We start from the raw sequence: 72089 nt of genomic DNA, 5'->3' as shown, positions 1-72089 counted from the left end.
ATGTCAGCTCATGAGGTTTGTGTATTTTAAATGTTTATTTTCTGTTTCTACAGCTATGTCTACGGCCACACTACAAGCTCCCACATTCAGTGCAGCCCTTTGCATCCAGTGGAAGTCTCCTAATAACAAATCATCTGATTCACTGCGCCTGACTTTTCAGTATATTGAAAAGGAAATAAGAGCAAAGGATACAAGACTGTGACGCACTAATTAAAAACAAAAACAACAAAATAACGAATCTTGAAATGATTACAATACGTCATTGGATGCAATATAGTGCTATCAGCCTAGAGCAATATCAGCAAATACAAATTAATGGAATTTGTGCAGTCGGGCAGTCGACTCTTTTTTTAAGCGCATGTACACAGTGTTCAACTTTAATTGGCATTAATCTGTTCCAGCTTGGAACACTGTATTCAGTAAAATAAAATAAAAATAAAATAAAATAAAATAAATGTTTATTTTCTGTAATTAAGGATTTTTGATTGATTGGCACTAAGTACAAGAGCGCATTTTGATGTGATGTTTTTGTTTTATTGTTTTGTCCGTGAGCAGTTCTCACGGGTTGCCAAGACCAGAATAAACCCTGTTTTATAACTACATCGTGCGTACGTCAATCCTTGAGGGTGCTACACAAAGTATAAGTTTTCATTATGTGAATAACTTGAAAATCTTAGCTCAAACAGCTGCAAAACCTGTTTTCTCAACACGGGAATATTGAATTCTATAAGATAAAGCCGTAAATATGTGTGTCTGAGCCTTCTATCAAAAGTTACAGCTAACTTCATGAAGTTGTACAAAAACACTTTATTTCGCCAAGACAGTGCGTTTCTGACTATTACATGTATTTGAATGGAGTTCTCGCACGAAACAAAGTATAGGTTTTTGTTGGGTCTGTGTTTCCACAAGCCCCGCTAATTCTAGAGACTTATTCATCATGAAGAAAACAAGACAGTCGATCGATCGATTATTTGCGCAAGGGAGGCCTTGTCTGTGTCCACCACGAAAATGACCCCCAGATCTGACCTCCTCCTGCTACCTTTTATTGAGAGACAGTTCACACAAAACACGTCAGAACAAAGCCACGCCCCCTTGGTTCTAAGACATATGTGTGAACTTCTGTAAGAATGTGTGTGTGTGTGTGTGTGTGTGTGTGTGTGTGTGTGTTTAGTATTTTAGTATTTATTTATTTATTGTCATTGTCAAGAACAATGAAATTGCGTTTGGGGCTTCCATACAACCCAAAAAAAAGAAGAAAATAATAAATACCCCTTAAAACCCAAGTGTACATATTTAACCCAGTGTGACTCCAATGCAATAAGACAATCCTTAGCAATAATGTTCGTAGAAATTCAGACAAGTGTGTTAGATCTCCCAGATAGGATGTATCTGCAATAAAACATTACAGCCCCCCACCAGAACCTCGAGGATCTGGGGGGAAGGACAGTGGAGTTTCATCAGTTAAAACACTGTACAAATGGTAAACATAAAAATGACAAACATCTAACAATTCAACTCTAACATTCCCTCCTGTTATGTTATTTTTATGCTCCAGTTATTCCTATGTAGTACATTCTAGCCATGCACCTCTTGCTTGACATTTTCAGAGCAGGCATCATTTATACACAGGCTTCTGTCATGTCAGTAATTTCAGTCATATCATGTTGTTATAAAAGTACATAATTAACAAATGTATTGGAAATCATCTTAGTCAGCATTGATCTCATACAAGGTAAAATGCATCCTATACATAAGAAAATCAGTATCAACAATACAAAAACAGGAGTTAATATTTTCAAAAGAAGATGCCACCAAGGACCAGACATTAACCAAGCTATCCAGCCTTGTGGCTCATCTACTCCTGGTGCAATTCATTATGTATTTCTGCAAGTAAACAACTGAATGTCAACAGTCGAACAAGAAGAATCATCATTCTCAAAAATCATGTGTCACTACAATCCAACTGTATACAGACATAGGCATTTAAACGCATCAGTTGACTTCATTGTTTGTCCGTGTGGCTCTCAGCTAGCTTCAAAGCTGCAGCCTGGTCAACACCCTTCTTTATGACTCCTATCAACCCCCCAAATCTTCTCACTGTAGGCATCCTGTGGGGGTTAGAGTCAACTGGTGAATTATCTGCATTTACAACTCTTCTCCTGTCCTGTTGTCACCACAGAAAAAGCTTTGTAAAGGAAATTGGATCAAGCTGTTTTGATCTTCTTGGCTCAAAACCTCAAGTGTTTATGATGTAAATGTAGACAAAAGGCTTCTCTGTTTACATCCTTCTTACAGAAGACAAAAGAATAGGTGATGTTGCACAAATTCCATGATAAATCTCCAACTTGGACTAATCCATTGTCCTTCATACACATAGGCAATTGGCCTGTTTCCAGTTCGTTTAACTGTTCAATGTCCTGCAACAAGTCATATTCTTTGAGTCAGTACTGTCTGTCGTACCAGAGCAGTTCACCTTACCAGCTACTGGTGAATCAACCTTCCATTCAGGTTCCGAGCAGTTGAAAAGTCAGCAGTGTCCCTGGATGTGTTGCTAAAGCAACCAAACAAACTGTCTCGCTCTCAGTGATGCTATATGGCCACAGTCCAGAAGAATGTGTAGCCAGTGGCACAAGCATAACCATTGGTCTCGTTCTTTATGTGAGCGGTTGTGTTCATAAACTGCCACCAGTAGTTGTTGAAAACCCATGCGGGTACTGGGTGTGGTTTGCTCTGTTCCAGTGCGCTCCCTGTCATCCCACTCAGGGTCCACAGGCTCAAGAAGATGCACAGCACATTCCCAGCCATTCTGATGAGTACCTGTGGCTCAGTTGGTTTCTTCACCGGATTGAGACGAGGGGCCCTGGAGGCTTTCCCCCCCTTTATACCCGGTCTTCCTGCCACTTGCTCCGAGCTGGCCTGGATGTGTGTCACCTTCTTGCAGTACGCTTGATGTATCCAAGTGTTTCTTCCAGCAATCTTCACTGCTGTGGTCGTTGTCAGGAGCACCCGATAGGGACCTCTCCACTGCGGACTGGACCAGCACTTCCTCTCCATGGCCTTATCAACATCCAATCTCCAGACATCAGATTCTGCTCCTGCAGAGAAACAGAATCATCTGGCAGATCATTTGTTCTCATGACTTCTTTACTTTTAAACATTTCAAGCATCTAATCTGCTAATATGCTCTCTCTTCTGCTTTTCTATCATCACTACAGAAGAACTCTAAATGCTCTAACATATGTAATCTCAAAGAGTCAGACCATTCTCTGTTGGAGGAATCCTCATGTATATCTTAAGTAATTCTATACAGTCTAACCATGTCCTGTCTGTCTTCCTAAGTCTTAACTTTACTGTTCTATTAGTTCTCTCTGCCTGCAAAAAGTTTTTTTTTTAAAAAGTATTTAAATAATCCTAAAGTATAAACTACTTCTAGAGTGAGTATAACGACTGCTCATCTCCCTCCTGTTGAGACATGGCATGGCCCATGGCTCAAAATAGCAGCAGTCTTAATAATAATAATAATAATGGATACTTTATTGATCCCCATGGGGAAATTACTTGTTTTTCCTCTGCATTTGACCCATTCACTCAGTGAAGCAGTGGGCAGCCCACTAAGCAGGTGCCCGGGGAGCAGTGTGTAGGGACGGTACCTTGCTCAGGGGTACCTCAGGGTAGCCGTTAAGTGGATTCGAACCGCCGACCTTCCGATCATGGGGCGACCACTTTACCTACTGAGCTATCCCTGCCCCTGTCTTATACAAATTATTAGGCAGTATTGGTTTATCACACAGATAATAAACACCATCCTGCTAGCTTGCTCCCTCTGTAAGTCACAACTGTTTTCCTGCTGTAGGTGAGTGGCCCTACATGTCTGCTGATGTTGCACTGCTAAAATGTTAACACCATGTTTAACTAAAGCTGCCTCTTTTGCGATCTTATCTGCAGAAACTTTCCCTAATGCAACTTGATCTTGCCCTCGCATGTGTGCTGCACAATTACAAACGGCAATTCCACTGGTTAATAACACTGCCTCCAGCAGATTTTGCAAGAGTTTGGTGCGTTCTACAGGTTTCCCTGTAGAGGTTGTCACACCTCGTCTCACTCACTGCACTACAAGGAAATGTACAGTAGCAAATACACACTGGCTCTCAGTGTATATTGTCTCTCTACAGCTTGACACACTTCCGTTAAAGCTAGCATCTCTGCTGCTCAAGCAAATATGAAGCATGCTAGTTGTCCTACATAGATAACTCTCAAATTCAAATTCAAATTCAAATTCAAATTTTATTTGTCACGTACACAGTCATACACAGTACGATATGTAGTGAAATGCTTGGACAACTGCTCGTGACCTAAAGAAAACAAAAAAGGAAAAGGCTATGAATAAGATAGGAAATAAATATGAAAAATTAAAAAGGGTAAATTTAACTAGGAAGGAATAAAATATAAATTAAGGTTAAAAATGAAATAACTGTACAACACAAATTAGAATGAAGGGTAAATTTAACTGGGAAGAATAAGATAAAATATATAAATTAAAGTTGAAAATAAAATAACTGTACAACAAAATACACAATACACAATATAGAACTATATAAGAATGTATGAAGAAATCTAAATATAAATAAATATATACACAATAACAGCAGCTGTACAAGTATTAACCGGAAATGAAGAATATAGTGACCAGTGTTGTGCAAAAACAAAGTCCAGAAAGTCCAGTGTGTGTGTAAGAACCATATGTGTGGGTCAGTACTGTGTGGTGGTGTGATTGAGAGACCGTATCGCCTGCGGGAAGAAGCTCCTCCTCAGTCTCTCTGTGTTGGTCTTCAGGGAGCGGAATCGCTTTCCTGACCTCAACAGAGAGAACAGTCTGTTGTTGGGATGGCTGAGGTCCTTCACGATCTTCCTGGCCTTGGTCCAGCACCGCCAACTCTCTCACTGTCTGCTACAGTAAAACCTGTTCTAGTCTGTCCCTCTGCTGTTGTAAAACTCAAATCATCAACAAACCAAACCTTTCCCTCAACGAGTGGCACAGCTATTAAGTCATCCCTCGGCTTACACTTCTTCTCCTCGCGCTCTCTACTCTCATGAGAAGTGCCCTCTTCTTTCGTTGGCAAAAAGGGTTGACAGATTCAGAATTGTGCACCACTTTATGGTAATATGTATGGTTGTGAGAGAAACAGTAACATTAAAGACAAGTGTCTTGTAGGTGACAGAAATGTAAGTTTAGTCTGCAGTAGTAAACATCTACCTCGTGTGGAACTAACACTGTCAAAAGGTGAAATAAACTATTGAAACATTGTACAGCTTAAGCTGCTGCACATACTGATCTCACGCATGGAGGTAAAGCACGAGCAACTAGAGCTAATCTTTTAGGATAGTAAGTTACTGGCTTCACTTGTGGAAAAAGTGCTGTTAGTTATTTTACAGTCACCTGGCATTTGTGCTGTTCACAGAACCACAAGTTCATCGCTGGACCTCCTCTGCGCTGTCACTTTTTGGAGCTTGGCACGCTCCCTCATGTTCCATTTTCCAACGCTGCTGAAGATTTTAAGGCAGAGCACGTCGTACCCCTTAGTTGTCTTCCTTAACGTCAACGTCGTAACTCTTTCATCTTATTTAAGATTTTGCTGTGCAAAGTCTCCTCGTGGTGATCTCCTCGTGACAATCCTTTGGAAGCCCAGTAGCACAGCTCTCTGTGCTGAAGGTGATCTCCGATCCTCCTGAAGACTCTCTCCAGGCCTCAGCTTCCATCTTGTGGGCGATCCTCTCAGTCACTCCTTCTCCAAATTAAAAAATGACACTCCTCTCGCCACACGGCTTTCGCCACGTGTCAACTCCCCAATGAGACATGCACAAGAATGTTGCACATTCTCTCTAAAACAATCTCCAGGGTTTGTCCCTTGGAGCAGCTTCACTCCAAGCTGTAACCCTGTGTAAAAGCATTAGTCAGCACTTAAATGTTTAGCTTGTTTAGCTCCCAGCTCCACCCTGAGCCTGTATCCTAGAAGACAAAGTCTTAAAGTTAAAACAACTTCACATTTGCAACTAACTATAGATCATAAGAGTAATAAAGTATTCAGCGTCACAGAGACAAGTATCATTGCAGGTTTATTCTAAACTCATTAAACTCCTACTTTTTCCCATAATTTGTTCCAAATTGTTTAACATCTCAATGTCATTCCACATTGTAATCAGTGACTTCCCTTAAGTTTGTCACTCACCATGAGCCCAACAGTGTGGTCAGATAATGAGCTCCATGTAACTATTCTGTAACCACTGCACATCTGTTCAATTATCACTTGTCTGTCTGTGCTGAATCCTTTACAAGCACTCTTAAAGAAAAACAAACATTAGCCAAACACGCGGTTCATCCTGGTTGTCAGGTGTCGGCCATCCAGATTCCAGAGGAGCTATGAAAAGTTGTAAAGTTAACACTCGCTGTGGAAAAGTAACAATGGTCTCATCACAGTATGTCTGAAATGGTATTAATTTCTCCCCTGTAACATTCACATTTTCTCCAACATTCTCTCAACAACCCAGTGTAATTTCACCATCAACATATAGCCTGTAACTACAGTTCTCTTCATACAAAATCTCAGTAATCCTGTGGTAGAAAAACATCATTAAGTTGTGTCCTGCTGTAAATCACATGATCAAAGCACATGATTAGCCATCTGCTGTAAAAAGAAATGTAAATGTTAGCGCTGCGCAGGTTGTTACGGTTCGGCGATCTTCCCCCCCCCCCCCCCCCCCCCTTGTAAATAGTTTGGCGCCTTGTGTTGTGATGTAAATAAATATCATATTTTGCTTTAAAGACAATAGTGGTCGATACTTTCGTTTTGGGATTATTTTTGTGGTAGCTCGTATTAGTTTTTTTTTATGAGTTCGCCCTCCCTAAGAGCAGTGAGCTTGGGGGCCCTTTTTTTCCCTTTTTCCTATTTTTCCTGAGTTGCACGCCGGTTGCCTAGGCCGGGGTGTAACATATGGGGGCTCGTCCAGTCGCTGGGGGGTCCGAGGACCGCTTAAGCCATCCGCCGTCGCTGGAGGGTCCGAGGGAGGGACCGCTTCAGCCGTCTGTCTTCGCTGGAGGATCCGGGGGACTGCTCCAGCCTTCATCCGCCGTCGCTGGAGGGTCCGAGGGACCGCTCCAGCCTTCATCCGCCGTCGCTGGAGGGTCCGGGGAACCGCTCCAGCCTTCGTTTGTCTTCGCTGGAGGATCCGAGGGACCGCTCCAGCCTTCATCTGCCGTCGCTGGAGGGTCCGGGGAACCGCTCCAGCCTTCGTTTGTCTTCGCTGGAGGATCCGTGGGACCGCTCCAGCCTTCTGCAGCTGGTGGGCTGCGTGTCCGTGTTTGCAGCTGGTGGGCTGCGTGTCCGTGTTTGCAGCTGGTGGGCTGCGTGTCCGTGTTTGCAGCTGGTGGGCTGCGTGTCCGTGTTTGCAGCTGGTCTGTCTTCGCTGGAGGACCCGTGGGACCGCTCCAGCCTTTCGTCTGTCTTCGCTGGAGGATCCGAGGGCCCGCTCCAGTTTTCCGTTTCCACTGGAGGACCCGTCCAGCCATCAGCGTCGCCGGCGGGACGGCGGCCGGTGCCATATGGGCTGGACATGGAACGAACATTTTTCGTTGGGGTTGTATGTTTTAAATGATTGTTTTTTTTGGGTGGGGGGGTATGTTATGGTTCGGCGTTGGCAGTGTATTGTTTTAGGCGTTTTGGTTTGGCGTGACTGTTATGTGTTTCCTGTTTTACTTTGAAAGTCTGTGTTATCTTGGTGTGTTCAGTTTACGTTTCCTTGTCTCGTCAGGTCTAATTTGCCCCAGCTGTGTTTCCCTCCTGTGATCCATTCCCTAATTGCTCCCTCTATGTATTTAAGCCCGGTGTTTCTGTATGTCATGGTCGCGATCTTCCCCCCCCCTTGTAAATAGTTTGGCGCCTTGTGTTGTGATGTAAATAAATATCATATTTTGCTTTAAAGACAATAGTGGTCGATACTTTCGTTTTGGGATTATTTTTGTGGTAGCTCGTATTAGTTTTTTTTTATGAGTTCGCCCTCCCTAAGAGCAGTGAGCTTGGGGGCCCTTTTTTTCCCTTTTTCCTATTTTTCCTGAGTTGCACGCCGGTTGCCTAGGCCGGGGTGTAACAAGGTGTATACACTCTTTCTCACAGTAATCTCTGTGAGCAACACAAGGTAGTGAATGGTACCTGGTAAATTCACAGACACAGAAAATTTAAACTAAAAAGGTTAAATTTTCAAAGTTCACATAGTCATGTGACCCAAGTTTCCTCCTGTGGTCTCCTTCTGCTCCTGCAACAGAGACACACACAGAGATACATCCACACCTTTGTCAGGTGGGGGTTAACTTCACACAATGGTGTTAAGTCAGTCAGTCTTGTCAGCTTTTGTCAGTCAGTCAGTTCCCCATTTATTTTAAAATTCTTACTTCATTCACTCAGTGATTTCTTCTTTTGCTAATTGTGGAAATTATCGTCGCATTCGTTTCCACACTCAGCAAAACGACGTCATTTCAAAAAGAAAAAATAATTTAGACTGGATTTCCTCGTTGAATCCTTTTGGACAGGAACTTGTTTCCTAATTGTCTCAATAAGTGGCTTTCTCCTGAGCCCATTTTAATTTTGGAGAAGCTCACTTTGCAACAGTTTTCTCGACGACGCTTTGGTTCTAATCATCCAGATCTTCTCAAACATGGATCATCAAACAAAACTTTCAGTGCACCATGAAAGTAACAAAATAAAAGAAAGAAAATAAAGGAAAGCAAAGGAAAGAAAGGCCTTGTTTAAGTCATGACACGTGTTCTTCATGCCAGGGGGATAAATCGTAACAACCCAATTGGCAGGCTCAACTTAATAACAAAAGACAAATCAACAGCCAGTTTAATCTCAAACATTCATCCAAATCAGCCATACACACAACACACAGCATAACCCTCCTGTCTCAGCACATAATACGTTTCTTCTCATGTAACTAATTGTGTGCCATGGTAAAACGTCTTCACACACCAGAAACTCAAAATCAGCTCACTCAGCTCACTCATTTAAGACCTCTCATCAGCATTCTGTTTTCTCCTCTATGATGCAACCATCTGTCTTCCTATAATATTCAGTCCACTAGTCTATGTATCACTTTCATCTTACTAGTGACTTGGACAAGATGACAAACAGAATCTCATGCTTAAGATGCTGTCTGGTCTTCACGAGTATCATTTACTGTGTATGTGCATGTAGGGTTAGTATAGTTAATGCATTTTCTGTATGTTTTTGTGTTCCTCTCTCATCACACTTTCATTATTCTCATCACTGCTTAAACAACACACATCTCTCTCTCTGTTTTTTTTTTTTTAACTGTACTTTTCTCCAAAACAGAAAATAGCATTACAGCTGTTTCAGGCTGAGAAACACCAAACACTCTTCATGCTATCATTCATCCACACAACTATTTTATTTCTTTTTGTCCACTGGGCAGGTGATCTGCAGAATCACGTCTGCCCCAGCTGGATACCTTTTCACACACACCATGACGTCAAACATGCTCACACTCACGGAATGGATCAGGAGAAAAACTTTCTTCATCTTCACACTCTGGGACAGAAACACCATATTTTTTTTTTGTGTTGTGTCGGGGATGGATATGTGGTTGTAACGTTTGTGTTCACTAATCTTACTTTCTGTTTCCTGCCCTGCCTAATCTGTCTTGGACTCAATGCTGCTCCTAATGTCTCTCCATACTCAGCCTTTAATTTCTCCTCCACCTCTGCCTCTGCTCTCTCACGCTCTTCTCTGGCTCTTCTTCTTTCTGCTAACATTCTTGCTCTTCCTAATGCTTTTCTACGGTGTTGTTCTAAAGTAGTTGCAGTGGATTGAGCTGTGGTTTCATCCTCAGGTTTCACAACTACTGCTTGCAATATTGCTCTTTTAACATTCTGTGCTTCTCTTCTCTTTTGAGCCTGCTCCAGCCACAACTTAGCAACTGCTAACTGCAATTCCTTCCTCTGCTTCGCTTTCCCTGTTTTACCTGCTACACTTACAGCTATTCTTTCTACAAGCATTTTACCTTTAACTTCCACTGATGTCCCTTCAAATCCATATTTTTCACGCCAACAACCTACATACTGCGTGCTGCCCGGTGAAAATTTCTCCATAAATTTTACATCCCCTTCTAAGGCAGACTTACACATTTTATTCCCCATTATGACAATTCTTTTAAGTTTACGGCAGGTAACACCTTACTCCAAAACCCAGGCTACGTGTACACAACAGGTCACAGAATTCCGTTAACACCGCTTTAGGTTTCCTTCTGTGCTGCTGGCACTCACACACGCATACGCTCATTCACACTCTTTTTAAGGCCTATAATCCCCCTTACCGCGGCGAGCTCTTTCCTCCTTAACATTGGTGGAGAAACCATTCACTCAACGTCCTTAACTGTGGAGTCCCTTTTTATTTTATAGAGCTCTATCCTTCTTTCGGTGGAGAAACCGTCCTTGCCCTCCTTCTATTCGGTGGAGAAACCGACTTAACCCTCCTTAAATAAATCAAAAAAGATTAAAACAAAAACACTGGCGGAGAAACCAGGCAGCTTGCGTCTACACGCACAGCTTGCGCGCTCACGTACCTGCTTTCACGCACGGGCACGTAGCCGCTCTCTAAGGCCTTCTGTACTCACTGTTTGTTTACGTTCATGGGAAGAGTCTCTGAATCCCATCAATTGTCATCCATCCCGAGGGGAGGTCAGGCGCAAACTTCCCGGCCTGGTAACAAAGCAAAGTGAAACACCAGGGCTTTACGTCAATCACCCCAGACATTGCGGTGGCGTCCTCTCCCTCTCCTCGGTGGATGCAATATGTTAGGCTCCGGCTCCGAAGGACCAAATAAATGTTGGGTCTGTGTTTCCACAAGCCCCGCTAATTCTAGAGACTTATTCATCATGAAGAAAACAAGACAGTCGATCGATCGATTATTTGCGCAAGGGAGGCCTCGTCTGTGTCCACCACGAAAATGACCCCCAGATCTGACTTCCTCCTGCTACCTTTTATTGAGAGACAGTTCACACAAAACATGTCAGAACAAAGCCACGCCCCCTTGGTTCTAAGAGAAAGCATTTTATGTATATGTGTGAACTTCCTTAAGAATGTGTGTGTGTGTGTGTGTGTGTGTTAGACCTCCTGCTGACTAAAGGGTCGTAAACGCAGGAAGCCTACATCAAAAGAAGCAGATCTTCCAGATAGGATGTATCTGCAATAAAACATTACAGCCCCCCACCAGAACCTCGAGGATCTGGGGGGAAGGACAGTGGAGTTTCATCAGTTAAAACACTGTACAAATGGTAAACATAAAAATGACAAACATCTAACAATTCAACTCTAACAGTTTTCATTATGTGAATAACTGGAAAATTTTAGCTCAAACAGCTGCAAAACCTGTTTGCCCAGCATGGGGATATTGAATTCTATAAGATAAAGCCATAAATATGTGAGTCTGAGTCGTCTATCAAAAGTTACAGCTAATTTATATGAAGTTGTACAAAAACGCTTTCTTTCGCCAAGACAGTGCGTTTGTCACTGTTACATGCATTTGAATGGGGAACTGGCCCGAAACAAAGTAGAGGTTTTCATTATGTGAATAACTTGAAAATCTTAGCTCAAACAGCTGCAAAACCTGTTTCCTCAACACGGGAATATTGAATTCTATAAGATAAAGCCATAAATATTTATTTGAAGAGTTTCAGTCAGGTTTCAGAGCTCATCACAGCACAGAAAAAGCTTTAGTGAAGGTTACAAATGATCTTCTTATGGCCTCTGACAGTGGACTCATCTCTGTGCTTGTCCTGCTAGACCTTAGTGCAGCATTCAATACTGTCGACCATAATATCCTATTAGAGCGATTAGAACATGCTGTAGGTATTACAGGTACTGCACTGCAGTGGTTTGTATCATATCTATCTAATAGACTGCAATTTGTTTATGTAAATGGAGAGTCCTCTTCACACACTGAGGTTAATTATGGAGTTCCACAGGGTTCAGTGCTAGGACCAATTCTGTTTACATTATACATGCTTCCCTTAGGCAGTATCATTAGAAGACATAGCATACATTTTCACTGCTATGCAGATGACACCCAGCTCTATCTGTCCATGAAGCCAGATAACACACACCAATTAGTTAAACTGCAGGAATGTCTTAAAGACATAAAGACCTGGATGGCCGCTAACTTTCTGCTTCTTAATTCAGATAAAACTGAGGTTATTGTACTCGGCCCTGAAAAGCTTAGAAATATGGTATCTAACCAGATTCTTACTCTGGATGGCATTACCTTGGCCTCCAGTAACGCTGTGAGGAACCTTGGAGTCGTTTTCGACCAGGACATGTCCTTCAATGCACATATTAAACAAATATGTAAGACTGCGTTCTTCCATTTGCGCAACATCTCTAAAATTAGAAATATCCTGTCTCAGAGTGACGCTGAAAAACTAGTTCATGCATTTATTACTTCCAGGCTGGACTACTGTAATTCATTATTATCAGGATGTCCAAAAAACTCACTGAAAAGCCTTCAGCTAATCCAAAATGCTGCAGCAAGAGTACTGACAGGGACTAGAAAGAGAGAGCATATTTCTCCTGTTTTGGCTTCCCTTCATTGGCTTCCTGTTAAATCCAGAATTGAATTCAAAATCCTGCTCCTCACATACAAGGTCTTAAATAATCAGGCCCCATCTTATCAAAATGACCTTGTAGTACCATATCACCCTATTAGAGCACTTCGCTCTCGCTCTGCAGGCCTACTTGTTGTTCCTAGAGTATTTAAAAGTAGAATGGGAGGGAGAGCCTTCAGTTTTCAGGCCCCTCTTCTGTGGAACCAGCTTCCAGTTTGGATTCAGGAGACAGACACTATCTCTACTTTCAAGATTAGGCTTAAAACTTTCCTTTTTGCTAAAGCATATAGTTAGGGCTGGACCAGGTGACCCTGAATCCTCCCTTAGTTATGCTGCAATAGACATAGGCTTGCGGGGGATTCCCATGATGCATTGAGTTTTTCCTTTCCAGTCACCTTTCTCGCTCACTATGTATTAACAGACCTCTCTGCATTGAATCATATCTGTTATATCAAGGCGCTTCATAGATACAGAGAAAAGCCCAACAATCATATGACCCCCAATGAGCAAGCACTTTGGCGACAGTGGGAAGGAAAAACTCCCTTTTAACAGGAAGAAACCTCCGGCAGAACCAGGCTCAGGGAGGGGCGGGGCCATCTGCTGCGACCGGTTGGGGTGAGAGAAGGAAGACAGGATAAAAGACATGCTGTGGAAGAGAGACAGAGGTTAATAACAGATATGATTCAATGCAGAGAGGTCTGTTAATACATAGTGAGTGAGAAAGGTGACTGGAAAGGAAAAACTCAACGCATCATGGGAATCCCCCGGCAGCCTACGTCTATTGCAGCATAACTAAGGGAGGATTCAGGGTCACCTGGTCCAGCCCTAACTATATGCTTTAGCAAAAAGGAAAGTTTTAAGCCTAATCTTAAAAGTAGAGATAGTTTCTGTCTCCCGAATCCAAACTGGAAGCTGGTTCCACAGAAGAGGGGCCTGAAAACTGAAGGCTCTCCCTCCCATTCTACTTTTAAATACTCTAGGAACGACAAGTAGGCCTACAAAGCGAGAGCGAAGTGCTCTAATAGGGTGATATGGTACTACAAGGTCATTAAGATAAGATGGGGCCTGATTATTTAAGACCTTGTATGTGAGGAGCAGGATTTTGAATTCAATTCTGGACTTAACAGGAAGCCAGTGAAGGGAAGCCAAAACAGGAGGAGGATATTTCTAGAAATGAGAGCTGCTCCATCCAAAGTGGGATGGATGCCGTCTCTCCTAACAAGACCAGGTTTCCTCCAGAAGGTTTGCCAATTATCTATGATGCCCACATCGTTTCTGGGACACCACTCAGACAGCCAGCAATTTAAGGAGAACATGCGGCTAAACATGTCACTCCTGGTCTGATTGGGGAGGGGACCAGAGAAAACTACAGAGTCCGACATTGTTTTAGCAAAGTTGCACACCGATTCAATATTGAACACCAATTCAATATTGAATTGTAGGGTTGTGTTCGGAACTTCAGGTACTGGCCACCTCATCACTTGATTCCATAAATTGACACATTGTGCTGGTGCAAGCAGCTTACGGCCATACCACCCTGAGCACACCCGACTTCGTTTGACCTCGGAAGCTAAGCAGGGCTGGTCTTAGTTAGTACTTGGATGGGAGGTTGCCAGGGAATACCAGGTGCTGTAAGCCTTTGCTTTTCATGTCATTGCACTGCTTTTGATCCAGAGAAGGGGGGTATTGAAAGACCCAAAGCAGCTGCCCATTAATGAGGGCACATTAACAACGGCCTGTGGCTCTGGCTGAGGCCACCTACACCTCACCAGGGCCTGTGCTGGTGCATGAGGCCACCTACACCACACCAGGGCCTGTGGCTCTGGCTTGGGCCTGTGGCTCTGGCTTAGGCCACCTACACCACACCAGGGCCTGTGGCTCTGGCCGAGGCCATCTACACGAAACAAGGACCTTAGTTGCTGGGTGAGGCCAAATTACACAACATAAGGGCCTGTGGCTCTGGCTGAGGCCACCTACACCTCACCAGGGCCTCTGCTTCTGGCCGAGGTCATCTATACAACCCCAGGGCCTGAGTTGCCGGCTAAGGTCACCTATACCACACCAGGGCCTGTGCTGCTGGCTTTGTTGAACTACACCACACCAGGCCCTGTGCTGGTGCATGAGGCCATCTATACAACACCAGGCCCTGTTCTGTTGGTTGAGGCCACCTACACCACACCAGGGCCTGTGCTTCTGGCCGAGGTCATCTATACCACACCAGGGCCTGTGGCTCTGGATGAGGCCAACTACACCACACCAGGCCCTGTGCTGGTGCATGAGGCCATCTTCACCACACCAGGGCCTGTGGCTCTGGCTGAGGCCATCTACACCACACCACGGCCTTAGTTGTTGGGTGAGGAAAATTACACAACATCAGGGCCTGTGCCTCTTGCTTAGGCCACCTACACCACACCAGGCCCTGTGCTGGTGCCTGAGCCCATCTTCAAAAATCCAGAGCCTGTGCTGCTGGTTTAATGCTTATCTGAGTCTTTGGGTTAGGGTATTAGGCAAGTATGCAGGTACCGTTAACTCTGTAGTTCAATTGTAGGGTTGTGTTCGAAACTTCAGGTATTAGATTATTCTGTTATTATAGGTTACCTTATATATGTAATCAAAGTAGTTGAATTAGAATACTGCTGTAGATCATATTATACCCTTTAATATAGAGCGTGTGATCTGTATGTAGTTTAGTTCTCATTATACTTTTGAGTTAACAGAACATATTCACATATTAGTTCATTAGATAAATGTGCATCACTCTGTATCCTTGATCTGCTGGGAATGTGTTACACTGTTTTCTTGACATGCTCTATTGTTGAATCATAAAAAGAAGGTTGTAAGCAGGAGACTTGGTGTCTAAGACAGGGGAGATAGACCACATTCCATACCCCCACCTTACAGAAAGCAGAGAAACAACTGCCGAGGTCATAACTTAGACGCCGTAAGGGAGAAAAGAATGTGAATGTTTAGGCTTTTACAACTAGGTGGGGGCCGCTAGGAGCTATAAGAGGCTGTGTAACCCGTCACCATTTTGAGACTGCTGTGACCCTCTTCAGGCATGTCTCCCCATCATGATGGTTCTAAATGCTCTTTGTGTTGAATTGTATGGAAATAAATGATTGTTGATTGAGCATTTATACACCGAGTATTGTCCTTCCTTCAGCCCAAAGATCAAAAGAATTGGGAGATTTCAACACCATCTTCACCACACCAGGCCCTGTGGCTCTGGCCGAGCCCAACTTCACCACACCAGGCCCTGTGCTGGTGCCTGAGCCCATCTTCAAAAATCCAGAGCCTGTGCTGCTGGTTTAATGCTTATCTGAGTCTTTGGGTTAGGGTATTAGGCAAGTATGCAGGTACCGTTAACTCTGTAGTTCAATTGTACGGTTGTGTTCGAAACTTCAGGTACTGGCCACCTCATCACTTGATTCCATAAATTGACACATTGTGCTGGCACCAGCAGCTTACAGCCATACCACCCTGAGCACGCCTGACTTCGTCTGACCTCGGAAGCTACGCAGGGCTTGTCTTGGTTAGTACTTGGATGGGAGACTGCCTGGGAATACCAGGTGCTGTAAGCCTTTACTTTTCATGTCATTGAACTGCTTTTGATCCAGAGAAGGGGCGTATTGAAAGACTCAAAGCAGCTGCCCATTAATGAGGGCACATTAACGACGGCCTGTGGCTCTGGCTGAGGCCACCTACACCTCACCAGGGCCTGTGCTTCTGGCCGAGGTCATCTATACAACCCCAGGGCCTGATTTGCCGGCTAAGGTCACCTACACCAAACCAGGGCCTGTACTGCTGGCTGAGGCCAACTACACCACACCAGGCCCTGTGCTGGTGCATGAGGCCATCTTCACTACACCAGGGCCTGTGCTGGTGGTCGAGGCCTTCTTCACCACACCAGGGCCTGTGGCTCTGGCTGAGGCCATCTACACCACACCTGGGCCTTAGTTGCCGGCTTAGGCCACCTACACAACACCAGGGCCTGTGGCTCTGGCTGAGGCCATCTACATCACACCAGGGCCTGAGTTCCCAGCTGAGGCCACCTACACCACACCAGGGCCTGTATTTCTGTCCGAGGCCATCTACACAACCCTAGGGCCTGAGTTGCCGGCTGAGGTCACCTACACCACACCAGGGCCTGAGTTGCCGGCTGAGACCACCTACACCACACCAGGGCCTGTGGCTCTGGCTGAGGCCATCTACACCACACCAGGGCCTTAGTTGCTGGGTGAGGCATATTACACAACATCAGGGCCTGGTGCCCCTCAGGACACAGAAGCTGGAGGATGTTTGGTCATTTGTTCTGACACAAGCTGTTGGGGAATTCTATATAATTCTAATATTTTTAGCCAGTTTATGAAAGAGTTTCCAAAACCAAATTTGCGTAAAGTTTCAAATAAAAATTTCCAGTTAACTCTGTCAAACTCTTTTTCGGGATCTAGAGACAATATTGTAGTTTCAATGTTTTCACTTCATGAGTAGTCTATTAAATCAAGCAATCTACGTATATTTGTTGACGAGTGCCTGCCTTTTATGAAACCAGTCTGGTCAGTTAGAATTAAAAGGGGGGTTATCTTCTCTAATCTTTCTGAGAGAGCTTCGCAGATTATTTTGAGGTCTACATTAATAAGGGATTTTGGACGATAGCTTGAGGGAAATCAGGAGTCTTTGCCTGGTTTTAGCAGGAGACTAATATTGGCAGAATTCATATTTGGTGGTAGTCTGCCATTTTCCTTGACTTCCTGCAACATTCTGTGGAATACTGGTGCCAGAACTGTCCAGAATTCTTTGTAGAATTCTGCAGGAAAACTGTCTGGACCTGGAGCGTTATTATTGGGCATACTTATCAGGGCTTCTGGAGTTCCCCTGGTGTCAGTAGCAAATCCAGTGCCATTGCTTGACGGTCTAATAATTTTGGAAGAGTTACGTTGCCAAGAAACTGGTCAATTTCATTTTTAGACGGGTTCATTTGTGGTGACTATAAAGTTTCATAGAAATCCCTAAAAATGTTGTTTATTCTTTCAGGTTCATATATTGTGTTCCCAGATAAATCTTTAACAGCACATATAGTTGTTTTTTCTTTATTTATTTTTAACTGGTTAGCTAGAAATCAACCGGATTTGTTACTGTTCAAAGTTCTGCAAGCAGTCTTTGAACTAGGAAATGATTTTTTCTTTTTTATTAATAATTTCAATTCTAGTTTTGTCTTGCATATTTTGTTTGGTATTTCCTGATATTGTTTCCTGATATATTCCAATATACTGTTTGATTATATTTGTGGACTGACAATTACGCTGAGTTCCTGTTGTGTTGAGCCTTTTTTCATATTCTTAAATTCTTGTTTTAATAGTCTAAAGTTGTGGACTGTGCACACTGGCTGTGTATTTTTGTGATGTAACCAAACCTTTTCTGTCCCTCTCAAAAAGCCCAAGGAATCACAAGAACAAAGACTTTTTTTCTTAGCTGCAGACTTCCTAATGTACAGCCTCAACAAGATATTTTGTGGACTGGAGAAGTATGAAGGTGATACAACTCAGCAGACTACACCTGATTAAACAGATTAATTTGTGCAAAAGAAGAATGCTTTTTAGCTTTAGCACCAAAAATGTGTCCTTTTTTCCCCCCAATAGGCCTAGAGTGAGAAGTTTCCTAAAAATTCAAACCGCAATGTCCTGTCCTCGTGTTCCACATACATTTATATTCATATTTCAACTGGCTAATCCCATGAAACTCCACAAATTTAGCTTTCTTTTACTTTGCCATGTGGTGAGGGTCCTGTGACCAGGAGTCAAAATTTGGGATCAGGTATGCAGTCACAGGCAGCTTGCAGCCCCACCTACCAGATTGCCTGCTGTTGTGTTGACTGAGAACTGCAGCAGACAAAGAATGAAAAAGCATGGATTCCCTGGGCCAAAGGCCCGCACAGTGGGCTTTGCACTCCCTGACTGGCCTAGAGAGAAAGGAATGGCTCAGTCAGCAAGCCAAGGCCACTGAAGCGATGAAAAGATAATTCAACACCCCCACCCCCACCCCCCCAGCTCCTGGACCTCATGCAGCGTCAAACCATTTGTGAGCAGTGACAGAGCCAGATTGGGCCGAAAGGATATGAGTGGGAAACTTCAAAACCTGCTCATATTTCTGTGGATGTGAAAGGATTTGTATAACACATTCAGTTTTGATGGACTTTCCCATGTTCAATCCAGACAACCCTTTTTGTTGACACGTTCAAATAATGAATCTGTTATGTGTATGGTCCCTTTTTCCCTCCTGCTCATGAGTTCTGTTTCTAGTTGTCAGGTAGGGATGCTGTGCAGACCACTCCATCGTCTGTCCCAGGCTTATGGAGAACCGCTCACTTGCTGGCTGCCAGGAACCAGGGTGAGTAGTTCTCCCTCTCACAGAACAACTGTTTGCTTTTGTAGGTGAGGGTTTTATTAACTACATAATCTGCTACAAACTAGTTTTAATTTAACAGTTTCCAGAGGACTTTCAATCATTGTAATTGTCACTGAGGCCTCATTTAAAACTGTATCAGTTTCTTATAACTTGCCAAAGCTGTGGGTGCTCAGTGAATGTATTTGGTAGGAATATAAAAAATGTTCAACTTAAGGGAAAACTGTAAATCTTCCCTCCTGCCATTAGTGCATGTAAAACAGATTTTACTTTCTGTCTTCCTACATGAGACGTTGTATTTTCTAAAGTGAAAAATGAATTTTAATTAAGTTTTATTTATATAGTGGCAATTCACAACAACAGTTGCCTCGGTGCACTTTATACTGTAAGGTAAAGACCCCACAATATAAAACAAATGGTGTTGATTGGATTATTCACATTACATTATTGATCTGTTTCAGGTGCTGAAATGGAACATATATTTGTCATTTTTTTAATGTTTAGTAAGGCCTTTTCAGTTGGAGCTCAATTCAATGGATACAACTGTGATGCAAATTTTCACAGCCGCTTCCCTGGTGAGGACTTAAAGACTTTTGTTTTGTGAATAACTGAATAGAAATTATGTTAACATTCTAAAAATGTGAAAAAAATTCTTTTGGACTACCTACATGTTCCAAAGATGAGGTGATAAGTTTTTTGGACACCAGTATTATGACATACAAAACTAAATGTTACAGACTGTAATCCCAGAAGCTAAATCTTTTTTTTTTCTTTTTTTTTTGGGGGGGGGGGGGGGAGAGAGAGAGAGAGAGAGCGAGAGAGAGAGAAATGTACTATTGTAAAATACACAATTTATGTACATATTTATGTACATTAGATTTTTTGGCTTCTTTTCCAGCTGAGAGAGATATCAGTGTATACTGTGGGGTCCAGACCATTACCCTCAAGATCAATTTTTGCCCTGTTCTCTTCTCTGGCTACACTGACACCGACCTAGCCCTTAATGGTCGCCATGGAGATGCCCACTGCAGAGGCTTTATCAATAACAACACCTTCCCCACTGTTGTAATCTTTAGCATCAGCCTGGCAACACTTGAGTCCTGTGGTAATTCTTTGGTGGTAAGAAAAACATTTTCTTTTTTGTATTAACTGCTCTTACTAAATTACACACACACACACACACACACACACACACACACACACACACACACACACACACATATATATATATATATATATATAGAGAGAGAGAGAGAGAGAGATATGTACTTCAATCAAGCTTTTCTTGATCTTGAGAACTTTTCTTTTTATCCTGCACAATGTCCAACCCTTCTTATCTTAGTAAAAGAGCTGGAGCAGGAATTTTACTCACACTGATGTTGCTTACAGGTGTTAACTGCTCAAGGACCCAATGCTTATGGGAACCTGTCCCTGGTGCAGATTGGAAACATATCAGGGTATATTGATACACCAGACCCTCCAACCATCATCAGCTACCTGCCAGGTCTGCTGTATAAGTTTAGCTGCAGCTACCCATTGGAATACCTAGTCAACAATACACAGCTGGCCTCGTAAGTCTCACTCATACCTTTAAGCTTGTTTGATACCGTGATCCTATATACATGTAAGTTTCAATCATTATATCAATTGGCAGACAAAAAAAGAAGCAGTTTAATAATAAGTTAATAATAACAATAAAAAAAAAATAACAACAATATTAATAAAAGCAATACTAATAATAATAATGAAAATTTATAATATAAAGTTATTAAGTTCCACACAATACAACAGAATTTTTTTTTGTTGTTGTTTTCATGAAATACAACCCAAACACAGTTTGTTACATATTTTCAGATTTTAGGTCCTCGACCCCACAAAAAGTCCAATTCAGATTACATATATTAACTTCTAAAAGGAGATATTGGAAATGTTTGGTCAGGAAAGTGTATATGTTAACCTGAAAGAGTGACGTATAGGCATGGTTTTAAAGACAAGGATTCCTCAATGTTATGTAAATTTTAATATAAAAATGTAATTTTAAAATACTGATGCTACCATAATTACTGTTAACTTTCATAATGTTTTAGGTACTTACTTCTTTTTTCCTTTATCTTGACTGTAGGTCATCAGCTGCAATCTCAGTGAAGGAAAGCAATGGCACTTTCATTAGCACATTGAATCTCCTGCTTTATAATGTAAGTTCACAACAGTGAGTTATAAATGTTCATTTGTGTTTTACAGGTGATCTTAGTCTGTTGCACCAAAGATAAAGCCATACTTGTATGCATAAAGTGAACATAAAGAAACTCTGCATCTATGTAAAGTTGATCTCTACCTCTTACAGATGTATGCATCAATTGTCCATGTACAAAAGAAGAATGATGCCAGATTCCCAGAAATTCTTGTTATACAGTTGATGTAAAAAGCAAATTATTGCTAATACTGTAATTATACAAACGTATACTAAATTTACTCTTACTCTTACCCTAAATCCACTTGAATTAAACACTAGGGCTACATCGAATTATTTAGAAAATAAATGTCTAAAAAGCAAATAAATCACTGTCAGTTGGGTGGACGCGAAGAGCCATGTAATATCACATCTATGCTTAAATGACAATTTGCTTTTTATACAGGACTCATCATATATTCAGCAGTTGTCCATCCCAATGGCAGGACTGACCCTGAAGACACGCATATTTGCAGCTGTAAAAGCCACTAATCTGGATAGAAGGTATTCAGTCACAATGTAGCCTTTCAGCCTAAATATGCCACCCACACGATGACTCATTAAACTATGATACATGATGACTTTCATCTGTGCATAAAAGCACTGAATATGTTAAAATAATACATTGACATTATTCATTGTAAATGAACTGATTCTTATATAGTATTTTTCTAGTTTAGCGCTCAAACCTCCTTATACAACATGCCTCATTCACCGTCTAATGTTCACACTTCAATGACTGTACTGTAGAGCAACTTGGGGTTCAGTGTTCTGCCTTCTGATTGGTAGATGACCTTCTCTACCTCCTGAGCAACAGACGTCCAGCTTACATTACCTAGTATTCTTAAGTGTTCTCATATCAAAGTACTAATCAGGCCCACCTGTGCTTAGCTTCTGTCTTCAGATGAGATACATGACCCCCCCCCCCCCTCACGCACACACACACACGCATGCATGTTGGGTTAACTGATAATTCTGTTTTGGGCTCTGAAAGCTAGGATAGGCTCCAGCACCCTGTGACCCTTAACTGTATAAACAGCTAAGAAAATGGTCTCTCGGCATAAAATAAAAGGCTACATTTATGTTATTTCTAACATAGATGTAAATGTAATTTCTAATTTTCATGTTCGTTTATAGTCAGTGTTGAGGAGTAAACCTACGCATACGGATCAGTATTTAAGGTTTGACTCTCATCGTCCACTGGAGCATAAACAACATAGAGCCAACACCATCCCCGCAGACACAGTGGCCAGGGAAGCAGAAGAACATCACATCAAGAAGGCCCTGAGGAAATGTGGTTATCCCAGCTGGACATTTGTCAAAGCTGGGAAGGCGCCTAAAGAAAGCTCCAGCCGATCAAGGAGAGAAGGACAACTGCTGACTAAGCGAAAGCCTGTAGTTATCCCATACATGTCAGGAGTATCGAAATACTTGAGACGCATTTTCTAAACACTGCGTCTCTGTGGCTTTTAAACCGCAAAACACGCTGCGCCAAAAATTGGTCCACCCCAAGGATGGGGTCCCCCAGAACAGAGTAACTAAGGCTACGTTCACACTGCAGGTGAAATCGCATCAAATCCGACTTTTCTGACCCTATGCAACCCATGGTATGACAGCGTGAACAGCACAAATCCGATATTTTCAAATCCAACCTGGGTCACTTTCGTATGTGGTACTGAATCCGATACACAACTGATGTTTGAGAAAGCGACTGCTGTTTGAATGGTCATGTTGCATTAAATCCGTCTTTTACGTTGCTGACACAAGACAGACGCCAATTATCAGCGCCGGTGAAGCACCCCAGAAGACGTGAACGCTTCCTGGCCATCCAGTGTAGATGTTAGTGAAACTGTTGAGAAGACAACGCTGGACAAACGTGAACATTTTATTTGTACTGTATAATCTGCAGATTCTGACAGAAATCTGCAACTATCCTTTGAAGCACCACTCCTCTCTTAAACAGCAATAAGGATAATTATTAAGCCATATGAAAATAACAAAATAACTTTATAACTTAAAACAAAACTGGGTGATCAATCAGTGATCACTGTCAGCCTCTCTCGGCTTTTATTAACACTAATCTTTTTAAAGCTCAGTTTTTAAAACCTTACGATGTAAGTACAGCCCAGCCCATACAGCAGTATATGAATGACTAACCTGGTATTGTGGATGGATTATCTCAGTTGTTCTCCTGGCTGAAGTTTGGTCTGTTTACAGCATCCTGCCATGCGATTACATTTGTTCCTGACCACCAAGAATCCTCACGTTAACTTTTATTGAGTTGAAAAAAGCGTGTTTATATTATGCTCATATAGCCGTGTCGCTAGCGGTCACGTAGCACATCGTTATATACCAGCTAGCCAAACTTAAGTAACCCTACAAACGTCAATGCTGTTTAGTTTTCTGTCTTCATTTATGTCGGAGCTGTACGTTTGAATTTGTTTCCAAAATCCCTCAGTCAGGACATGCTATATTACTGGCATTATTAATATTTAGAAGGAAGCTAGTGAGCTAACTTCCTGCTAATTTCTAACTCCGTTAAATGTCATAAATTCCGTTTTCATGGATGCCTGGATGTTAAAATGAGTTGTTACACCTGGTAGAGCAGAACGCTGATCATTTTATTACAGATGAAAGACTTAAGACAGTTTTTCAACTCTCGGTGATGCCACAGTGATTGTTTGATTTATGGACCCACACTGGAGTTGAGCCCAGACAAGGCTAGTGACGTCAGACTTAAAGACCAGGGCCATCAGTCAAACAATACTGTTTGGTCTGGGTCTAAACAGAGCGCGTTGTGTGTAACATAGAAACATCAGTTTCTATGGGCCGAAGGTTTTTTTCTTTTTTGTAACGGTATAAACAATGAAAGGTGGTGGATTGGCCAGATGGTGGCCGATGTGTAAAAATAAGTCAGTTGTTTGGTGGTGGCTATGGCGGAGCTTTCACAGAGGCCAGCAGGTGGAAAGGGGAGGCAGGAGAAGGAGAGACCCGAGGCGGCCGCTGTGTCCAAGTGTCAGGTGAACTGACACTTGGACTGACACTAAGAAGTTATGAACTGCAGTCTATCTGGGTCAGATATAAACCAAGTTTAGGTGGAGTTTATTCTTTGCAGAAAAGTTTGCAGAACTACGAACGCAGCTGGAATCCACAGCTGTGCGTGTTCATGGAGCTTGCATTTTCACCTGCTGGACATCACTACCTGACAAGGTTAACTGTCTTCAGAACATTGCAGAGGCCTTGACAGTAATTGGTTCTACATATCTGTGTGAGCAGATTTTCTCTACACGAAGAGTGTCCTCAGGTCTGAATGCTGGACACTCGGAGACCTGTGTCTCTGAGTGGGAGACCAGAGATCACATTAATATGTGTATCCCTGTATTAACAAACATGCCATATTGGCCCAGTTTATTTTTCTTATCATTGTTGTGAGGAGACCACAAATAGCATTTGCACTTTCTGTTGTACAGTTCATTTGCTGTTATGAAGTTCTTGTTATGGATAAAAAGTTTCTTTTTTTGTTTCAAAATAGCTGATAACTATTCGCTGATAGCTGCAAACATCTGTGAACAAATATAATTCTATAAAGTTGTTTTATATAGTGTGTAACTGTTAATATAGAGCGTTATTAAATTTATTGCTAATGCAATCAAATGGCACATTGACTTCTGAGGAAATTTTAGATGGCACTCATCATCAGAAAGGTTGCCTATCCCTGGTTTATAAGATTGGGGAAACCTGCAGTCATCTGAGACTGAAGAAGTCACTTGGATGAGTGACAAAACGTTTCTCCCACTTTAAAAGCTACGTCCAGATTAAGAGAACCAACTTTTGGAGATACACACAGAATAGTTTCCTATATGAGATTGGTGCAAAAAGTGCAGCCTTATCTAATGTCCATCCTACTGTTACTCATTTTATATTAAGATTTAAAAATCTAGTTGGTACTGTTATGGTGAGTAACCTTCAGTAATAGTTATTAAATCACAAAGCAATAGTACATTCATGTAGTTGTAAAAAGCATGATAATATATTAAGTACTCCAAAGTATTCAGAATACATTACTTTCATTGAGTAACATAACAGAATACATTACAAAATACATTTTGGGGCAAGTATTCTGTAATCTGTAGTGGAATACATGATAAAAGTAACCTTCCCAACACTGTTTATAGTTTAAGTTCAATGAAGCGAGACACAATTTTAACCAAAAATCCAGAAAAAAATCCCCACATTACATAAAATTATAAATGGATTTTCATATAATTGAGTTAAGTATGCATTTGAATCCCTACAATCTAGATGAAATTCTGGCTCCCAGAGATTAGATTACAATCAATTAATCAGTTTCAGAAACAGATACAGACCACCAATCAATTACAGATAGTCAGCTTATTATGTTTATAAAGCACACTTGCCCACAGAATAAAAAATCTTTAATTCCAACTTCTTCCACTACCATGGAGAAGACCAAAGAGCTGTCAGAGTTTGTCATGAGCAAGACTGTAGATCTGCATGTGGCTCAAATGACCATCAGCAAGAAGTTAGATAAGAAGGTGACAACAGCTGGTGCAGTTAATTAGATATGGAAGAAAGGCCATCAATCACCCTCTATCTGGAGCTCCATACAAGTTGTTGTCTCATGGGGTGAGGAGGATCATGAGAAAGATGGGACATTAGCCCAAAACTATGAACTTGTTAATGATGTGAAGGCAGCTGGAACCACAGTCACCAAAAACATAATTGGTAACACACTGCACTATATTGGACAGGTCTGGCATTGCCTACACCTGCTCACCCTGCTCAAGACAGCCTTGAACATCTAAATGTTTCAGAGAAGACTTAGGACAAAGTGCTGTGGTAGGATGAAAACAAACTCAAGCTCTTTGGCATCAACTTGTCACACCGTGTTTGGAGGAAGCAAAATACTAAATATCACCAAAAGAAGGTACAGTCAAGCTACAGGACAGGCATAGACATCGCGTCGGATCATCTGGTAGTCATGCTGTGGAGCTGTTTTTATGCTAATGGATGACTTCACTATATTAACAAGCCAATAGGCTGTAAAATTTTGGATTAGAGCGTCCTTCTCTCAACCAGAACACTAAAAATGAATCATGGATCACGGGGCGATCGTGGCTCAAGAGTTGGGAGTTTGCCTTGTAATCGGAAGGTTGCTGGTTCGAGCCCCGGCTTGGACAGTCTCGGTCGTTGTGTCCTTGGGCAAGACACTTCACCTGTTGCCTACTGGTGGTGGTCAGAGGGCCCGGTGGCGCCAGTGTCCGACAGCCTCGCCTCTGTCAGTGCGCCCCAGGGTGGCTGTGGCTACAGTGTAGCTTGCCATCACCAGTGTGTGAATGGGTGGATGACTGGATATGTAAAGCGCGTTGGGGTCCTCAGGGACTAGTAAAGCGCTATATAAATACAGGCCATTTACAATTTACCATGGATGAGTCTTCCAGCATGACAATGACCAAAAACACAGAATCATGACAACAAAGGAGGGGAGAAAAGGAATCAGCTGAGGAAGTTGAAGCTTTGAGTTGCCAAGAGGCAACCAAGTAACCTAAGGACATGTGCAAGTTTCTGCATAGAGAAATAGGCTTTGATGTATGCAAACCAGGTGACCAACTACAGAAATGTCCTACTTTTGTGCTTGTAAACAAGGGTTTATTTATCAAGTACTGAATCATATTTTTCTCCTGGACACAGTTTGCATTTCACCATGTGCTTTTGTACCATTGCAATCAGTAAATAAATAGTGTCCACAATTTAGCTATAGACCAAACCACAATTTTCTTCCTCCTGCACAAGAAATTATTTAACTTGCGCTGCAATTAGCTGAATCAGCTCAGAGCAAAGGAATAAAAGGGCATATTTGATTGTTGTTGTTGTTCTTCTTCTTCTTTCTGTCCTACCAGTGTGCAGAGACCTGAAGAGCTTTTGTACTAAAACTTTGTAATAAATACAATCCACCCACATACATGCCAACCCTCCCGATTTTTTCCGGGAGAATCCCGAATTTCAGTGACCCTTCCGAAAATCTCCCGAGCAACCATTCTCCTGAATTTCTCCTGATTTTCCACCCGGACAACAAAATTGAATCAGTTCGGCTGAGATTTAAATTATTAGATTAGATTAGATTAGATTAGATTAGATTAGATTAGATTAGATTAATCCCTCAGGAGGGTTCCTCCGGGGTTTTTAGACAGCTGAATAAACGTCAAACAGAAAACGTAATAAACAGAAGTGTGAGATGGTTGAGAATTTATGCCAGCGTCTGGTTTATTTTAGATAGCAAGGAGTAGATGGCAGAGTTTCACACCACCGAGAGAGCTCTTTTATCCGATAAATTAACACTGTAAAGTACCAGTTTTTTGTATATAAATGTATATGTATACCACTTTCTGAGGTCTCAAGTTTGGCAAGTATGCACCAGGGGTGAGAGGGAGTTTCTTTTTTTTTTTTTGCTTGATTGTTTGTTTTTATACAATACTAAAAAATACATAAACAATTTTTAAATGGACTTTATCATGAATTAAATGACCCTTCTGGGATATTGATCTGATCGCAGGTGGGTTTAGCCAGTTTCAGTCTGAGGCTTTAAGAAGAACGTAGCACTTTTTAGACACTTCTTTTTTGTTAGACTGCAAAATCAGCACTGTCTATTAACGTTACTGATGGGTAGGACCAATAACATTAGTTGCTATCTGAATAATAACTTAAGTTAAACTGAGAACATTAATGTATCCACTGGCCAAGTTAACAGTTACCATAACTGTTTAGTATTTTAGTGTTGTGTTGTTGGAATGCCCATCTGCAATGTTGCTCTATGAAGTTGTGTCACACCTAGAGGAGGTAAAGAAGGCACTATTGGTATTGCTACTGTTATAAATAAGCATCCAATTCAATAATGGGTTTTAGTATCCATTATTATCCAAAAATGTTTTTTTTTCACAACTTTGCTCTGGAGGCACCATTTCCACATAAGGCTGCATACTGAAACAGAGTTATCCTAAAACAGGTTGTACCATGTTCTGTTCCTTTGTTCTGCTTTTAATCACATTTTTGTGCAAATTAGATGGAACATTCTAATGGACTACTGTTACACCACACCTTCTGGAAATCCTAATGATGACCTGCGTTACGATCTTTTCTTTAGGTAACTCCAGTACAATAACAGGCCCATGATTGTGTAAAACTCTGACTCCGACTATCCTTGACAATGTTTTAATAGTCTTTTCTAATGTTGCTTTTCTGAACTAGTTGTGAAAAAGACCCCCAGACCACAGTGTTTGAGAATGGGAAGAGCCAGATGGGTCGTTTTGCCTTTGAAGTATTCCGCTTTGTAAAGCACAAGAACCAGAAGATGTCCACTGTCTTCCTACACTGTGTCACCAAGCTGTGCCGAGCAGATGATTGTGCAATGCTGATGCCAGTGAGATTGGATACTGACACACTCACACATAAAAAAAAATCTTGAGATAAAATATAACACAATAATCTTGTTAGAGTCACCTTCATTTCAAAATGGAAAACTCCATTGACATTATTATTATTATTATTATTATTATTATTATTATTATTATTATTACTTAGGTTAAAATACGTAAGCTCATTTACAAATTCTTAAAAACAATTGGGAAATACTTCTACTGTACATTCTTTTCCATTACAGTTTATACCTCTCATAGTTTTTTATATTCACTCTACATTCAAAGGGTAAGTATACGTTTATTTGAATTAATAAATACTAGTTCCATTATGTTTTCCTACAAAGCATATACTGCATCATTGCATCTAATTTAATATTAATTATAGAAATAGTTTATTTCTTGAATATAAACATCAGCTTCACTTCAGCATTCATAAATTCAGTTCTTCAAGTATAGTTAGGTGCTCATAGAAACATTCCTTGTAATCACAATGGGCATTTCGTAAAGCATCTGTATGTGATAAAGGATTCGTTACAAAGCAAAGTTCATTGTAATAAATTTGCTGGAGCTAATCTGATGCTTCAGTATACAGTGTTAGATGAATGTCCACCTCTTCTCACCGCAACCAATCGCAGCAGATGACCGCCCCTCCCTGAGCCTGGTTCTGCTGGAACTTTCTTCCTATTAAAAGAGAGTTTTTCCTTCCCACTGTCACTAAAGAGTTGCTCATAGAAGCAATTAGTTGACCAGATTACATTCATATTTCTTCAGACTAAGTGACTGTCTGACTTTCCAAACAGACTGAGATTTCCAAATGGTCCTTCCATAGAGTCTAACAGACAGCAGTACCGTTATTGAACAGTGGTGAGGGCACAGCAGTTACAAGATATAACAGGTTATTAGCCTACATTCCTCATTTTTCAGACAGTACGATGTCTTGAAAGACACCTGAGCATCTAGATTTCATGTTTCACCATGAATCATCATGGAGCATTGTGGAGCGACTAGAGTGGAAGAAAACAGGTCTACTTTATACAGATGACAAGCTGAGATCAACAGTAGTTGTAACTGAATGATTGATTAGTTCTGTGTCTCCCCATTATACAATAATAAAACTACCAAAAATATTAGAGACTGTTCATTTGAGCAAAGGGGATCAAATCATTATTTCCCTCACTGCAGAATAAGGGGTTAGATATTCCTCCGATATCAAATTGGACACATATCTTGGCAACATCGATGGGTTATATTAGTAGTCTGTGTCCTGAATTCCTCATCATAAGAACATACACCACATGAGAGAGGACTCATTCTTTCTGTGTAATATTTTCATAGATCTGTGGCAGCAGGAAAAAGAGAGATGTCTCTGATGGAAAGGGATCAAATGCTGCATCTGGAAACGCCATCCTGACTGCTGGGCCTATCATAACTCGGAGTGGTATAGTTTAATAACACTCTCGCCTAACATTTCCACAGCTGAATAATTTTTACTGATTATCCAATGTATTACAAGACACTAATGTATGTCAAAATCCAAGATTTGACACCTAAATGTTGACTAAAGTTGCAAGCTTGTCTGGGTGACCTAGGATTTTCAAAACAGTACGTTAGACAAGGCATCCTTGTCTATCGTACTGTATACACGCGAATGAAAGAAACTATATACCATATGGATTACAGTGTGCTGAAATGCCATGTCTTTGTTTTTCACAGATGAAATACCAGCCAATAATTCTCAGCTGGGTAAGTCTTGTCATTCTGTTCAATAAGTGGTATGATGCTTTTGTGTGTTGTTCTACTTTTAAAGGTTATAAGATATTTGTGTTTTCACTGGGAGAAACATTTTCACTCATCCAAGTGACTTCTTTAGTCATAGCTGACTGCAGATTTTCCTACCTTATAAAAAGGACTAACTAACGCACTACTAACTAACAATGGGCTGTAATATCAATTTTATAATCATTAACATGCAAATTGTCATGACTAGGGATGGGTATCGAAAACCGGTTCTTGTTGAGAACCGGTTCCCACTGTTTCAATTCCTTGGAATTGTTTGCCATTTTTGCAAACGATTCCCTTATCAATTCCAGTTGCCCCGAATGACGTCACCACGTTGCGGAGCGTCATTTACCTGGCAGGAAACATGGCGGCTCAAATGCTCAAAAGTTTGATTATACTTTACGAGAACGGATGACAACAGGGCAACTTGCAATACTTGCAAAGTAGACATTTCATTTAAGGGAGGAAACACTACGAATATGCAAAAGCATTTGCTCACAAAACACACGATGACCTTAAATGAATGTCGTGTTTTTAATTCCGCTCCGGACTCGTGAAATCCAACCCAGCAGCAGCGGTAACGTTTGCACGTCCTCTCCCGTTAATGCGGCAGGTAAATAATCAACTAACAGTGCATATTATGTTAGTGCGATCTGCCTTATTACAAAACCTGCCATTACTGTGCGCTGCATTTAGGTGATCATGATGAGAGAGACAGACAGAGTCTGGCTGGCTCAGATGCTGGCAGTTCTCGCTGCAGTCTACTGGTAACGTCTCCTTTCAGGCCAGGATAGACGAATGTCACCGTGCAGTGACTAAGTTTGTGGTAAAAGGCTTGCACCCATTTGCCACAGCAGATGGTAAGTGAATGTGTTTAATTGTAGGCAGGAACATTACTGGATATTCTTGTGTAATTGCTACAGAATAATTGATGTTATACTTTGTTATTGCTACAGAAGAATATTTATTTTATTATTTTACATTTACAATTTTTTTTCCTGGGGACCCTGTGATACCCCATGGAAGGGCCATAGGCTGGATCTCTTAAGATCTCACTGTTGGGTTTGTAAGGCCATGTTACTCCTAAATTTCTATCTCGTTCAAAGAGAAGCTATAAAACAAAGTTCTAAGCTATTCGACCTTAGTGTTCTCCTTTCTAAAAAAGAATCAATAAGAGAATCGATAAAGAATCAAATCGTTAAACAGAATCGAAAATGGAATCGGAATCGTGAAAATCTTATCAATACCCATCCGTAGTCATGACCCTTGATCGCTGGCCATGAGTACCATTAGAAGATTTCCAGCATGTTTGGAATCACAGCATTGTATGGTACATCTTTTACCATTTTACAATGCTACAAATGCATTATGAGCTGGTGAAACCTGCAGCCAGCTGAGACTGAAGAAGTCTGGATGAGTGATGAAATGTTTCCCCAACTGAAAATACTATGTCCAGATGAACAGAATCAAGCTTTGGGATTTCCTTAACTGGATGATTCCACAATAATCTAGACAGGAACATAGCAATATATGCAGCAATATATGACACACTATGTGAGTTACGGCCGGCAATGATCATCAATGTTCAAAAATTTTGGTCTGTTAGAAGTCAGTCTATATGGCTATGCAATGCCTGCGCATACTATATTCCTCAGGATTCATTTTATTGTTCAGCCAGTATATTGCTTTAGTTGTTATTGAAAATCAAATACTGAGCCGGGATGTCTCAATCTGACATTAAAAGTTGTGTCATTTCTCATTGGAATGGCAAAAAAGGTATTAGTGTTTTAACACTCACTGCTATTTGGCATTTTGCATGAACTTAAGAAAAAGCATTGAGAATGTGAAAGACATTTTTACATTTTGGAATGTTTCTTTGTGTTTGTGCTGCTTAGCCCATCTTAAAGCTCCAGTGTTTCACACAAATACAATGACCATCGCACTCATCTCAGGCATGATCATTCTGGGTGTCATGTGCCTATGCTTCTTCATCATGTCCCTCACCCTTCTGAAAGGCAAGAGCGCTCCAGTCGGCACCCTGTCAGGAGTCCGAAACCTAACCTTCAACTGAGTACCTGAACTCACACATTTCTCATCAGTTCAATGCTAACCAAGAATGCAGAACACACGCTGTCTGTGCATGTGGGCATCAAAGAATTTAACTGTTGAAAAAAAATACCTGTTACCAGGTCTGTACAATGAGTATTAGTGCAGGAGTTAAGTAAAACTGGGTTTTGTGTTCCTATCGCACAAAAAGCTAAGCCTCAGCCTGCATATTTTTCATGCAGCTTTAACCCATTAGTGGGGATACTAAAAACTTACTGCAATACCTCAGCTATACAGTTTTCATTGCAGGGTACGGGATCAATTATATGGCTTGCAGTGCATTATATAGTGTATAATAAACATAGCATTTCCTGAGAGAAATGATAGATATTAGAGAGATAGATTTACTTAATCATTTATTAGGAGGTTTTTTTCCCCTAAATATGTATTTCCATCGCTTGATTTAAATATTTTTAGTTACTGTGTTAGCAATAAACTTGATTGTTAAGGATATTTTGTACATGTGCTACCTTATGTATAACTTTTCCTGATATGTGGTTAAAATGCAACTTGATTTGTTCACGAAATGTACAAATTGTCTTCAAACGTCCATGTTGCTAATACTGCACCTTGACTTGTTATTAAAACATACCCATTTGCATATTTCTAAACATAAACTATACATTGCCTCTTAAACACTACTGTGGGATTACAAGAATTGATAAATGACTAGCATTGATATAGCTTGTATTTTTACACTACAATCCACATTTATCCATTCATGCACGCATACATGCACTGCTTGGTCAGATCATACAACACTACTATCCAACACACACAGACACATGAACATCAGGTGAGGTGGAGATTGGGGGTGAGCAAGCAAATGTAAATTTCTGCATTACTAATATACAAACCTGATGTAAAATCAGTTTGATTCCTTATCATAGTCCTTAATAACCTCAAAGACCTCTTTGCTTCATGGAGGGGCTTAACTTCCTCTGGGATCATTTATCATTTTACTGTTTCTTTTAATTTTTATAGAAAACCTAAAGCTAATATAACAGAATAGAATTCATTAAAACATTTTGTTTTGTATATATGGATAATTTTATTTAAACGCTTATGTTCCTGTACTGTGCATCCATGAAACGTAAGACGATTCGATCTGCGTCATTTCCGTCTTGCATTTATTTACTTTCCAGCTCTTTGAAACATCATGGCAAAATGTCGAGGAAAAACACCAAGTTTTTTAAATGGACTAACAATGAGGTGGAATTGTTGCTGCGAGTAACACAAGAGTACAAAGTTGGAAAAGCAAGCGTGAATATAAACTGGGAGACGTACCACAACAAATATGCCGAAATTAACATTCCGTCTTCTTTGAAGAAAAACGTGAAAATGTGGAGCATGTACAAACTTATATTAATCTTTAATAGCGCTATGAAAAATGGGGGAAAAACAAAACTGCTGTACAATGCCATACACCATCTTAGTTGATTGGTTACATGACTGCATCATATGACTAAAATGCGTCATCGTTTTCAAAAGCCTCCGTTTTCGCAATCCACACTGCAGTGTGAAAACAGTGTTTTTAAATTCATCTACAATTTCAAAAAGATCAGTTTTCCTTGACCAAAGAAGCCATCTCAGTGTGCACGGAAGGACAAAACAGAGAGAAAAATATGCGTTTTCAAACGAAAACGTATTAGTGTGGACATGGCCTTAGGCCTGTGAAATACTGGTGACCTTTGAGGGTGTATCTTAAATTTCACCCCATAACAGCTGGGATAGGATCTATCCCAACTGTGACCCAATTCAGGGTCACAGTATTTCTTTTCATAATGCCTATTACATTAATAGTAGGGGGCTATTCCAGAAAGCATGTTCATCAAACTCTGAGTTTGAAAGCAAACTCTAAGTTGATAAACTGTGAGATTGACAACTCTGAGGTTACGTCCACATGTACCCGGGTATTTTTGAAAACGCAGATTTTTCTATGCATTTGCACCTTTCGTCCACACGTAAACGGCATTTTTGGTCACTGAAAACGGAGATTTTTAAAAACTCCGGCCAGGGTGGATATTTTTGAAAACTCAATTTTTGCATTTTGCGTGTGGACGAGAAAAACGGAGAAAATGCAGCGTCAAAGGTGTGCGCATTTTTTGACGTCACACTGTGCGCCACGTTATTGTTTTGGTGAAATGATTTTCTACAATACTGTTACTGTTAATTGTACTCTCTGCAGTGTTTAAATGCTTACATATACACACAGTTACTGTCCCTCCACACATATGACTGGGTTCTGCTTCTATGCCCCAGCTTTGTTTACTTTTTCCCACCGAGGCTTCTAGACTTCTGATTGGCCAACATTTCTGCACGGTTAGCAATATATCGCCACCTGTTGCTTTGGCATGTTCCTAGCAGCGTTTTCCTTCATTTCTGCCTTTACGTGTGGACGGGATTCTTTTTTAAAACGAAAACGGAAATTCTCCATTTTCAAAAATACCCGTGTACGTGTGGACGTAGCCTGAGTTATTTGAACATACTCTGATCTGCTGTTCTAGAACAGCAAACTCAGAGTGTGTTCAAGCTGATTTAAGCTAGAGCATGAGGAGTGAAAGAAAGTCATTCTCCATGGAAAACCGATACTAGGATTCACCATGGCAACGGGTAAAGAGCAGAGCATTTCAATTTATGGTATAGTTGGATATTTCAAGATTTCAAGATATTTCAAGACATTTTAAATAGGAATACAGATCATAAACATAAAAAAAAAACCTTCTATGAATAGATCCAGATGTGATCAGCTGAGGAATGGCTGGAGTCTAATTGATCTGGGATTGATGCGGTCTAAATCTGTGATTTAAAATAAGATCCACTTTGGATCCAGACACAGTTTACTGATCTGTTACAGACCCTATGATTTCGTCAAGTTGATCTGGTTCTGGTTTGAACCACCCAGACTGATTTCAATGATTTTCAGTGAAAAATATCTCAAAGCTCAGACTCTAAAATTCAAATACTGTACCTAAATCTGTGAACACATTTCAAAGTGAAATTTTGGGAACACAGATTGTCTGCAGGCTGCATTTAAAACATTAGTTTTTGTTTAATGTTAGACTCTTAAAGTCATCATCTCCAAGATCCAATTGTGACAGACATTTTTAGGTCAGTGTAACTTATTATAATAAGATAAACAATTGATCAATGTGTAACATACAGTAAATATTTTCGGTACAAAGGGACAACATCAGATGGAGTCTTTTAGATTTTATTCTGAGCTGATAATAAATCTGTGATGTAATCGCTGTCCTTATGTATTGACAACCAAATGGAGTCTGTTATCCTGGTAACTCACTAAGAGTTGAAGTGAACTCTCTTTCTGAAACAAGAAACCTGAGTTTCCACCGTCTCAATTTTAACAAACTCAGAGATGTTAGCTAGACCTCCTTTCTGGAATAGGACGGTTTTATCTATCAAAGGTGGAGTGCTGCACAAGCTTCCCCATTGGTCCCGCCTCCGGGTCTAGTTGGCTCCGGGGGTGGGGGTGGGGGGAGGGGGGTAGAGGAAGAACATTATATATATGTAGTATATACATTGAGTGAATGTGCAGTAGTAGCAGCAAGCAGGTGAATTCTGTACATTAATAAGAATAGAAATCTGACTATTTTACAGAATAGACAATATAAACATATTTAAAATTAAAGGAATTTGAAATGTACATTGTGCCTGGGTTTAGAGTGTCTGGAAGAGAGTCCTGTCTCAGTCAATTATAGATGATGTGAGAGGGCAGGTGTGTGTGTGTTTAGGGCCTGGATGGCTTGGGGATAGAAGCTCCTCTTGAGTCTCTCTGTCCTTGCCCGGATGATGCGGAACCTTCTACCAGATTGCAGAAGTTGGAACAGTTTGTTGCCAGGATGGGAAGGGTCCTTCAGTATCTGCGCTGCTCTAGTCCGGCATCTCCTGGTGTAGGTGTCCTGAAGCGGGGGGAGAGCAATCCTGCAGCAGCGTTCTGCTGTACGGATCACTCTCTGGAGAGCTTTTTGGTCCTTCACACAGCTGTTCCCAAACCACGATGTCATGTTCTGTGTGAGGATGCTCTAAAAGTCGAGACGAGACCAAGACCGAGACAAAAAGTCTTTAAACTGCAGCCAGATGCTGCTTCATTTACGGGTGTCAGACATATTTATGTGTTTTTGCGATGCACTCACACAGCCCTCCTCACCGCTGTCTACTGTCTCACTCACTTACTGAGAGGACAGACGCACGCTCCACTTGACTGTCGCGTCTCTCACCCTCTCTGTTTGTCACATAATGATTTTATCCTATATCCTCACATGTGATTGGCCACAATATGGAGGGATTGGAGCATAGCTGAGCCACTGTGTGAGAGCTGACCAGTGAAAGGAAATTAAGTGAGGAACCGGCTCTCGTTCAATGGGAGTCGACTCTTCTGATTCACTACAAAGCACTCTCTAAGCACGGCTCTTAGAGCTGATGCTTTTGCATGACACATTATCAAACATTACGTTCTGTGTCATGTATACTGTTGAGTCCAAATCTCCCGACCACTATGTCGATCTGAGACAGCAAGGCGGAGACAGCGAGACCAAGACAAGACCAAGGGATCCAAGACCAAGACAAGACCAAGACCACGTAAAAGAGACCGGTCTTTCTCTTTTCTGCTGTGACTCTCCTTCCTTTAGGCTGGTTTTCTCCCAAACCGTTTGCCCTGCAGACACCGCTGTCATGCCAAATCGACCAGCACAAACGTGCCTACAAAACAAACACATTTTTGTTACTGTACTTTCTAGTTTTTCATTTATTTTCCAAAACATCACCAAAAATATGTGTGAGAACTACAGTGAGGTTAGAGTAAGAAATTTTTTTTTTTTTTTTAAATTCCCCACTCGTCCCCTGTGGGCGGTCAATCCTTCAAGCTCGGGTCCTCTACCAGAGTCCTGGGAGCTTGAGGGTCCTGCGCAGTACCTTAGCTGTTCCTAGGACTGCGCTCTTCTGGACAGAGATCTCCGCTGTTGTTCCCGGGATCTGCTGGAGCCACTCGCCTAGCTTGGGAGTCACCGCACCTAGTGCTCCGATTACCACGGGGACCACCATTACCTTCACCCTCCACATCTTCTCAAGCTCTTCTCTGAGCCCTTGGTATTTCTTGAGCTTCTCGTGTTCCTTCTTCCTGATGTTGCTGTCATTTGGAACCGCTACATCGATCACTATGGCCGTCTTCTTCTGTTTGTCTACCACCACTATGTCCGGTTGGTTAGCCACCACCATTTTGTCCGTCTGTATCTGGAAGTCCCACAGGATCTTAGCTCGGTCATTCTCCATCATCCTTGGGGGCATCTCCCATTTTGACCCCGGGACTTCCAGGTAATACTCGGCACAGATGTTCCTGTACACTATGCCGGCCACTTGTTTATGGCGTTCTATGTATGCCTTGCCTGCTAGCATCTTACACCCTGCTGTTATGTGTCTCTGGAGCATCTTTACACAGCCTGCACCTGGGGTCTTGCCTGGTGTGATAGACCCCAGCCTCAATGGAACTTGTGCTCAGAGCTTGTTCCTGTGCTGCCATGATTAGTGCTTCCGTGCTGTCTTTCAGTCCAGCTTTGTCCAGCCACTGGTAGGATTTCTGGATATCAGCCACCTCCTCTATCTGCCGGTGGTACCAACTATGCAGGGGCCTGTCCTTCCATGATGGTTCCTTGCCTTCCTCCACTTTCTTGGGTTTCTGCTGCCTGAGGTATTCACTGAGCACGCTGTCAGTTGGGTCCATCTTTGTGATGTATTCGTGGATGTTCCTTGTCTCATCCTGGACTGTGGTGCTGACACTCACCAGTCCCCGGCTGTAGCATCCCCGGTTGAAAAGATGGTCTCTCAAACTGATGGTTCACAATCCTTTTATTAAACAGCCGTGTATGTGAACACACCGTAAGAGCTACAACATACAGAATAAAAGACTATTAGTAAATCAAACAGTGTGTTACCTTTAACCTTTTGACTTATTCATTAATCACAAATTAATTCTCCTTACCTTACATAACAAATAACACTAAAACTTGTAAATTATTGCATATAACAGGGAAATCGTTGCATCGCTGCCTAAACATGACGAGGTACGTTAGCGCCCTCTAGTGGGTGAAAACTTAGCCTTTATGCTTAGTAGCGGTCAGCAGCTATATGCTCCGTAAAACAACAAAATACATATCTACAGGACAAACTTTGTTACAAACCTTGTTCCCTCATCAACCAGGTGCTAAGAAACTGCTGTTGCACCTTAATAGCCGTTCTTTTTCCCATTCCCGTCCATTAACCATAGAGCACACCTTCTCTCTGTGCATTAAAACTCGCGCTTCTGCCATATGGTTTACGCCACTTGATTTACGGCACCTTGTCGATCTGTGACTTTCAAAATAAAAGCATTCACTCCAACAATATAATAGCCACTCATAAGTTTACAAAACACTGCAGTTAAACAGTCTCTAATAGCAAAACCAGTTTCTGCACTGGGCGTTCCACTATAGAACGTTTACTTGAACATTGTCCCTTCTCAGTCTTCCTTTCTCCGAAGCAAATCCTTACTTACAAGTCCGTCTTTGTCAGTTACTGTGTCCATTACACGTGCTAATCTCCATTCATTGCGGGGTAGATCATCCATCTTCTCCATGACAACATCTCCAACTTTCAAGTTTCTCCTTGGAGTGTGCCATTTCTGTCTTGTTGCGATGTTGGATAGATACTCCCTTTTCCAACGTGACCAAAACTGTTCTGATAAGTACTGCACCTGCCGCCACCTTTTACGTGCGTAAATATCCTCTTTGATGAATGTGCCTGGAGGGGGCAGGGGTATCTTTGATTTCATAGTAAGCAGGTGATTTGGCGTCAAGGGCTCTGGGCTGCTTGGGTCACTTAGGTTGTCCACCGTTAGAGGCCTGCTGTTGACAATCGCCATTGCCTCATAAAAGAATGTCCTTAACGATGCGTCATCCATTCTGCCAGATGAAAGTGAAACTGTGGAGCGCAGAATGTTTCGAACTGTCCTGATTTGTCTTTCCCATACACCTCCTGTATGACTTGAATGAGGAGTGTGCATTTTGAAGTCACACTGCTTCTCTGCAAGAAATGTGGTAATGCGGTTGGAGTCCACTTGTTTTAAAGCTTCTTGTAGTTCATTTTTGGCTCCGACAAAGTTGCTTCCTTGATCGTATCTAATCTCACTGACTGCTCCTCTTATGGCTATAAAACAGCAGAGCGCATTGATAAAGGCGTCTGTAGTCATGTTGTCCAACATTTCTATGTGCACTGCTCTGCAGCAAAGGCATGTAAAAAGAAGTCCATAATGCTTGTGCTCTTTGCGAGCTTGTTTGGTTAGAAAAGGACCAAAACAGTCCATTCCACAGAATGTAAATGGTGGAGATGGATCTAAGCGCTGCGTTGGGAGATCAGACATCTTTTGTTCCTCTGTGCCTCTTCTGAGTTTGCGACACTTCACACAGTGGTGTATAAAATTTGCTACGGCCTTGTTGATGCCTGGAATCCAAAATCCATTCACTCTGATCTCATTGATTGTAAAACCTTTCCCTTGGTGCTGCACCTTACTGTGGAAATGATCTATTATTAGTTGAGTGACATGGTGACCTTTTGGAACTATCACTGGGTGTTTCAGTATGGAGGAGAATGAAGCATCTTTAAGTCTTCCTCCCACCTTAAGGAGTCCATCAGTATCAAGAAAGGTGTCCATTTGAAACAGTTTATTTTTGTGTGGAAGTGGTTTCCCGTTCTTTAGCAACCTTATCTCCTCTGCATATTCACTTACTTGTGTGTCCCTTAGAATAACACATTGTGCATTTTGTCTTTCTTGTACTGTACTGTGGCCTGTTGTTTTGTCTCCCTTGGCACAGCGAATGAGTCGAGCTATGGCTTGGGTGGCTTTGTACCATGAGGAAAACTTTGTTAACTTGTCTGATAAACCTTTTTTCTCTGTTTTGAGCGTGTTCAGTGCCTGTACCTTCTTAACCTCTGGGTCTCCAAGTGGTATGTTCATGTCGATGTCTGCAGGTGGAGGTACAGTACAGAAAGGCTTGTTTATGCCCTCCTAGACACGCAAAGTGACACCGTGTTCATTGACCAAGATGTGTCTAATAACCTCCAAGCTAGGGCTACCCCAATAAGGTTGAAGCTCACTACACTGCTTGGTAAGGATGTTGTTGTGCCAAGCGAACGCATCTCAGGTCTCAAGGTAAGAGGCTATAACTCCTCAGAAATGATTGAACTCCCTCCTGCTTACACTAAAGAATGTATACCAGTTAACCGCTCTCATGATGATGTTTCCACCCCATGCTTCACAGTAGGTATGGTGTTCTTGGGATGCAACTCAGTATTCTTCTTCCTCCAAACACAACGAGTTGAGTTTATACCAAAAAGTTCTACTTTGGTTTCATCTGACCACATGACATTCTCCCAATCCTCTGCTGTATCATCCATGTGCTCTCTGGCAAACTTCAGACGGGCCTGGACATGCACTGGCTTCAGCAGCGGAATACGTCTGGCACTGCGGGATTTGATTCCCTGCCGTTGTAGTGTGTTACTGATGGTGACCTTTGTTACTTTGGTCCCAGCTCTCTGCAGGTCATTCACCAGGTCCCCCCGTGTGGTTCTGGGATCTTTGCTCACCGTTCTCATGATCATTTTGACCCCACGGGATGAGATCTTGCGTGGAGCCCCAGATCGAGGGAGATTATCAGTGTCTTCCATTTTCTGATGATTGCTCCCACAGTTGATTTTTTCACACCAAGCTGCTTGCCTATTGTAGATTCACTCTTCCCAGTCTGGTGCAGGTCTACAATACTTTTCCTGGTGTCCTTCGAAAGCTCTTTGGTCTTGGCCATGGCAGAGTTTGGAGTCTGACTGTTTGAGGCTGTGGACAGGTGTCTTTTATACAGATGATGAGTTCAAACAGGTGCCATTCATACAGGTAACGAGTGGGGGACAGAAAAGCTTCTTACAGAAGACGTTACAGGTCTGTGAGAGCCAGAGATTTTCCTTGTTTGAGGTGACCAAATACTTATTTTCCACCCTAATTTACGAATAAATTCTTTACAAATCCTACCATGTGGATTCATGGATTTTTTTTTCACATTTTGTCTCTCACAGTTGAAGTGTACCTCTGGTGCAAATTACTGACCTCTGTCATCATTTTAAGTGGGGGAACTTGCGCAATTGGTGGCTGACTAAATACTTTTTTGCCCCACTGTACCTGGATGTTGCTCTGAAGAAACCCATACTGGTACAATCATGGAGGTGCTCACGCACTGTTCACTGGCTTCTGCATTCAGAGACAGGGTGGTTGCAGCCTGTTCTGTGCTGATCTGAGTTTGTGGCTGGTTTGAGGCTGATTTATCATTGTTATAGTTGAAGTCGTGCAGACAGGTAGGATGTTTTTTCTTACACACTTCACATACAAGTCTGTAATTACAGTTCTTTGCGCTGTGTCCGGGTTTGAGACAACCATAACAGAGTTTTTTCTCCTTTATATATTTCCTTCGTTCCTCAAGCAATATTCCATTGAACTGTGGACAACTGTGAAGTTTATGTCCGTTGTTTTGACAGAACATGCATGGGGCCTTAACATTTGGACCTTTATTTTCAGTCTCAGTTATCGCCTGGATATGGAGAACACTAGAGGTGGGCCTTTTGTCCTTTTGGCAGCCCTTACCAGAGTGGAGAGCCTGAAATGATGTAATCGGGTTGCACATGATCTCTGCTTCAGAAGACATCAACTTGGCAAAGTCCTTTAAACCTGGAAACTTCCCACTTTCTTTCATAAACTGAGTGGCCTGATGATTCCACCTTGCAGCTACCCAGTTTGGTAACTTTTGAACGAGTTTTTGGTTCTCCTCACAATCGTTGAGAATGCTTAAGCCTTCAATGTGGGGCATGGCCTCGTGACATGTTTGAATGAAATCAGCAAATGCCCTGAATCCTGTGGAGTCATTTGTTTGGATCTTTGGCCATTTTGCCAGTCTTTCTCTGAAAGCCCTCTGTACCACAAATGGATGTCCATACCTGTGGTTGAGACGCTCCCATGCATCTCTGTATGCTTCACTGTCGTTTCTATAGAAGATGCCATCAAGCGTTTGTCGAACTGGACCTCCTATGTATTTCTTTAAGTAGTGCAGTTTGTCAGCAGGTGAGATGTTCCTTTTATCAATGAGAGCAGTAAAGGAAGCTTTCCACTCTATGAATTGTATTGGGTCACCTGTGAACGTGGAGGGCTCTGGCACTGGCAGTCTGTTCAATGCAACACTATCCAGTACTGCTTGTGCTAAGTAGAGGACATCTGTTTGTGGAAGTGAGGTAGACACTACATTGTTGTCAGGGACTTTACTGAGGCTTTCTGAGCAGTGTTTCTATAGTCAACATCAGAGGCACTGATTTCACTCTTTATCTCAGTGTCATAGGTCCTTAATCTAGCTCGTGCAGCCTTTAAATCCTTTTCAGCCTTCAGTTTCTCTAGCTCACGCCTTTGAGATTCAAGCTCCTTTCTTTGCCTTTCTTCTAAAACCTTTTGTTTTTCCTCCTCTAATAACACCTCATACTCTGCTTCTTTGGCTGCCAACTCTGCTGCAGCTTCTGCTCTCCTAACAGCTACTATTGACATTGCAGAGTATGACTTACTGGCAGAAGAGTTTTTACTTGAGTGCGTGACTGAGGAACTGTAAATGGACTGAGCATAGTCTGGCTCAAGAAGCTCACGGAGACGTATCTTTACCTTGTCCCTATCATAGTCATCTATGCCTGAGAGTCTTTCATGAGCAATCTTGATAATGTCTCTGGTGACTGCTTCACATGCGTCTACGAGTCACCTTGTGCCACTCGAGGGAGTAATATTTTCTCTAATTTCCATATACAACTTTATGACATTCTCCTTTTCATTCTCTAACATGTCCATGAGTGAAGCAATTTGATTGTTTGTTAAGTCTCCTTTTAATTGCTCTCGTGTTTTACGTACTTGCTTTTTCCACTCATCATAAACTTTGAGAAGCCGTTTTTCTTTCTTGTGGGCCTCCTCCTCCTGATATGCTTGCATTTTTTCAGAAGGCCTCCTTTGACGAACAGAGTGTGGAGGCTCCTCTTCCTCATTGGCCTTGGGATCCTCCGCAAACTCTGTCTCTTCTTCAGATGCTTCCATGCTTTTTTTTTTTTTTTGCTTTTTTTTTTTTTTTTTTTGGGCCTGTCCCGTTTGGCTCTTTTGCCCTCAGAATTGTTGTCTAAAGGCAAAGAAAGATGCCCAACGGATTTACTTTACCAAACTGACCATCCCAGCCTTGCCGTAATGGTCCATTTGATTCACCTTTTATTGTTTATTTTATTTTCACTTACTGAATACGGGACAGACTTGACTGGGGGAAAGAAGGGGAGAAAGAAAGAGGGAAAGAGAAACAGCTGAGAAGAGGGACGGGGGAGAAGGGCAAAAGACAAAAACCAACAGAACGGGCAGAGAAAAAAAATGCATATATCAATCACCTGGGTCACCTGCTGAGAAAGAAAAAAGAAAGCAAGCAGAAGAGAACAAGAGTAATAAAATAAACAACATCACAATGATATATGGGAATATGACAGTAAATACTAAATGTTAAACATTATTGTGCAGCACATAAGATCAACAGAACACAGTGTGCTTTGAGGTAGGAGCCAAAAGGGGTGTAGTTTGTGGGTGTGATCACCCGTGTGTACACCTGTGAGCATGGACGCGCTTGTTTTTTGTTTTTTAAAAGGTTCCTTCATGTAATAATCTGCTAGAGGGTGTGGGGGGGCCACAGCCCCGTCCTCCAGGGCATGAAGCAGGTGTGGAGGAGATCAAAACTCCAGACATCCAGAGGCCCCCAGAACACAAGAGACCAAGGAAGACCAACAGAGGGGCAGCTGCGCCACTGTCCCGGAAAGAGCTGAGGAGAGTCCCAGATGAGGGCTCACTCAGCAGCCGCGGAGCAGAAGCCAGGGGGAGTTGCAGTGACGCGCCCGTGAGCTCCGCCGGCAGCCAGCTGCGCCTGAGTGACCGAGCCCCAGGCCGAGAGGCCGGGGGCACCCCACCTCTGTAGTGGCCCGAGCGAGCCCCAGGCTCCAGGCCCCGATAAGCGGCCGCCAAGGAGTGAGCCGGTGTGTACCCGGACGCCCATCCCCGGACACAAAGAACCACCAACGCACCGATGTCTGAGGGGGTCCGCCACTGGCAGGGGAAGTGGTGGTAGGGGGAGATAGGCCTCCAAACCTTGGAGGGCCTGAGATGTCCCCAGAGAGGTGGCGCCTGACACCCAACCTGACATATAGACACAGACATACAGGCACACACAGATACAAACATCCATTCCCACCCTCATGCTCTCATATGCACTTACTCCACACTCAACCAACGTGGAGACAGACATAAAGAGACGTTGTACACACGATCACACTCCCCAAGCGTACTCTACAAACCGGGTCTAGGTGCCCCCGCCCCTGGAGGGGGGAACTGCACCCAGACCCAGGTGGTGTTTCCCTTTTCCCTGCGGTGGGGGGAGGCAGACCGCCCCGACTCCGCAGCAGCAGGAAGGCTCCACACTCCAGACCGCAGTCGGACGGCCAACTCCTCCTCCTAGCCCCCCTGCTCCAGCAGGTCGCAGAGAATGGGGGTGAGAGAAGACTCCAAACCTCCCTCCACCCGCTCATTGTAGTGTTGATGCATGTGTGTTCTAAGGTGCATTTAAAACCCAGGAGGGCTTGGAGCTACCTGCCAGAGAGCAGCAGGTAAGCGCATGGTCCCTCCTGCTAGCCCTCAATGTCTACGTGTATTTAAAATTGAGAGGTGGGCAACGATGCCAGGGGTGGGGTGTACACCCTGATGGTACTTTGGACTCCGTGTATTGTGCCCACCCCCAAGATCCTATATGTATGTGTAATGAGAGTGTGAGTAATGTGAATGTCTAAGTTGTGGGATAAAATTGAGGCAGAGGCAGCCAGAAGGGGACAGAGGGGGGGGTAGCCTCCTCTGCACCCTGGTGACATACCCCTACTCCAAGGCCCTGCATGTGTGGGTGGTTGTGGTGGAGCGGGAAGAGGGAGGCAGCTGGAGATGGGGAGGGAAGGAAGGGAGGGGCAAGTGACCCCTCCCTGGGGCCAGCTCCCCCGCTGACCCCAGTAGGCACCCCCATACTCCGCGACCCGCCAGGGAAAGGGGGCCCAGGCCCATCCAGACCGGGGCCCAGTGCAGCAGCGCCGCCCGGCCCCACAGAGCCCGGGACAGTCCACCCAACCCCACCACAGAGAAAACTGCACCCACCCCACCATCCACTCATCTTCCAGACTACATAAGACAATAAACACCCAGGCTGAGATCTTCCTCCACCTCTCCTGTATCTCCCCCTCCTGCAGAGGGAGCTCCTGAGGAGAGGAAAGCTCCTGCAAGATGTGACAATCTCCCCCACCAGTTGAAGAGCCCCCCAGGTGGCTCGATGCACCGGCGGCAACCTGCTCCAGGGCTGGGCCCCCATGCACCCACCCGCCCACAACCCCGGCAACACACCAACCAGGACCCAAGCCCCCGAGGCCCGGTCCGGGTCCCAGCCCAGAGACGGAGCGCCCATCCAGGGGCAGCCAGGCTACCAGGTCAGTAACCCACGTCCGTCAGCACAGACCCTCCCCTAGCCCCGCTGCACGCAGCCGCGAGGAAACAGTCACCTGAGAGCCAACAGAGCCCCTAACCGGACATGACCGCTACCCCGGGTTGAGCCCCCCAAGGAAGATGCCTCCGGGGAACCCCCCGACGCCCTAAGCCTGTCCCTACCCCCACACTAGAGATGGCACGATACCACTTTTTTATGTCCGATACCGATATCATAAATTTGGATATCAGAATCAGAATCAGAATACTTTATTGATCCCTGGGGGAAATTATTTATCGATATCTGCCGATACCGATATGAATCCGATATAGTGTTTTTTAATCGACAAAACTGTTTTTTAAAATATCTTGCTGCATTTTGTATAAGTTCATACTCAAGTTTAAAACAACAACTACACTAAAGCTATTCTGTTATACCTGTATGCAAAAAAAAAATTTCATAGTTCAGCAATACTGATCAATCTAATAAACTTAAACCTACACCATCCTCCCTATTCTGGTATTTTAAAGAGTACTTAGCGTAAATATTAAGCAACCTAACTAATAGGGTTCCAACTCCCAGCAACAACAAAAATAAATAAATAAAAAATAGGGAACCACCCCTCACGCTCCACCTCATGATGCTTAATCGACGTAATCAACCTTAATTTGATGCAGTGTGAAAAAAAATGCACAGAAATCAATTATTTTTCAAGAAATATTAAATAGATTCAACATCTTTCTTCAACAAAATTGCAGACTGCACAAAGGAAAAAGTACTATAGCTTACTAGGGTATTTATATTAGACTTAATAGTCACTATATACAGTAATTGACTTCTATTCATTTTACATCAAATTAAAACTTTGGGTGTCAGATAATTATTTATTAAAAGCTAGACATTTTAAATGAGAATAAGAAAGAAAAGTATGTCTTTGTGCCCCCTTTTCCCTGTTAATGCCCTATCGGCCCCCCTGGCTAAACTTTGCTAGATCCGCCCCTGCACAGTTACCAGCCGTCAGCTACGTAGAAAAAGATCCTCGAGTAGAAAGTAATATTAAATAAATTCTAAGAACAGCTTATCAAGCTTAAACGTGCTGCTGTTGTTCAGCCGCTGGTTTCCTCTTTCTGGTGCAAAGTGGGCCAAAAACAAACAAGAGAGACGGACTCCCGACAGAAAAGCCGATCAGCTGATCATTAAGCAGTTTCATGATTGAAGTAGCAGCGAGAAGAGGCAGTCGCTTGTTAAGCTTAAGGCAGGAATGCTTTACAAACATTCAGAGATGGACTTACACACTTGCTTTACTTCTCTCGGGAATAACTTTGTCGGAGATGAAATGTTGCTAGCGAAGCTCCAAATGCTATCCAGACCACAGGTCCCGCATGCCACAGCCGCTCTATCACGTGATGCATACTGCTCCGACGTGCTAACGTTCTAAGGTGAGTTACAGCGTGTTGCAAGTTTTGTGAGGTGCTTTCGTGATAATTAATAGATCGGATTACATTTTTTATTTTTCTCCGATATCCGATCCAGTAATTTAGGTCAGTATCGGACCGATACCGATACGTAATATCGGATCGGTCCATCTCTACCCCACACCAATCACAACAGTGAAGGCGGGACCAAACTATGACCCCCCACCCCCACTAGGTGATGGAGCTGATCAAAGGAGCCCAGAGCAATTGATCTGATGTGGTGGCAGAGGCTGTATCAAGACTAATGTAATCTAATAGATAATTTCTATATTGGTTAGAATTAAGATTATTTTTATTTTTCCAGTTCATGAGGACTGTTTTCTTGGCTATGCATAGGGCAGTGAAAACCATATGGGCGATATTCTTTTCTGAAGTGACATTATCTAAGCTGCCCAACAAACACACTAAGGGGGAAGTTGGAATGTTACATTTCAGACACTTCGATAAGTCTTCACATATCTCGCGCAGATGCTTCCATGCTGAGGACGGGGCAATTTAGTTGACCATCAGATCCCAGAAGACCTTGTGTGGAGCTGTGGAACTGGGACCTCGATGCTGAGCGTGGGATGGAGCTCTTCTCAGCTGGGGTCAAGCTCTTACTGTAGCATCCCCGGTTGAAAAGATGGTCTCTCAAACTGATGGTTCACAATCCTTTTATTAAACAGCCGTGTATGTGAACACACCGTAAGAGCTACAACATACAGAATAAAAGACTATTAGTAAATCAAACAGTGTGTTACCTTTAACCTTTTGACTTATTCATTAATCACAAATTAATTCTCCTTACCTTACATAACAAATAACACTAAAACTTGTAAATTATTGCATATAACAGGGAGAGCGTTGCATCGCTGCCTAAACATGACGAGGTACGTTAGCGCCCTCTAGTGGGTGAAAACTTAGCCTTTATGCTTAGTAGCGGTCAGCAGCTATATGCTCCGTAAAACAACAAAATACATATCTACAGGACAAACTTTGTTACAAACCTTGTTCCCTCATCAACCAGGTGCTAAGAAACTGCTTTCGACTCAGTGTTGCACCTTAATAGCTGTTCTTTTTCCCATTCCCGTCCATTAACCATAGAGCACACCTTCTCTCTGTGCATTAAAACTCGCGCTTCTGCCATATGGTTTACGCCACTTGATTTACGGCACCTTGTCGCTCTGTGACTTTCAAAATAAAAGCATTCACTCCAACAATATAATAGTCACTCATAAGTTTACAAAACACTTTACCAAATATTAATGAGGTCATTTATACCGGCCCCCTTCTTTCCGCTTAGCGTACAGCGTCAGGGTGCTGGACTTGGGGTGACCCTCCATGCATGGTAAGGAGCTTTCTTGTCTTGTCTTTTCTTGTCAGTGGCTTCTATCTCCTCCTTTGGCTAGCCTATTACCCCAGCAGGGTACCTGATCACGGGCAGGGCCTAGGTGTTGATAGCCCGGATCTTGTTCTTACCATTCAGCTGACTCCTCAGGACTTGCCTGACCCTCTGCAGGTACTTGGTGGTTGCAGCTTTTCTAGCGGCCTCTTCATGATTCCCATTCGCCTGCAGGATCCCCAGGTACTTGTAACTGTCCTCTATGTCTGCAATGTTGCCTTCTGGTAGTTTGATCCCCTCCGTTCTGACTACCTTCCCTCTCTTTGTTACCATCCGACTACACTTCTCCAGCCTGAACGACATTCCGATGTCCTTGCTGTATATCCTGGTGGTGTGGATCAGTGAATTGATGTCTCGTTCACGCTTGGCATACAGCTTGATGTCATCCAGGCTGACAACTGTTCCATTCCATAGTCGGTATCCGTAGCCAGTCTTGTCAATTATCTCACTGAGGGGGTTAAGGCCTATGCAGAACAGCAGTGGGGACAGAGCATCTCCTTGGTAGATCCCACACTTGATGGTGACTTGTGCTATGGGCTTGAGGTTGGCCTCTAGTGTGGTCCGCCACATCCCCATTGAGTTCCTGATGAAGCCTCTCAGGGTCCTGTTGATCTTATATAGTTCTAGGCATTCCAGGATCCAGGTGTGGGGCATTGAGTCATAGGCCTTCTTGTAATCAATCCAGGCAGTGCACAGGTTGGTCAGTCTGGTCCTGCAGTCTCGGCTGACTGCTTGGTCTGCCAGTAGCTGGTGTTTTGCGCCTCTGGTATTCTTGCCCATCCCTTTCTGTGCCCCGCTCATGTATTGACCCATGTGCCTGTTCATCTTAGCCGCTATGATGCCTGACAGGAGCTTCTACGTGGTGCTGAGGCAGGTTATTGGTTGGTAGTTGGAGGGGACCGGTCCCTTCTGGGGATCCTTGGGGATCCGGACTGTTTGGCATTCGGTTAGCCATTCTGGGTGTCTCTCGTCAACTAGCATCTGATTCATTTGTGCTGCCAGGTGCTCGTGGAGTGCAGTCAGCTTCTTCAGCCAGTAGGCGTGAACCATGTCAGGGCCTGGTGCTGTCCAACTCTTCATACTGGAGACCCTTTCTTGTATATCTGCCACTGTGATGGTTACTGGACCCTGTTCGGGGAGGTCGCTGTGGTCTGCACTCAGATCCACTAGCCACTGAGCATTGCCGTTATGGGTTGCGTCCTTCTCCCATATGCTCTTCTAGTATTGTTCTGCCTCCAGCCTTGGTGGTGCTGTTCTCATATTGTTCCCCTGCCACTGAGAGTATACCTTGGCTGGTTCTGTGGAGAACAGCTGGTTTATTCTCCTGCCTTCTATCTCTCTGGTGTACCTCCTCAAGCGGCCAGCCAAGGCTGTGAGTCTTTGCTTGGCAGTTTCCAAGGATTCAGGTATGGACAGTTTCCTGTACTTCTTAGGCACCTTCCACATCGCGCCTTTCTGCAACTCCGATAGTTAGCTAACCTCCCTCCGTGCTACCTTGATCTTAGCCTCTAGCCTCCTTCTCCATGGAGGGTACTGCCCCTTGTGGCTGTTCAACTTGTAGCCAAGCATCTCACTGATCATGGCTGCCGTATTGTAGATCAACTTGTTAGTGTCGGTAATCGTGGCTGTAGGTATCGTCCGTAGTGCTGCATTAGCATCATCTAGCAGACCTTCTGAGGGTACTTCACGCAATCTTGGTAACCAGCTACGGGGGGTCCAGGTTCCAAGCTTGGCCATGATCCTATCTTTCAGGTCAGTTCTTCTCACACTCAACGATCCGGAACTGACCTGAAAGATATATGTATATATATATATATATATATATATATATATATATATATATATATATATATATATATATATATATATATATATATATATATATACTGTATCTTTTTTTTGTTTTTTTTGGGGGGGGGGGTTGTTTTTTTCTACACGTCTGATGCTTTATGAACTGGTGCCATTTGTTTCAGAGGAATGCCATCCTGAGCTCCCATTCACTCCCTATTTAATTTCTTCAGTCAGTTTGGAGAGAAAGAAAAATAACTGTTTTTAACTCTATTGACCTCAACTTAGGATCTACAAACACAAAAACCCACAGGTATGTAGAGCAACTCGTTGGAATGGTCAGTTTTTCAAGCACATCAATATCGCTTTCCGTTCCCATTTTATATGCCATTTTGTGATTGGAGCGCAAAGTGCTTCTCTTACAGGTTTGACAGAGAAAAAAAAGGGCTTTTTTTGCATGTCACGCCTTTCTATTTCATTATCATTTGTGAACTGGTTGTCTGTGTTTCACCTTAGTGCGATCCCTGCCCTCTGGTTCACAATTACCACTGGCTTATGGCCAGTGGTAATTGTGAACAAGCAGTATGGCTTCTGTGGCCATACTGCTTGCTGATGTCAAATCCGTGCTGCACCAGGAAATGCACTGACTGGTGCTCTATGATGTACTCCTCTGAACACAGAATGGTGAGGTTATACACCTGGACTAGGTACGAGTCTGCAGGCTGGGGGAAGAGAATGAGGATGCGTTTGATCACCTGTTACATTTGTGAAGTCTGCAGTGGCAGTTTCTGTAATGTAATACACAAAGATCTAATAGCGTTATTTAACTCTGTGTATCAACAGTCTAACTGGCACTGCTGTACCAGCATGTTACACTTATGAGTACTGTGTAATAACTGGTTTAATGTGCAGTACGTGACAACATTTAAGCTACTCTAAGTATCATTTTTGCACATTTTGATCCAGTTTCTTGTAGCATCCGATTCCCAACAAGAGGATGGAGCGGGACCGGGTTGCATGATATATAGCTTTGTATCTGTCCTCAGTGGATCTGAAATATTACAAGAGTCAGAGAAAACGACAAGCATCTATTTCCCAAGGCTTCTTGCACAACCTACTAATACACTACTTCAGCTCACAAAGACTTTTACTTACTCAGCCAGCAAAGACTTCCTGTTCCCAAATTTTCTGCAAACCTCCACATTACAAACTGTGCATCTAAAGTGATGAGAAACAGTAACAGTGACGATAAAAGTGATTTGATTTTATTTGAAACCTCGTAGAAACCAAATTATTTCAACATGAAGAACTTGTACTTACCATGTTCAGTGCAACAAAGGATGCCGTTTTAATAGCCACGACCACAGCAGGCCAAAGCTCTTTAACATTTTCATTCTGGACATCAGTGACAGGAACTACCAGTGAAAATGCCATGCTTGTCTCAAACTGCAAAGTTGCTGACAACTACTTGAAACATGAGCTACTTTAGCTCAGGAAGAGTTTTAATTAACACTATTAATTATAACTTTGCACCAGAGCCAACTTTGGCTTTAGTTGGTGTTTTGTTTGGAACAACTTCATTTTGTCCTTTCATTTTCATCAAATATGTAGCAGGTTGAAAAGCTACGTGTTTATTTTTGTAAGAAAACCAATTACCCCCTTATTTTTTGTTTATTATTGTGACTTATTTTGACATTGTTATGTGTTGCCAGACCATGGTTATATTTCATTATGCCAGTAGATGGTGCTCTTGCACTGCTGTGGAACTATCAGAGAGACTCTAGCTATAGGCTCTGCGCATGCGCAGCTCAGAAATAAATGAGCTCCGGCCTGAGCAAGACGCTAACTTCGGTGTCCTCTCTATTAATCCACAGGTACTGACAAACAAACTTTTATGTTACCAAACTGGTTCTAAATGTCATGCAAGTTGAGTAACAACTGTTCGGCTATATTTTGAGATGATAGTGATGATGTTGTTTTGTGGTATTTTGTTGTAATGAGTATTAGTGTATCATCGGCATAATGCACTATAAGTATATGCTATGACAGTGGCAACCTGTGACTTCCGAAAATGTGTTGTATTGTTTGTTTTAGTGTTAGCCAAGCAGTACTGAGTACATGTATTAAGGGCAAAGCTTTTTATTGGTGAAACAATGTTTGCAGTCGTCTGCCGCCATGTTGTGTTGCGTTCAGGGGACGCCATGTTCAAAAGTAATAGCGTATATGGCGCGAATGTGGGGAAAGGTTGTGTGAATGTGAGATGGGTTATTTTGGTATGTTGTTATGCTTTAGCCGCGAGTGTTTTGTTTAAGTTGTGAGTATGTAAAGTCATTTTGAATTAGTTTGTATTTATTTTGCTTTTGAGATAATGCTTTTTCTAACTTTATTTATGTTTATCAACTCTGTTATTTTATGGGAAGAATGTATGGTCTAGTGTGATTTGTATTTTGTATATGTAGAAATAAATGAGCTCCGGCCTGAGCAAGACGCTAACTTCGGTGTCCTCTCTGTTAATCCACAGTTTGCTCATATTTAGCTACGCAGTGCTCCCTAGCCTGTGTGCCGCTTGCTGCCGGTCCAGATTCCCCTAGGTCTGGTGCCGGTAACAAATACTTAAGCCCAAGTTTATATCTCATCATTTTTAAAGGCATTTCAAATATTTCCATTAATGACAGATCTTATGCTGGCTCTATATATCATCAACATTCTGATACTGCCAGGTATCTAAACACAAACACTTATTCCAAAAGCTTTCTGAATTTGAGAGAAAATAGACAGAAAGTTTCTTCCTCGTTTCTAAATGGCCCCATCATCTCCAAACAGAGTAACATCAAAACTCTTTTCCCACCCTACTAACCATGCCATGCACACGAATGTTGAACAAAGCAGGACTAATACTACTTCCTTGGGGAATAACATTTTGAATCTCCAGCTACTCAGAAGAAATTATTGATCCAATTAATGGTAAATGGCCTGTATTTGTATAGCGCTTTACTTAGTCCCTAAGGACTCCAAAGCGCGTTCAGTCATCCACCCATTCACACACACATTCACACACTGGTGATAGCAAGCTACTTTGTAGCCACAGCCGCCCTTGGGCGCACTGACAGAGGCAAGGCTGCCGGACACTAGTGCCACCGGGACTTCTGACCACCACCAGTAGGCAACGGGTGAAGTGTCTTGCCCAAGGACACAAGGACTGAGACTTTTTTGAATGGACCAAATCTGCCATTTAAAAGAGAAGAAGATGACATGGGAAAAAGCAGAAGCTTCAGCTAAGTCAGCGGTAGCCTCCAAGAGCTCCGCAGCCACTGACCGCGAAGCTAAAGCTAAACTATCTGGTTTGGAAAAAGGCATGTCTGCTTTCAACAAAGAAAATACGGAGCTGCAGGAGAGAATGTTGGAACTAGCCCTTGTGATGTCCTCCCGATTTGCATACAATGCAGTTCATCAGGGGTCAAAAATGTCCCCACTTCATTTGACTGTTTTTTTAAAGTATAAAGTATAAATTGTCAATCAATTCAGTGTTACACCTTAGTTTTACTTAAGACCAACACATTAACACAAAATTTACTCAACATTTTACATTTTAGGGCCACCAGACCTTGTTTACAAAAAATAAACCCTGTTTTTTTAGTGAAAACAAATTGAGAAAATTAAATATTTAATTATTTAGATAATTTTGACTATCTGAATAACTAGAGAGTGCTGTATGTTGAACTTTAGTGAGAATTATTATTTTTTTGAACCATTTAAATTTTTTAAATGGCAGCACATAATCACACTTGTGGTCCTCAGGGGTCAAAAATGACCCCACTTCATTTGACTGTTTTTTTAAAGTAAAAAGTATAAATTGTCAATCAATTCAGTGTTACACCTTAGTTTTACTTAAGACCAACACATTAACACATAATTTACCCAACATTTTACATTTAAGGGCCACCAGACCTTGTTTACAAAAAATACACCCTGTTTTTTAGCGAAAATAAAACAAGAAAATTAAATATTTAATTAAATTAAATATTTAAAAAAAATTCTCACTAAAGTTCAACATACAGAGTGCTGTATGTTGAACTTTAGTGAGAATTCTTTTTTTGAACCATTTATAAATTTTAAATGGCAGCACATAATCACACCTGTGGTCCTCAGGGCTCAAAAATGACCCCGTTTGCTTTCACTGTTTATAAAGCAACAAGTATAAAATATCATCCATCTCTGTGTTTCAAGGTTTTATTCAATTTTATTCCAACTCATTGCCTGACAGTTTTCTATATTTTGGCATGGTAGGAACAGCAGGGCATGAGTCTGAGTGAAGGCAAACTTTCATGAGGACAAAGGCGTGTCCATATTTGACCCAAGTGCAGGAGGAAGCTCAGGTTTATTCCTTTGCACTGGTCCCATCATGGACAGCTTTCTTTCTGCAGTTGCAGGCCAAGAGGCATATACAGTAAACAAGCTGTTACAGGTGATTGTTTTCTTTTGAAAACCTGCAATGTTAGGGACAACTCACGTTTCCTGACTGCAGGACAGACGGTTTGCCATCGCACACTAGCATGTTCCATGTACAGCTGGACCTGCATCACATGCTGCCCATGTTTTTGTCTCAAAGTTCCCTGGTTTACTTGGATGTTCTGTTGGAGGGGACAGAGTCCTTTGAAGGGGACTTGGTGCTCATACAGTCACATCAATACCAGGATCTTACATCACAGCAGGAGAAACACCCACTTGTGTTTCAAGTCAAGTCAACACCAACACACACCATACACCTCAAATGGGAGCACGTTTGTGTCATGAACGATGATCATCTATTGTGTCTTTATCAAGAAATTATGTCCTTTTTGTGCTTCTATCATTAATCTTGTGTCACCTTTAAAACTTCTCTACCAGACTCAGGATGTCATAAACTGGCCGTAGCGACTCTACTGGATGCACGGCAGTAAGAATCAACACACCCACATATGCCTACAGCTACAGCTGGGCGATATAACGATAACGATATGTATCGCGATATAACTTTTACTCGATAGAGAAATTAAACTATCGCGATAGACCTCGCCGCTCTTGTCCTCTTAAAAAAAAAAAAGAAAAAAAAAAAAAAGTCAGCCAATCCAAATTAAGTAGCGCAGAGCCGAACCAATCACAGCCGCAGCGTCACGTCACGTGACTTGTTACGTACAGCACAAGTGCCAAGGCGCACGTGCGTATTTGTTTGCGAAGCAGCTAGCAGCTAACCGCCGTGTCGACTGGGTGATGGAGAAAACGAGTGCACCAAGTAGAGAAAAATCAACCGAGAGAACGGAAGAGAACACAGATGACGGCTCGAATGCCGAAGAGATTGTCGAAAGGAAGGGCCGGAAAAGTTCCGTAGTGTGGAGATATTTCGGCTATTTGAAGTCTGACAAAAAACAGAGTAGCACGCACTGTAAGTTGTGCCGACAGCATGTTCCCACCAAGACTGGAAATACAACTAACCTGTTTCATCACCTGAAGCAGTGCCACCCACAAGAGCACGCTCAATCTCTGACTGAAAGTGCTAATTTGTCATCAAAAACAACCGGGGGAATCCCTGCGAAGCAGCAACAGTCAATTGAGTCGGCTTTCTCCAGCGTCTTACCATATGACAAAAAAGCTAAGAGACATAGCGACATAACGAATGCCATAGCCTACTGTCTTGCTAAAGACATGCTACCAATAAACACGGTCGAAAATGAAGGATTCAAGCAGCTAATTAAGGTACTGGATCCTCGTTACCAACTCCCTGGACGTAAACATTTCTCTCAGATAGCGCTTCCAACGCTATATAGAGAGTGCCGTGAGGCTGTTGAGAAGGAGCTACAAACTGTATCGTTCTTCGCTACTACATCCGACATGTGGTCAAGTCGCACGTCAGAACCTTACCTTAGCCTTACTGCCCACTATATCGACCAAGACTGGAATCTGAAAAGCAAATGTCTTCAAGCTGCCTACCTTCCCGACGACCACACGGGTGAAGTAATTGCATTAGGACTGTCAGAAGCGCTTGCATCCTGGGGACTGAGTGAAGACAAACAAGTCTGCATCACAACCGATAGTGGGACAAATATAGTGAAGGCCACATCCCTGAATAACTGGACCCGGCTGCAGTGCTTCAGACATCGACTTCACTCAGCTATCGGTAAGTTGGGAAGCAGAATAAAATTAAAAATGCCTCTTTTAATTGTGTTTTTGAGCCCATGTAAACATATTAAAAGCTAGAGATCTAAATCACTTCAATGGTTATTGTTAAAAAATAAACATCAGAAAGAATATTCTTCATGTCAGCCTATTTATTTGAGGTAATAGTTGCTGTTGGCATGCATAATAGGCAAATATTCAGTCACTCTTCAGTGTAAATCAAGTTGACAAAATGTGCCAAATAAAATTTAGAATTTTGGGGTTCTATCAGGATCCCAATTGGCTAATACAGAACCTCAGCTCTTTTTCCTATAAAGAACATTAAATTATGATTCCACCAAATGGGGCAATTCAAGACAAAAAGAACAAGTGATGAAAACGTCAAACAATGATGTTGATAACACCAGCCTCTGTCACCTTTTTAAATATAAGAAAAAAAAATTTGGTCAGTCTGTCAGCAAAATTTAAATCATAGCAAGTAAATGTGTTTTCAGGGCAGTGAAATTTATTTGTGACTGGAAAAAAAAAATCAAAAATCTTAAATTAAATTCTGAGGTTAATATGTGCTATTATTTACCTTTTTATCCACAGAAAAAGCCGGCAAAGACAAGAGGATGGAGCGAGCTGTGGCCGTGTGTAAGAGAGTGGTGGCCACCTTCAGTTTCTCTTGGAAGAAGAAAAGGGAATTGGCTGCTGCTCAGGAGGAGCTTCACCTACCCCAGCACAAGTTAGTGACAGAGTCGCCCACCAGGTGGGGCTCACGCCAAAAAATGGTTGGGAGGGTTCTGGAGCAACATAAAGCTATCTCTCAGGTCCTCAGTGCAGATAAGAAGACCAGGCACTTGGTTCCTTCCTGGCAAGATCTAGATGTTCTGGAGTCTGTGCATGTGGCCCTGAACCCACTACTGGAATTCACAGATTCACTTTCTGGAGAGTGTTACGTGAGTGTGTCCTACCTCAAGCCGATGCTTCACCTTTTCAGAACACAGATTCTGAAACCATCTGAGGATGAAACACAACTTACAAAAGACCTTAAGATGACAGTCATGACATACCTTGATGAAAAGTACAATGACCAGATTACAAATGAACTGCTTGATGTTGCAACCCTGCTAGATCCGCGCTTCAAAGTACAATACATTAATGCAGAACACGTTGATGCCATCAAAATGAGAGCAGTGTATGAGATGTTGGGGCAAATTGAGCACCCATCCACTTCAGCTGGAACGGAGGAAACAGAAGATGGTGGAGCTGCTGCAGTACTACCAACCCAGAAGAAACAGAGAAAGTCACTGGGCAGTTTCTTTAAGAAATCCCACCCCACCAGCACAGGGCTCACTGAGAAAGAGACAGTTGAAAAGGAGCTTGAAAAGTACTTGCTGGCACCTGATGCAGACAGTGAAATGGACCCACTTGAGTGGTGGAAAATCAACGACAGAAGCTTCCCAAGAGTTAGCTGCCTGGCAAAGCGCTACCTGTGCATCCCCGCAACCAGCAGCCCCTCTGAGAGGGTATTTAGTACAGGGGGTAATATTGTGACTTGCCACAGGGCCGCTTTAAAGCCTGAAGCAGTGGATAGACTTGTCTTCCTGTCCCACAACCTGTAGGCTTTTTTCAGACTAAAGTTTATATATATATATATGTGTGTGTGTGTGTGTGTGTGTGTGTGTGTGTGTGTGTGTGTGTGTGTGTGTGTTGCACCTTGGATGTGTACCTAGGATTTAAAGAATGTTCTGTTAGCATCTTTATTTTAAAACTGTTGGAAAAGCTCAGCTATACAACAAGGAGAGTGAGAATTTCCTTTTAGTTCTCAGTTCATTTGATATTGACAAAAGTTAGTCAATTTTGTCTGTTCTTCTGTAAAAAAAACTAAGATTTATTTTTAGAATTAATATTTTGTTTCTAAGTGGAAGTGACAATTTAGTAGTCTGTTTTGTTTGTTCTATTTTCAAACTTAAACGCTTTAGTGGCTGCTTTTTGTTTAGTTTGCAATATTTGCCTTTATTTATTTGAAACTGAAGTCTCATTTTCCTTAAGTACATCTGCCCTGTTTAACTTATTATGGGAAATAAATATTTAAATCAAAACAAGCGGCTGATTATTTCACATTTTACTTGTGAGCAACGGCACATTTAAATCTTACAAATTTAGTTATTTGGCTTATATCGTGATAGATATCGTTATCGCCTGAAATGAAAAAAACATATCGTGATATGGAAAAATCTCATATCGCCCAGCTCTACCTACAGCTGCATTCGGTCCATTTTTCTTCCTCTCTCGTTGTCCCTCCTTGTTCGTCATCGAGTTGGCTGTAGAGCAGGTCATCTGCTAATTGGATGGTTGTTGGTTCAATCTCTGTGTGCTCTAGTCTGGAGTTCTTACCAAGGTGTCATTGGGCAAGTTACTGAACCCCAACTTGGTCTCTGATGCATCCATTGGCACGTGAACGTTAAAAAGCAGAATACAAGCAGAATACACTGTGTATAATGCTTTCAGTACTCGAGTAGAAAAGCCACTGAAGGAGTATGGGACCTGGCACATGTGCTTGGACTGTGGTAGATCATCTTTCTCTGAGGCACATGAGAGAGTCATGCATTGTCTGTCACTGGGAAGGTTAGAAGACCAGATCAGTGTTTCCTCACGTTACTGCAAATATTCCTCTGTCTCAGCTGATTCCTCTTTCCTGCTTGATTCTTTGTCTTCATCATAATTGAAATGGATGATGTGTAGTCCTCTGACACATCTTCTATTTCAGTTTCACATTCTGAAAATTCAAGAAACTTCAAGAAGCCCAGTCACTTTCTCTCCAAGCTCCTCAGACTACCATGTCCTGGATGCCTGAGAACCTACTTGAACATAGTTCAGATTCTTCATCACTTTCCTTCACTTCATAGCCTTCTTCCACTTCTGCAGGTGGCTGATGTGCTTTTTCAGAGAAAGGGTAGCATGTGCTCTAAATATTGACAATATTTTCTATATCTTCTAACCCTGGATCTTCCTGAACATTGATTCTCCCTCCTCATTATACTAGAGGACAATATGTGCTTTGTCCTACTGGTCATTGCTTTGCACAACATGGTAAAAAAAAGTATGCTCATCAAAGTATGCAAATCTCCAGTGCAATGGAAGCTTTTGAGCATACTTTCTGTGTATGTATTATTGTAGAGTCTACCTTACAATACGAAACACTTTGATGCGACTGTTGTTGTGATTTGGTGCTGTATAAATAAAATTTCATTGAATATAGAGCACCTGCCTCCTCATTGTGCTGCCTGTTGTGGTTGTTATGACCAGTGCTTGACCCCACACATCAGTGATCCAAGATCAAAGATGTTTGAAAGCAGTATGGTGTGAAAATACGGCTCTTTGCAACACTTTGTACTTTGGGGTCATTTTTGTCCTACAAGGACCACCAATGTTATAAAATTCAATAAAAACCACATAAATAAATCAAATTACTTAAAACTTATTCCAATCATTCATAGTATAGTAATGAATAACTTCTGTTATTTTCAGACCATTTGATGAATAAAAAACACATTTTTGATAGCAAAAGATTTCTTTAGAGGACAAAAATGACCCGTGGAGATCACAAGGGCTAGAACAATACATGCGTCGCTGGAACTTGAAAATTCAACACTGAAAAGAAAAAAACGACGAAGAAGCAAAGAAGTTATCGACATCTTAGCTAAGATCGTGCCACATTGGGCTTCTTCACTTCTTCACTCGGCAACGCTGTGGACACCCACCATCGCCTTGTGAAAAAAGAAGCGGGCAATCCTCAACAAATAATAGTTCAGTTCACCACTACAGAGACACTTTCTGGAAATCTGACCAAGAATTCCTGGAGGAGGAGGCATCTAGCTCCTTGCACACCCAGGAAGATTTCTCCAAACTAGACTGGGAGGAAAGAGCTGCATTTTGGCCCAAAATGGAGCAAGCCAGAGCTGAAGGGAAGAACGTCTACTACCGAGGGCACGCCGGTTACATCAGCGGAGTTCGGGTATTCCCTGGGTGACTGTCCAGCTATTCACACATTACTCTATGAGTACAATGTGTTTTGCTAACAATACTAAATAAGTTACTTTCTTCAACCAAACTTTAAGAATGCCAAAAGTTTTAAAAAGGCAGGCTCAATACTTACTGTTTATATTACCTATTTGGTACTTTACTATAATAATTTTTATTAGAGGTCATTTGCACTTTGTGAATTCAATTTTAAGGGATTCAGTGTTCCCAGTTTTATAGAGTACTACTATTTATATTTGTCACAGTACTAACAAATCAGCTGGTGTAGCCTTACTATTTAAAAACGTTCATAATAAAATTGATACTCATAGGAAAGGCAATCTGGACATTGGCTAATTTTTGTACTCAAAGTGGATAATAGCTTTCTGATTTTATGTAATGCTTATGGTTACAACAATGTTGCTCAGAACAAACTTTTATTAACTGAAATAGCCAATCACCTAAAAGAACTATCTCACAAATACTCCACAAACAATCTTATATTAGGAGGAGATTTCAATATGGTTTATGACAAATGGCTTGATAGATCACACTCTAAATTCCAATCCCATCATATAAGTTCATTTTTACACAACTTCTGTTTAGAGTTAAGCCTAATAGATCCTTGGAGATTAGCTAACCCACTTGTTCAGTCCTTTTCATGGTTCAAGCCTAATGGCTCGGCTAAATCTCGTATCTGATTTCTGAATAATGCAGAATAATGTAGATGTGGGTGTCTCAGCTGTGTCTTTTTACATTTTGTGTGGTTTGAATAAATAAAAGAATAGTTATATAATAAACATATATAAATAAAAATAAATTTTTTACATCAGTAGTTCATTTTGTGCATAATTTTCTATTGTTGTTGATAATAAATTAATTAAAGCAATAAAACAACCTGAAGAGCCACTTGGGAGCTGAAAGAGCCGGCTCTTTTTAGTGAGTCGAGCCGAAAGAAACGGTTCTCTAAAAAGAGCCAGAATTTTGGTACCTGGTCAAACGAACAGTTATTTTTATAACTTCTGTTCCCTGAAGGAGAGGAATGAGGTACAACACATGACCTCTGGTGCCGTATGCCAGTGAGATAGCTTCCATAATCGAGTGGGACAGCCTCTGTTTAGACAGAGCTCTACCTCTATTTGGATTAGTGAAGCAGACAAACAGATGGTCCCATAAATACACACTCTGAGTGCACTCAATGTAGGTGCGTAGTACACGCACTGGACAAAGAGAATGCATCCTCCTCTGCTCCTCAGATGCAAAAGGAGGGGAGCAAAAGCTCAGCAAGTCAAACTCCATTGAGCTATAAGATGCAGGCATGAAAATAGGCAGCATTTGGACGCAATACGACCTTGTGGCCATGATGAGAGAACTGCGTGCAGGAGGGATGCACAGACAGCACATGAAGGTCACCCACTCACTTTGCCGAAGCCAAAGCAAGATGTAATGCAGTCTTATATGAAATAAATTTCATATCCACAGACTCAGTGGGTTCAAACGGGTGGCTACAAAGGGCCTCCAGCACCAAAGACAAGCACCAAGCAGGGACAATCGACTTAAGCACGGGTCTCTGCCGGCGAACACCTTTCAGAAAACGTATGGCAAGGGGATGTGCACCTGGTGTCACCCCGTCAAAGCCAATATGACAAGCAGATCTAGCTGCTAAAGAAACCTTAATTGTCGAAAATGAAAGGCCCTTATCCAGCAGCTCCTGCAGGAATGTCAAAACATCCACAATAGAGCACTGAAATGGGAGAGTGTGGTAGTCCTGGCACCATTGCTCGAAGGCTCGCCATTTGCAAGCGTACAAGCCTCTAGTAGATGAGGCCCTAGTGCTCTGAATTGTCGCTATCACACTAGGTGGCAAACCTGTAGCAATCAAGTTTAACCTCTCAGCAGGTAAGCATGAAGGCGCCACAGATCTGGGTGCGGATGAACCACTTCTCCTCCTGCCTGAGAGAGGAGGTCCCTGTGGAGAGGAAGCTGCCAAGGACTGGCTGCTAGCAGGCTGATTATCTCGGCATACCACAATCTTGTGGGCCACCAAGGGGCCACTAGAATCAGAGAGAGAGACTGCCGACGCACTCTCTCTAGAACTGGAGATATGCATCGTGGTCGATTATGGAGAAGAACAGGGGGCAGTGAGTATTTACCCTGGAAGCTTACCCTGATTACCCTGAAAATCTGAGCCACTATTAAAGGGTGTAACCTCCATTCTCTCACCAGAGGACCCCCCCAGGAAAGAAGGTCCAGCCCCAGGTTCAGGTGGCCCTGGACATGGTTGGCTCATAGAGACAGAAAAAGAACACTGCACCATAACAGCAGAGAGCGAGACAGCTTCAACAGAGGAAGAGAGCGTGTTCCTCCCTGCCTGTTTATCTAAGACACCACTGTTGAATTGTCCGTCCTGACTAAGACATGCTAGCCCTCCAGGACTGGGTGGAAATGTTTTAGAGCTAAGAACACTGCTAACAGCTCTAAGTGGTTGATGTGCAGCTCGTGCTGGGCTGTGGACCAGATCCCTCTCACTGATGCACAGCGCTCCCCACCTTCTTAGGGAAGCATCTGTGGACACCACCTTAGGAAAAAACGCCCTCCAAATCCGAGAGCCCTGATGCAGCAGCCTCCCTCCAAGGCTAGCACGCAAGACGCGGTTACCCTCAGCCTCCTCTGGAGGTGACGCGATGCACACAGATGGTGAGAGAGAGTCCAGCGTTGAAACGGTCTCATTTTTAACAGTCCAAGTGGCAATACGACTGTCATAGATGCAATCATGCCCAACAACCATAATATCGTCTGGAAACGTAGTCTGCATCCCAGCTGAAACTGAGCGAGGTAGTGATGAAATGCGGCCACTCTGTGCTCCGACAAATATGCGCGGCTGGAAAGCGAGCATATTTCCAAAGCGAGGAAAGAAATCTGCCGACTCGGGATTAGCGAGCTCTTTCGAAAGTTCACAGAGAACCCCAGTGTCTGAATGTGTGACAGAACCAGTGACAGCTGTGTCTCTGCCTGCTCTCTGGAGCAAGCTATGAGAGCCCAGTCGTCTAGGTAGGCTAAGATGCGGATGCGTCTCTCTCTGAGGGGCGCTAGCGCTGCTTCGGCACATTTCGCAAAGGTGCGAGGAGCGAGCGATAACCCAAACGGCAGCAACCGGTATTTGTAGGCTACGCCCTCGAATGCAAACCTCAGAAACTGCCTGTGTTTCAGGTTGTTGCAAACCAATCTCCCGGGCCAACTGCATTCAAGAGCTGTCGAGGGTTAGCATCTTGAACTTGTACGTTCTTAGATACGTGTTCAAGACTCGCAGGTCTAGGATAGGACGAAGCCCTCCCCCTTTTTTCGGAACAACAAAATAACGGTTGTACCAACCTTTGTCTGAATCCGAAGCAGGGACCACTCCACTATTGCTCTTTTCTGCAATAGCGCCTTTATTTCCTCTCTGATTATCATGGCTGCCTCGGGGCCGACAGTCGTGTTTACGACTCTCTGGAAACGAGGTGGCTTGACCCGGAACTGCAACCGGTAACTTATGGCAATGGTTCGCAACAGAGGGGTAAAAGCAGTGTCTCCCTGCCGCTGGACCCCTTCTCCACTCGAAACCACAGCTAGGAGGGCTGAGGTCCAACTTTCAACACATTTCTCTTCTGGGACACCTACTGTACCTCTGTACCAAGTTTCATCCAGATCTACTGTAATATTACTCAGAAATTACAAGAAACTTGTATTCAATTCAATACAGTCAATACAATTATGTCAATTTCAAAAATTCATTAAAAATCGTCCTTAGTAGTTGAGGTTCAACTTTCAACACATTCCTCCTCTGGGACACCTACTGTACCTGTGGGCCAGGTTTCATCTCAATCCGCTGCATCAATAATTGTTTAATATTGATGGATCAAAAGTGCTGCGGAGAGATTCATGACAGGGACTATAAAGAGACAGCATATTTGCTTGTCTTCACTGACTCGCTTTGAAATCCAGATTTTAATTTTGGAATATTAGGTGTACTTGTGGTTCCTATAGAATTTTAAGGTTCAACGGGAATCAGAGTCTTCATCTCTCAGGCCTCTCTTCTGTGGATGCAGCTCACATCATTCTGTACAATACGATAATTTTTAATTCTACAACTGTTTATAACCTGCATAGTTCACATTTCTGTATAGCTGTATATCTCATATTTCTGTATAGTTTTTCATATTTATATCCTTTTCATCACCTGTACATAGCTTTTACTCACTACAGCCTGTACATACTTATAATTATAGCATATTCATAACATACTTCATACCGTGTACATTGTAACATACCATAATAGACCAATTTCTGTAATATACTTACATACCTATATTATTGCTAATATATATTGTAATATATCTATATCATGGCTAAAGCACTTCTTGATGGATGCAAACTGCATTTCGTTGCCTTGTACCTGTGACATGTGCAAATGACAATAAAGTTGAATTCTATTCTATATTAATTCAGAAGACAAACACCCGTCTCTGCTTTTGAGATTAGCATTAAAACCCTCAGTTTTGACTAATAATACAGTTATAGTGGATCAGGTGACCCTGAATCTTCCCTTATTTGTGCTGCAATAAGCCTAGGCTCTTGCAGGCTTCCCATCATGTATGAATTTTTTCCTTCTTTGCTCGTTCTGTGTTTATACACCTCTCTGCATTTAATCATTTGTTAGTATGTATCTCTTGCACAGTGTATATGTTGTCCTGTCTCCTTTTCATCAACCTCAGCCAGTCACAGTAGATGGCTGTCTCTCCTTGAGCCTTTTTCTGCCAGATGTTTCTACCTCTTCAAATTGAGTTTTTCCTTCCCACTCACACTAAATTTTAGCTCATATGGGGTACTTAAATTGTTGGGGTTTCCTTTGTATTATTGTTGTGTTTTTACCCAGCAACATAAAGTGTCTTTAGGTGACTGTTGTTGCGATTTGGTGCTGTATGAATAGAATAGAATCGAATAGAATAATGTACTTCAGACCGGGAGATTGGCAAAATGAATAAATAGGATGACGATTAGGGGAATTGGAGACAGCTGTGTAACACAGCAGGGATACATTGGGAATAAGAAGACAGTGGAAGTAAGACTCAACACAAGAAAGAGACAAGAGGCAACCAAACTAAAACGCAGACTAAGACACACGAGCTTGACACAGACAAAACCATAAACAGACATGAAGACAAGACTGGCTTTAACACTAGAGTGTTTTCACAAGTGTTCCATCCACTTGTGGAACGCCGAAGAAGAACTACACTTAAAAGCAATATGGAACTGAAAACAAAAGAATACATAATGTAAACATATCATCAAATAATCCAGGACTCACAAACAATGATATGATGAACAGAACTATAAAGAACAAAACTGAGAAATGCTTGGTAAACTGACCAAGAACTATGTCATCATGTCATTTTTTAATATCATAGTTAATGTGTCCTGATTTGTAGATAGTGCCATTTTACAAATACCAGGAAATCCAACTGTGTGACAAGCCGGAGTTGTTTGCCTACACACCCACTGACTATAAAAAGGGTCCAGGACTCTTCAAGCTGGGATACAGGCATCAAAGAAAAAGGTTTAAACAGATAGAAAGTCATCAAAAAGGCATTGCCTGTTGTTGCTGCTGCTGTCAGACTTTTTAATTCATCCACTTGTGTTAGACACATATTGAACAGGAATAAACATGACTCACTGCACTCTCTCACTTTGTATGCCACAATGTTTGCTTAGACACCTGTATGCTTATATTGTTTATTATATCCCAGAAACATTAATGTTAAAACTTGTGTTCCTATGTCTATATATAAGTTTATTTTCATATCTCTATATTAATCTATTTATAGCTCCATTCCCTCACTTCATTGTATACAATTGCTTTGTTCCTGCATGAGTGCTATTTAAAGTGGTTTCACACACAGTGCCTCCAGATGAATACAGAGTACTTTTGGACAGCAGAGGCTGGAGAATGGTATTGCTCTCTGTGTGAAAAATAACTACTTATTTGAAATGAAGATGAATGTATGTTGTCAAGGCAAAAAAAAATTTTTCTTTTAAACAGTACATTGCATAATGAGAGTTGGCAGTTCGTCTTGTAATTGGAAGGTTGCCGGTTTGAGCCCCGGCTCCCACAGTCTCTGTCGTTGTGTCCTTGGGCAAGACACTTCACCTACTGCCTACTGGTGTTGGCCTCAGGGGCCGATGGCGCGATATGGCAGCATTGCTTCTGTCAGTCTGCCCCGGGGCAGCTGTGGCTACAACTGTAGTTTGCCTCCACCCGTGTGTGAATGAATAGTGGAATTGTAAAGTGCTTTGAGGGTCTCAAAAAGCGCTATATAAATGGAATCCATTATTATTATTATTATTATAAGATTAGGGAAACCTGCAGTCAGCTGAGACTGAAGAAGTCACTTGGATGAGTGACGAAACTTTTCTCCCATTGAAAACGCTACGTCCAGATGAACAGAATCAACCTGGATGATTGAGCATGCATCAAGACATTCTCCGTGTTGTTTCTGAATTCTTTGTCTCCTTATGAATAATGTATATAATTTTGAATAATTTCATGTAAATTTAAGTCTTATTAATAGAAACTGAGGAAAGAATGTATGTCATGGTCCCTGTGCCCCGCTGGTCGATCCTCTATTGGGCAATATGTTTGTGGTTTGCTTGCTCTCTCTCACTCTCTCTCTCGCCGCAGCAACGCTCATTGCGGGCTCCCGCTGCTGGCCCACACACCTGCTCATCACCGCACCGGCCGCTGATCCCAGCTGATTACTGCACTACTTAGATGGCGAGTCTGCACTAGTCTTCGCTGGATCGTTGAGCTATCAACGTCAGTTAAACTTGTGTATCTGCCAACCTGTATCTTCAGAGCCTTTTGTAATTATCCCGCTAACCCAACATTTTGTGTTTAGATCGTTTTTTTGGAACCGGATTCTGAGAGGAGTGACTGAGGAGGAACTTTTGTACAGAAAGTGTGGAGCACCCTTCCCCCTAACCCTGTTTCCCACGGACCCTGGCGACCCGGACCCGTTTCCCCTGCACGTTGTATATAGCCACTTGGTGATTGTGTTCACTGTGAATAAACGCACTGTTCTTCGCTTAAAGGAATACCCTGGCCTACGCCTGAGTCTCTTTCGGAAACCTTATCAATGTAATTTGTTTTTACACGTCTTGATACTTGGATATGGGGATTAATAGGTAGTTATTTATATATTTTCATTATGTTCTGTATTTCAAACTGTAAATTAAGCTTGTTTGGTTATATTTTTTTATTGCATTCTTGTAACATTTAATACATTTTTGATAACATAAAAATATATCTGAAAGATACCTGCATTTTTCAATACAAAATTCACAGATATTTTCAAAATTGATTTGGCATGCAGTGTTACATTGGTAAAGTATAATATATTGCATTAGAAACTTTCACAGGATCAGTACTGGACTATATCAAGTTCTGTATTGCAAATGTGACTGTGGACAAAAGCATTCGGGTTTTCCCAAACCAAAAACCCTGGATGACCAGTGAGGTCTGCACACTCCTCAAAGACCACAATGCCGACTTTAGGTCTGTTGACAGAGCTCTGTACAGGTCTGCTCGAGCTGACCTGAAAAGGGGTCCCACCTGTCCAGCAACAACACACAAGAGGTGTGGCAGGGAATAATAGACATCATAAACCACAGAGGCAGAACTGTGAAAACAGAAAACCTGAGTGTGCAGCTAGCAGAGGAAACACCACAACAGCAGCATTCATCTGCCTCAGCCCTGCTCCCATCCTCATCCTCACCTGGTTCCTGCACCACTCCATTCACTGTAACGGAGCACGATGTCAGATGTGTGTTCCTAGCAGTGAACCCCAGGAAGACGGCCGGTCCAGACGGAATATGTGGTAAATTGCTAAGACCATGTCCCCACCAACTCACCCTCATCTTCACCAGAATCTTCAATCTCTCACTGGATGAAGCAGCCATCCCATCCTGTCTAAAATCAGCCACAATCATCCCAGTGCCAAAGAAGTCTCCCATCACCAGCCTGAACTATTATTGTCCTGTGGCCCTCACACCGGTAATCATGAAATGCTTTGAGAGACTAGTCCTTCAGCACACCAAGGATTACCTCCCCCCAGAATTCGACCCCCACCAGTTTGCAAACAGATTCACAGAAGATGCCATCACCCTCCACTCGGTGCTGAGTCACCTAGAACAGCGGCAGAGCTACGCCAGAATGCTCTTCATGGACTACAGCTCAGCCTTTAATGCAATCATCCCAAATATCCTCTGCTGACCTTCCACCACTCGCCCATTGAGAGTCTACTAACTTACTGCATCACAGTATGGCATGGCAGCTGCACTAAGGCGGATAGAGCCACCCCCCCAGCATGTTTGCAATGAGTAGGAGATGCTCTGTATCTCACTGTACAACTGTATAGTGACAAAGGTATTCGATTCTTTTCTAAAAATTGCTATAAACAGAGGAACCCAAACTGATGAAAAGTGGCGAATATTTTTTTTTCAAATGACTATTTTTAGTGGATTTTTGATATAGAAGCAGAATGACAGAATGTTAAAAGTGTCATGATCCTGGGTCCTTTTGACCCAGCATTTTGTGTTTTCTCTTCGCGATTTTGGTTCTGTTCTCTAATTGGTGTTTACCCTGTTCCCCCCCGTGTGTTCCTGTTTTATTGTGAAGGTCTGCGTCTTATGTGAGTGTTTTCAGTTTGCCTCCCTGGTCTCGTCATGTTAATCACTCCCAGCTGTGTCTCCCACCTGTGTGTAATCTCCCTGTGTTCTCTGAGTGTATTTAAGTTGTATTTTCTGTCTTGGTAATCGCTGGTTCGTCTGTGTTGTTTCCCCTCGGTCTCCCTGCGTCTCCCCGTATGTATTTCTCCAGACCTCCCTGCATCCTCATTCTGGTTTGTCTTATTAGTTTACCCAGTTTAGGTTTCCGGTTTCATGTTTTGTCGCCACCGCTGTTTGTACTCACACCCCTGTAAATAAACACTCATCTGCACCAGAGCTGCCGCATTTTGGGTCCTATTTCATATTCCACACGGCTTGCCCCGGCAAACCGCGACAGTACGAACCAGCCACCATGGACCCAGCGGCAGTGAATCCGTCCGAGGAGCTCCAGGACGACATTGCGTACAATGTGGAGATTCTCCTCGGGCTATGGCTGGAGAACCCTCCAGAGGAGCTTCGTCGTGCCGTGGAAAGTCGGCTACAACGGCTCTTTTCTGGCCTGCCATGGCTTCTGCAGTCGCTTCCTCCGACCATGCAGGCTTTTCTCCGGCTCACACCGCGCCTTCTCTCAGCCACTCCTGCCTCGCTGCCCGACTCGCCGGATGTGATCTTGCCCGGCCCGTCGGAGCCGTCTGCGGGGAGGAAACGCCGATCGCGCCGCAAGCGCGCCACCCCACAGCCGGACGTTCGGGCTTCTAAATCGCCGGCTGTGGTGAGTGAGGACTCTTTTTCATTTTCGGACTGCATGACTGTTCATTCAGGGGCTGCGTTTTGTGTGGCGGATGTCAACGCGAGCTGCTTATCGCCTGTGCAGCTACCGGCAGCTAAGTTAGCTCCCCCGCAGCCACTCTCAGCTCGGTTAGCTCCCCCGCAGCCACTCTCAGCTCGGTTAGCTCCCCCGCAGCCACTCTCAGCTCGGTTAGCTCCCCCGCAGCCACTCTCAGCTCGGTTAGCTCCCCCGCAGCCAGTGCTCCTCTCAGCTCAGTCTCCTGTGCCTCCTTCAGTTCATTCTCCTGTGCCTCCTTCAGTTCATTCTCCTGTGCCTCCTTCAGTTCAGTCTCCTGTGCCTCCTTCAGTTCAGTCTCCTGTGCCTCCTTCAGTTCAGTCTCCAGTGTCCCCTTCAGTTCAGTCTCCAGTGTCCCCTTCAGTTCAGTCTCCAGTGTCCCCTTCAGTTCAGTCTCCAGTGCCACCCTCAGTTCAGTCTCCAGTGCCACCCTCAGTTCAGTCTCCAGTGCCGCCTGTAGCGCAGGCCCCAGTAGCTCCGGCCCCAGTAGCTCCAGTGCCGCCTGTAGCGCAGGCCCCAGTAGCTCCAGTGCCCCCGCTACCCGTAGCTCTGGCTCCAGTATCACCGGTTTCACTCATTCACTCCATGCAGGGAGAAAGTCTAATTTCACCTCAAGGTGCTTTTCATGGTTCAGCCGCCATTGGCACAGTTTGCCGCTCCAGGGCTTCCCCAGAGGCTAGGTCTCAGTCCCCGGCTGATTCTGGACCCCTGAAGTTTATGCAGCCACCTGAGAACTGCACCATGTCAGCGTTGCCTGGGCAGAGCCAGTGCTCAGTGCATCGCCAGTTGCCTTCGTGTTTGCCAGAGGACTCCATGACTGCTGGCTTAGTGGTGACTTCTGCTGGAGGGTCCGTGGGACCGCTCCGGCCTTCGTCTCTAGTCTCCGCTGGAGGGTCCGTAGGACCGCTCCGACCTTCGTCTCCTGTCTCCGCTGGAGGGTCCGAGGGACCGCTCCGGCCTTCGTCTCCTGTCTCCGCTGGAGGGTCCGAGGGGCCCGTTCAGCCTCCTGCCTCCGCTGGAGGGTCCGAGGGGCCCGTTCAGCCCGTCCAGCCGCCTGCTGTAGCCCCATCATCATCCTCGCCTGCTGCAGCTCCAGGGCCTTCAGCCTCACCTGGTCCAGCCTCCGTGTCTTCAGCCTCGCCTGGCCCAGCCTCCGTGTCTTCAGCCTCGCCTGGCCCAGCCTCCGTGTCTTCAGCCTCGCCTGGCCCAGCCTCCGTGTCTTCAGCCTCGCCTGGCCCAGCCTCCGTGTCTTCAGCCTCGCCTGGCCCAGCCTCCGTGTCTTCAGCCTCGCCTGGCCCGGCCTCCGTGTCTTCAGCCTCGCCTGGTCCGGCCTCTGCCTGTGCTTCGCCTGGTCCGGCCTCTGCCTGTGCTTCGCCTGGTCCGGCCTCTGCCTGTGCTTCGCCTGGTCCGGCTTCAGCCTGTGCTTCGCCTAGTCCAGCCTCTGCAGCCTCGCCTGGTCCGGATCGCCATCGCCTGAGTCACCGCCGTTGCCTTCTGCGCGGTCGGCCCCCTGA

At 43.0% G+C, this 72089-nt stretch overlaps 2 protein-coding genes across 3 annotated transcripts; both read left to right on the top strand.

Annotated features, from left to right (window-relative positions):
• Nucleotides 1-18768: 18768 nt before the first annotated feature.
• On the top strand, nt 18769-33188 carry zpld1a (zona pellucida-like domain containing 1a). 2 transcript variants are annotated; one of them, XM_080866387.1, is made up of 11 exons: nt 18769-19056; nt 19533-19646; nt 20069-20190; nt 20461-20642; nt 21194-21266; nt 21708-21805; nt 28383-28463; nt 28568-28739; nt 30073-30175; nt 30451-30480; nt 32412-33188. In XM_080866387.1, exons 2-11 carry the CDS (start codon nt 19541-19543, stop codon nt 32585-32587), a joined length of 1143 nt encoding a protein of 380 aa, XP_080722513.1. In that variant the 5' UTR covers nt 18769-19056; nt 19533-19540; the 3' UTR covers nt 32588-33188. The 2 variants fall into 2 exon arrangements, with proteins under 2 accessions (XP_080722513.1, XP_080722512.1); XM_080866386.1 differs by having other exon boundaries at nt 19970-20190.
• A 23547-nt stretch (nt 33189-56735) lies between these two features.
• LOC308387041 (E3 SUMO-protein ligase ZBED1-like) lies at nt 56736-58627 on the top strand (the record flags this gene model as incomplete). Its single annotated transcript, XM_080866916.1, has 2 exons — nt 56736-57021; nt 57612-58627. The coding sequence occupies 2 exons, from the start codon at nt 56736-56738 to the stop codon at nt 58625-58627; spliced, it is 1302 nt and encodes a 433-aa protein (XP_080723042.1).
• Nucleotides 58628-72089: the final 13462 nt, after the last annotated feature.

The sequence above is a fragment of the Rhamphochromis sp. 'chilingali' genome (genome assembly GCF_963969265.1).
Source record: "Rhamphochromis sp. 'chilingali' genome assembly, chromosome: 19".
NCBI lineage: Eukaryota > Metazoa > Chordata > Actinopteri > Cichliformes > Cichlidae > Rhamphochromis > Rhamphochromis sp. 'chilingali'.
The sequence above is the reverse complement of the archived record's forward strand: the minus strand, read 5'-3'. Positions and strand labels throughout refer to the sequence as shown.

Excerpts from the sequence above, each read along its gene's own strand:
- zpld1a (XM_080866386.1), top strand. The coding sequence starts at position 19,541 with ATGGAACATATATTTGTCATTTTTTTAATGTTTAGTAAGGCCTTTTCA. Across the intron at positions 28,740-30,072 it reads ATTGTGCAATGCTGATGCCA|ATCTGTGGCAGCAGGAAAAA; the intron begins GTGAGATTGGAT and ends ATATTTTCATAG. Across the intron at positions 30,176-30,450 it reads GCCTATCATAACTCGGAGTG|ATGAAATACCAGCCAATAAT; the intron begins GTATAGTTTAAT and ends TGTTTTTCACAG.